This window comes from Triticum aestivum, chromosome 3B, assembly GCF_018294505.1.
Source record: "Triticum aestivum cultivar Chinese Spring chromosome 3B, IWGSC CS RefSeq v2.1, whole genome shotgun sequence".
In the NCBI taxonomy this organism is placed as follows: domain Eukaryota; kingdom Viridiplantae; phylum Streptophyta; class Magnoliopsida; order Poales; family Poaceae; genus Triticum; species Triticum aestivum.
This window is the reverse complement of record NC_057801.1, coordinates 389,213,226-389,285,314: the sequence shown is the minus strand read 5'-3', so window position 1 is coordinate 389,285,314 and position 72,089 is coordinate 389,213,226.

Sequence of the window (72,089 nt, the reverse complement as noted above, 5' to 3'; positions counted from 1 at the left end):
ATATGCCCTAGAGGCAATCATGTATGATTATATTTCCTATGTGTTTATGAATAAAGATAGTCCTTGGACATTATCAATGATGTGTATCAGCAAGTGCGTGACTTGTTTGTGGGACTATGCATTGTATGATGACTGTGCTAAAAGGTCCCTAGTCGAAAGGGCTGTGTGGACGCGCAGCCGACTAGACTAGCATATGACATGGTCGATGGCTTGGTCTCACTAGCCATGGAGCATTGGATGCTAACCAGATAATATGGACTTGGAAAGGTCTAGTCAGATTCGACGTAGTCGGATCCGAGTCGAGATAAGGTCCGAGTCGGACAGACCCAACTATGAGACGTAGCGATATGTCATCTGTGAGTCTCTAGTACAACATACATTCTATGTCCTAAGACCTGAGCTGACGCATGTACTCGGGTTAGTGATAGACTTGCTTTGGGCCGACCAAACGCTACTCCATGACTGGGTAGTTACAAAGGTAGGTTTCGGGCTTGTCCAGACCCATGCTGCGAGACGTGGTCGAGCAAGATGGGATTTGCCCCTCCGATTAGGAGAGATATACTCTGGGCCCCTCGTGTGATCCGACCAAGAGAAGCATGGCCATGCGACAAGGATTATGAGATAATCCGGATTGTGGTCGGTATCACTGGAACGAGAAAGAGGTCGGGCTAGCACAAGGATGACAGTCTCGCCTTGAGCCCGACAACATATATCGTGAGGCAAAGGGAATAGAAGTGTGACATGTTGTACAGGTTCGCCTAGCTAGCTTCATAGTCTGCTTGGTGGTCGGCACGCCTTGCTAGAGGCCACTACCAACCGTGCAGGTCGGAGGTGATCCGAACTGCGACCAAGCCGACTTGAACCTAAGGGGTCGCGCGCTTAAGGGAAGGAACCTACGAGGTCGGATAGGAGGACACTGGTCGGATGTGATCCGATCTGTATTCGGATTGTGGCTGAGTAGACTTGTGGGCTTTAGGGTCCCTGCGAGGCCCAAGTGTTGAGCCCATGACGAACGCCTATATAAAGTGGAGGTGCGGCACACTCATGCGGTTGATCGCTTCGGTGCTGTGACTAGGGTTTGCATGTGTTGCGAATAGCCACCTCCACTCGCCGCCAACTGTGTGATCGGACCTAGCAGTCCGCCACATGGTGTTCCTCCTGCACGCGCGGATACCGTTAGAGGCGGTGCACTTGCGCCGCTCCGGCGAACTTGTACGTGGGATTGGACGACCGACTATTCGAGGGAATCGGACGAGGAGGAGACGATCCACGCGGACGCGCTGCCCCAACTCTTCTTCCGCTTCACGGTACTGCGCGTCTAGTGGTAAAGATCTGTGATCCATCTCCCATAGCATGTTCTTGGTTGTTCCGTGCGTAGGAATTTTTAATTTGCAGTCGATGCACCCTACCGTAGAGCCTAACAATGGTATCAGAGCCTCTGCTATAGGATTTGGATTCAGATCGTATGCATATTAGATATGTGGAGGCAGTAGATGAGATCTGTTGTCCTTGATGAGATCGGCTATGTGCACGGTTGATGAGATCAATTGCACATGGGGATTGAAGTGGCTATGTTTTCTAATGATCGGAGTCGATGAGATCGCGACACGATCTACCCCTACCGGTCGTGCATCCGCCATCGGGGTTAACAGTGAAATGTAAACCCGAATCAGACTCGCGATGATCGATAAGATCGATCAGATCAGAAAATTTGGTGTGCGCAGCGCCGTGTATTTCGTACCCGACACACAAACCGCTAGAATGCGATTCTATGCATAACTATGTTTTGCAAGTTTGATGTGAATAGTATGGCTCATGTGTATGTGATGCATGTGTGTAATTTATATGTGGCCTGCGTGTCATGTTTGTCAGCCGGCAGGAGCCAAAGTGCTGTCATTATATTGTATAACGACCTGCGTGTCGACTTGTGACTCTATGTAAAATTCATTACTAGATGTAGTAGTTGGATAATAGAGATCAGGTTGGTGGCTTGGCGTCCCGGCGTGACAAACAAGATGGAGTTCGTAGATGGTCATCAGAGTCGGAGCCGACCTAGAAGAATGTCCATGAAGGAGCCATACTATTTCACAATATGTGTTTATTTGTGATTGTTATGCTTCTTTGTTTCTATGCATGTTAGAATGGTAGAAAGATCCCTCATGAATATCAAGCGAATTGCCATCCCCGATGTTGCACCTTCGCACGTCAAGTACGTCTAGTAGTGGGCTCATAAAATTGGGGTGCTGCTAGGTGTCCTTGAACTGAAGGGTTCGTGTCGGACACGGACATGCACTACATCAGGTTAACTTGACAAGGCTATCAAAACGGTTTTGGGCCTTGTGGCAAAGAAGGTTGGGAGCCGGGGTATAAGATACCTACCCGACCGACAGGAGTCGTATAGAGATACGATTAGCAAGGAGTTGCTTACCGGATAGGTATGTTGGCTAGCAGTGATGCTAAAGCTCACTAGTCGCATACGCTAGTCGAATCCTGAATCACTGAGAGTTTGCGGAGGGATGCCAACTTCAGTGGGAGTATTTCTGTTTAGGCTAGAATTACTCTACATAAACACATTGCTTAGTGATTGCATATTTTATGTTGTAGATCAATGGCACCACCTGCTCAACCCAACTTTGCATTGAAATCAATTCTGGAAAAGGATAAACTAAATGGAACAAACTTTACCACCTGGTATAGAAATCTGAGAATTGTTCTCAAGCACGATAAAAAGGAACATGTTCTAGAGGATCCACTTCCAGAGGAACCTGCCGATAATGCTAATGCCACAACTAAGAATGCCTACCAGAAACTCGTCGATGAATCAACGGAGATCAGCTGTCTGATGTTGGCTTGTATGGAGCCTGATTTGCAACATCATTTCGAAAATGTTGAGGCTTACGATATGATTGAGAGTCTCAAGAGCATGTTTCAGACACAGGCTAGGACCGAAAGGTTCAACGTCTGGCGATCCTTGATGGATTGCAAGCTGAAGGAAGGTGATCCACTGAGCCCACATGTGATCAAGATGATCAGATATGTGCAAGCTTTGGATCGTTTGGGCTTCCCGCTCTTGGATGAGCTGGCTACTGATGCTGTTCTGGGTTCTCTTCTGCCCAGCTATGGGACGTTCATCTCGAACTATCATATGCATGGCATGGATAAGAAGCTCACTGAATTGCATGGGATGCTCAAAAGTGGCAGAGCAAGATATTAAGAAAGGCACACATCAAGTGTTGATGGTGCAGAAATCGGCTAAGTTCAAGAAGAGTTGGTCCAAGAAAAAGGCTGAGGCAAAGGGCACAGAGACGGTAACCTCCGCCGCTGCGCCGAAGTCTGGACCGGACTCGAAGACTGTTTGCTATCACTGCAAGGAGACCGGTCACTGGAAGAGGAACTGTAGCAAGTGGCTTGCAGAGCATGGCAAGAAGGCCGAGAATGCTGCTTCAGGCAAAGGTACACTTGTTGCATATGTTATAGACATTTACCTTGCTGACATACCTAGTAGCTCTTGGGTATTTGATACCGGATCAGTTGTTCATATTTGCAACTCGATGCAGGGGCTGGTAAGAACTAGGCGTGTGGCACAAGGGGAGATTGACATCAGGGTCGGCAACAAAGCAAGAGTTGCTGCGTTGGAGGTCGGCACGATGCAGCTCCAGCTTCCTTCCGGATTCATTATGGAATTGAATAATTGTTATTACATTCCTGCACTTAGTCGGAACATTATTTCTGCCTCATGTTTGATGAGTCAAGGTTATGAATTCAATTTAAAGGACAATGGTTGTTCGATATTTTTGAATGGTATGTTCCACGGCTATGCACCCATAGTTGATGGGCTGTTTATATTGAATCTAGAATAGGAACCAATCTATAATGTAAATGTCAATAGGCATAAGCCTAATGAGATAAATCCGACATACTTCTAGCATTGCCGGCTTGGACACATTAGTCTGAAATGCATGAAGAAGCTCCATGATGATGGGCTCCTAACTTCGTCCGACTTTGGGTCATCCGAGACATGTTAATCATGCTTGCTCGACAAGATGACTAAGTCTCCCTTCGCAAAGAGTTGCGAGAGGGCGTCCGAGCTGTTGGAACTTATACATAGTGATGTGTGTGGTCCAGTGAGCACAACTGCCAGAGGTGGCTATCAGTACTTCGTGACTTTTACCGACGACTTGAGTAGATATGGATATATCTATTTGATGAGGCACAAGTCGGAGACTTTTGAAAAGTTCAAAGAGTTTCAGAATGAGGTTGAGAATCAGCTCGGCAAGACTATAAAGCTTTTGCGATCTGACCCTGGAGGTGAGTACATGAGCCAGGAGTTTGATGATCATCTGAAAAGTCGAGGTATAGTACCTCAGCTCACACCTCCGGGTACGCCACAGAGAAACGACGTGTCGGAACGGAGGAATAGGACCTTGTTGGACATGGTCCGGTCTATGATGAGCAAATCGGATTTACCCTTGTCATTTTGGGGATACGCTCTAGAAACTGCAGCTTTCACACTTAATAGGGTACCATCAAAATCCATAGACAAGACACCACATGAGATGTGGACCGGGAAGAGTCCCAGTTTGTTTTTTCTAAAGATTTGGGGTTGTGAAGCATTTGTCAAGCGACTTATGTCAGACAAGCTTACACCCAAGTCGGATAAATGCATATTCGTGGGATATTCGAGGGAAACCTTGGGATATAGCTTCTACAACCGGGAAGAGAACAAAGTGTTTGTTGCTCGGAATGGGGTTTTCCTTGAGAAAGAGTTTCTCAGTCGGGAGGCAAGTGGGAGGACGGTCCGACTCGAAGAAATTCGAGGACCACTCGGGGATGGCTCGGCTAGTGATGTGATCATACCGGAGTCAGTCAGGGAACCCGTAGTGGAAGCAGCACCGGGACCATGGAGGTCGGAAAGATTGCGCAGAGTGTGTGATGTATTGTTGCTAGAGAGCAACAAACCGACCACGTATGTGGAAGCGATGGTGAGCCCAGATTCCGAGGCATGGCTGGAGGTCATGAGATCCGAGTTAAAGTCCATGGATGAGAATCAAGTCTGCGACTTGGTTGATCCGCCGCCTGGCGTAATGGCCATTGGTTGCAAATGGGTCTTTAAGAAGAAAACCGATGTGGATGGAAATGTTCAGATCCACAAAGCTCGTCTTGTCGCTAAAGGTTATGGACAAGTTCAAGGAATTGACTACGACAAGACTTACTCGCCGGTAGCGATGCTGAAATCGGTGAGGATCATACTAGCTATAGCTGCATATTTTGATTATGAGATATGGCAGATGGATGTCAAAACTGCTTTCCTTCATGGAAATTTAACCGAGGACGTGTATATGATACAACCCGAGGGTTTTGTCAATCCGACTAGCACTAGTAAGGTATGCAAGCTCAAGAGATCCATTTATGGGTTGAAGCAAGCATCTCGGAGTTGGAACATTCGTTTTGATGAGGTCATCACTGGTCTCGGTTTCATCAAAAGCGAAGAGGACTCTTGTTTACACAAGAAGTTAAGTGGGAGCTCGATAGTGTTTTTGATCTTGTATGTGGATGACATATTGTTGATCGGGAACAATGTTTCGATGCTAAACTCGGTCAAGGAATCATTGAATGGCAAGTTTTCGATGAAGGACCTTGGTGAGGCAGTCTATATTTTAGGCATTAAGATCTATAGAGATAGATCGAGGAGGCTGCTCGGCTTAAGCCAGAGCACGTACATAGATAAAGTGTTGAAGCGGTTCAACATGAGTGAGGCGAAGAAAGGGTTCTTGCCACTCTCACATGGTATAAGGCTAAGCGAGACTCAGAGTCCTTCGACATCTGATGAGCAAAGCAGGATGAGTAGGATTCCGTATGCCTCGGCAATTGGGTCCATCATGTATGCCATGATATGTACAAGGCCTGATGTTGCTTTTGCAATAAGCCTAACAAGTAGATACCAGGCCAACCCAGGTGAGGGTCACTGGGCAGCGATAAAGACTATTTTGAAGTACCTGAAAAGGACTAAAGAGATGTTCCTAGTTTATGGAGGTGAGGAAGAGCTCGTCGTAAGAGGTTACGCCGATGCTAGTTTCCAAACCGACAGAGATGATTGTCGATCACAGTCCGGATTCGTGTACGTCCTAAACGGAGGAGCAGTGCACTGGATGAGTTCCAAGCAGGATACGGTGGCCGATTCTACCACAGAAGCCGAATACATTGCGGCTTGTGAAGCTGCAAAGGAAGGTGTTTGGATCCGGCATTTTCTAGATGATCTTGGTATTTTCCCAGTCTCGATGAAACCGTTGGACCTTTATTGTGATAATTCTGGTGCCATCGCATAAGCCAAGGAGCCGAGGAATCACCACAAGGTCAGACAAATAGACCGGAAATATCATCTGATACGAAAGATCATAAAGAATGGTGATGTAGAGTTATGCAAGATTCACACGGATGCAAATGTTGCAGATCCATTGACTAAGCCGCTTCCACAACCCAGGCATGAGGGGCACGTTAGAGCTATGGGCATTCGATGTCTATTTGATTGACTCTAGTGCAAGTGGGAGACTGTTGGAGATATGCCCTAGAGGCAATCATGTATGATGATATTTCCTATGTGTTTATGAATAAATATTGTCCTTGGACATTATCAATGATGTGTATCAGCAAGTGCGTGACTTGTTTGTGGGACTATGCATTGTATGATGACTGTCCTAAAAGGTCCCTAGTCGAAAGGGCTGTGTGGACGCGCAGCCGACTAGACTAGTATATGACACGGTCGATGGCTTGGTCTCACTAGCCATGGAGTATTGGATGCTAACCGGATAATATGGACTTGGAAAGGTCTGGTCGGATTCGATGTAGTCGGATGCGAGTCGAGATAAGGTTCGAGTTGGACAGACCCAACTATGAGACATAGCGATATGTCATCTGTGAGTCTCTAGTACAACATACATTCTATGTCCTAAGACCTGAGCTGACGCATGTACTCGGGATGGTGATAGACTTGCTTTGGACCGACCAAACGCTACTCCATGACTGGGTAGTTACAAAGGTAGGTTTCGGGCTTGTCCAGACCCATGCTGCGAGACATGGTCGAGCAAGATGGGATTTGCCCCTCTGATCAGGAGAGATATACTCTGGGCCCCTCGTGTGATCCGACCAAGAGAAGCATGGCCATGCAACAAGGATTATGAGATAATCTAGATTGTGGTCGGTATCACTGGAACGAGAAAGAGGTCCGGCTAGCACAAGGACGACAGTCTTGCCTTGAGCCCGACAACATATATCATGAGGCAAAGGGAATAGAAGTGTGAAATGTTGTACAGGTTCGCCTAACCAGCTTCATAGTCTGCTTGGTGGTTGGCACGCCTTGCTAGAGACCGCTACCAACCATGCAGGTTGGAGGTGATCGGAACTGCGACCAAGCTGACTTGAACCTAAGGGGTCGCACGCTTAAGGGAAGGAACCTACGAGGTCGGATACGAGGACACTGGTCGGATGTGATCCGATCTGTATTCGGATTGTGGCTGAGTAGACTTCTGGGCTTTAGGGTCCGTGTGAGGCCCAAGTGTTGAGCCCGCGACGAACGCCTATATAAAGTGGAGGTGCAGCACACTCATGTGGTTGATTGCTTTGGCGCTGTGACTAGGGTTTGCATGTGTTGCGAATAGTCACCTCCACTTGCCGCCAATTGTGTGATCAGACCTAGCAGTCCGCCGCACGGTGTTCCTCCTGCACGCGCGGATACCGTTAGAGGCGGTGCACTTGCGCTGCTCCGGCGAACTTGTACGTGGGATCGTACGACCGGCTGTTCGAGGGAGATCGGACGAGGAGGAGATGATCCACGCGGATGCGCTGCCCCAACTCTTCTTCCGCTTCACGGCACTGCGCGTCTAGTGGTAAAGATCTGTGATCCATCTCCCGTAGCATGTTCTTGGTTGTTCTGCGCGTAGGAATTTTTAATTTGCAGTCGACACACCCTACCGTAGAGCCCAACATAACTAGATTATTGACTCTAGTGCAAGTGGGAGACTGTTGGAAATATGCCTTAGAGGCAATAATAAAGTGGTTATTATTATATTTCCTTGTTCATGATAATTGTCTATTGTTCATGCTATAATTGTATCAACCGGAAACCGTAATACATGTGTGAATACATAGATCGTAATATGTCCTTAGTAAGCCTCTAGTTGACTAGCTCATTGATCAATAGATGGTCATGGGTCCCTGACCATGGACATTGGATGTCGTTGATAACGGGATCACATCATTAGGAGAATGATGTGATGGACAAGACCCAATCCTAAGCATAGCACAAGATCGTGTAGATCGTTTGCTAGAGCTTTTCTAATGTCAAGTATTGTTTCCTTAGACCATGAGATTGTGCAACTCCCGGATACCGTAGGAGTACTTTGGGTGCATCAAACGTCACAACGTAACTGGGTGACTATAAAGGTGCACTACAGGTATCTCCGAAAGTGTCTGTTGGGTTGGCACGAATCGAGACTGGGATTTGTCACTCCATATGACGGAGAGGTATCTCTGGGCCCACTCGGCAATGCATCATCATAATGAGCTCAATGTGACTAAGGAGTTATCCACGGGATCATGTGTTGCGGAACAAGTATAGAGACTTGCCGGTAACGAGATTGAACGAGGTATGGGGATACCGACGGTCGAATCTCAGGCAAGTAACGTACTGATGGACAAAGGGAATTGTATACGGGATTGATTGAATCCCCGGCATTGTGGTTCATCCGATGAGATCATCATGGAACATGTGGGATCCAACATGGGTATCTAGATCCCGCTGTTGGTTATTGGCCGGAGAGATGTCTCGGTCATGTCTGCATGGTTCTCGAACCCGTAGGGTCTACACACTTACGGTTTGGTGACGCTAGAGTTGTTATGGGAAATAGTATGTGGTTACCGAAGGTTGTTCGGAGTCCCGGATGAGATCCCGAACATCACGAGGAGTTCCGCAATGGTCTGGGGGTGAAGATTTATATATGGGAAGTCCAGTTTCAGTTGCCGGAATGGTTTCTGGGGTTATTTTGTACCGGGACAACTGAAAGGTGTCCGGGGGTCCACCGGGTGGGACCACCTGCCCTAGTGGGCCAAGTGGGCTGAAAAAGGGTGGGAACCAGCCCCCTAGTGGGCTAGTGCGCCCCAAGGGCCCAAGGCGCCTAGGGTTGAAAACCCTAGGGGGTGGGGGCGCCTCCCACCAAACTTGGGGGGCATTGTTCCCCCCTTGGCGGACGCCCCCCTCTTGATGCATCTAGGGGGGTCGGGCCCCTCTCCCTTCACCCTATAAATAGAGGGGGGTGGGAGGGCAGCCGCACCCCTTCCCTGGCGCAGCCCTCCCCCTCGCCAACACCTCTTCCTCCTCCGTAGTGCTTGGCGAAGCCCTGCCGGAGAACCACGAGCTCCACCACCACCACGCCATCGTGCTGCCGGAATTCTCCCTCAACTTATCCTCTCCTCTTGCTGGATCAATAAGGAGGAGACGTCCCCGGGCTGTACGTGTGTTGAACGCGGAGGCGCCGTCCGTTCGGCGCTTGATCGGATCTTCCGCGATTTGAATCACCGCGATTACGACTCCGTCGACAGCGTTCTTGTAGCGCTTCTGCTTAGAGATCTTCAAGGGTATGAAGATGCACTCCCTCTCTCTCTCTCGTTGCTAGCATCTCCTAGATTGATCTTGGTGACACGTAGGAAAATTTTGAATTATTACTACTTTCCCCAACACATGAGTAATAAGGAATGAAAGGTTTGTGATTCTCAAAAAAGATGAAAAGGGACACATTATGTCACACGATGAATTTTCGACTGTCTACTACAAGTTGTGCCAGGCTCCGGCAAGGTAGGGATGACAGCGGTGGCGTGCCTTCGGCTCGCTTCAGCGCTTGTAGTCATCGCCAGGTGGTCTACGGATCTGGATGCATTTTATTATTATTTCTAATGTCCGTTGTACTGTCATGGTTGAATATGAATAAATTGAAAAATTCTCGTAAAAAGAAAAAAAAGGCCAACATATTATTAGATGCAAATTCTATTTTTCTACCGATAAATTGTCTTGTCCGTTACAGTCCCTCTGCAGTATTTTCAATTTCATGTAATAGTGAGTTTGAACATAATTCATTTTGTACACAACTAGTGTCTCTTTTTTTGTGAGAAACTTCCAATCTATTCATCTTCAATCATAGTAGTACAAAGAACAATATAGGTAATAAAAATTACAACCATGTTCGTGGACCGCCTAAAGATGACTACAAACACTGTAGCGACCCGAAGGCGCGTCGTTATCATCGCCCCTCCCTCACTGGAGCCAGTTAAACCTTATTGTAGTAGACAGTCGGGAAGTCATCGTGCTAAGGCTCCATAGGACCAACGTGAAGGAAATATGCCCTAGAGGCAATAATAAATTTGGTATTTATATTTCCTTATATCATGATAAATATTTATTATTCATGCTAGAATTGTATTAACTCGAAACTTAGTACATGTGTGAATACATAGACAAACCAGTGTCCCTAGTATGCCTCTACTAGACTAGCTCATTGATCAAAGATGGTTAAGTTTTCTAACTATAGACATGTGTTGTCATTTGATGAACAGGATCACATCATTAGAGAATGATGTGATGGACAAGACCCATCCGTTAGCTTAGCATTATGATCGTCTAGTTTTATTGCTATTGCTTTCTTCATGACTTATACATATTCCTCTGACTATGAGATTATGCAACTCCCGAATACTCGAGGAACACCTTGTGTGCTATCAAACATCACAATGTAACTGGGTGATTATAAAGATGCTCTACATGTGTCTCCGAAGGTGTTTGTTGAGTTGGCATACATCAAGATTAGGATTTGTCACTTCGTGTATTGGAGAGGTATCTCTGGGCCCTCTCGGTAATGCACATCATTATAAGCCTTGCAAGCAATGTGACTAATGAGTTAGTTACGGGATGATGCATTACAAACGAGTAAAGAGGCTTGCCGGTAAAGAGATTGAACTAGGTATGAGTATACCGACGATTGAATCTCGGGCAAGTAACATACCGATGACAAAGGGAATGACGTATGTTGTTATGCGGTTTGACCGATAAAGATCTTCGTAGAATATGTAGGAACCAATATGAGCATCCAGGTTTCGCTATTGGTTATTGACCGAAGATGTGTCTCGGTCATGTCTACATAGTTCTCAAACTCGTAGGGTCCGCACGCTTAACGTTCGATGATGATTTGTATTATGAGTATGTGTTTTGGTGAACGAAGTTTGTTCGGAGTCCCAGATGGGATCACGGACATGATGAGGAGTCTTGAAATGGTCGACAGGTAAAGATGCATATATTGGAAGGTTGTATTCAAACATCGGAATGGTTCCGAGTGATTCGGGTATTTTACCGGAGTACCGAGGGGTTACCGGACCCCCCCCCCCCCCCCCGGGGAAGTGTTGGGCCAATATGGGCCTAAGGGAGATAGAGGGAAGCCAATGGGGGGTGGCCACCCCCTCCTAGGGAGTCTGAATAGGACAAGGAGGAGGGGGCGGCGCCCCCTTCCCTTTCCCTCTCCCTCTCCTTCCTATTCGCACTCGTGGAGAAAGGAAAGGCGGGGGGGGGGGGGGGGCGAATCCTACTTGGACTAGGAGTCCAAGTAGGACTCCCCCCATGGCGCGCCCCTCCTGGCTGCCGGCCTCTCTCCCCCTCCTTTATATATGTTGGCAGGGGGCACCCCAAAGGCACACCAAGAGTTCTCTTAGCCGTGTGCGGTGCCCCCCTCCATAGTTACTCCTTCGGTCATAGCGTCGTAGTGTTTAGGCGAAGCCCTGCGTGGATCACATCACCATCACCGTCGCCACGCCGTCATGCTGACGGAACTCTCCCTCGACCGTCTACTGGATCAAGAGTTTGAGGGACATCATCGAGATGAATGTGTTCTGAACACGAAGGTGCCGTACGTTCGCTACTTGGATCGGTTGGATCATGAAGACGTTCGACTACATCAACTGCGTTAATCTATTGCTTCCGCTTTCGGTCTACGAGGATACGTGGACACACTCTCCCCGTCCCGTTGCTATGCATCTCCTAGGTTGATCTTGCGTGATCGTAGGATTTTTTTTGAAATTTCATGCTACGTTCCCCAACAGTGGCATCCGAGCCAGGTCTATGCGTAGATGATATGCACGAGTAGAACACAAAGAATTGTGGGCGATAATAGTCATACTGCTTACCACCAACGTCTTACTTTGATTCGGTGGTATTGTTGGATGAAGCGGCCCAGACCAACATAACATGACCGCGTTCATGAGACTAGTTCTACCGACGTGCTTCGCACACAGGTGGCTAGCGGGTGTCTATTTCTCCAACTTTAGTTAAATCGAGTTTGACTACGGCCGGTCCTTGTTGAAGGTTAAAACAATACAGTTGACCAAAAATCGTTGTGGTTTTGATGCGTAGGTAAGAATGGTTCTTGCTAGAAGCCCATAACAGCCACGTAAAACTTGCAACAACAAAGTAGAGGATGTCTAACTTGTTTTTGCAGGGCATGTTGTGATGTGATATGGTCAAGACGTGATGAGATATAAATTGTTGTATGAGATGATCATGTTTTGTAAAAGTTATCGACAACTAGCAGGAACCTTATGGTTGTCACTTTATTGTATGAAATGCAATCGCCATGTAATTGCTTTACTTTATCACTAAGCAGTAGCGATAGTCGTGGAAGCAATAGTTTGCGAGACGACAACGCCGCTACGATGGAGATCAAGGTGTTAAGCCAGTGACGATGGAGATCATGACGGTGCTTTAGTTATGGAGATCAAAGGCACAAGATGATGATGGCCATATCATGTCACATATTTTGATTGCATGTGATGTTCATCCTTTATGCATCTTATTTTGCTTAGTATGGCAGTAGCATTATAAGATGACACCTCACTAAATTTCAAGGTACAAGTGTTCTCCTTGAGTATGCACTATTGCTACAGTTCATCGTGCCGAGACACCACGTGATGGTCGGGTGTGATAAGCTCTACGTTCACATACAACGGGTGCAAGCCAGTTTTGCACATGCATAATACTCGGGTTAAACTTGACGAGCCTAGCATATGAAGATATGGCCTCGGAACACTGAGACCGAAAGGTCGAACATGAATCATATAGTAGATATGATCAACATAGTGATGTTCACCATGGAAAGTAGTTCATCACAGAAATCAAATCCAGTGATTCCTACACCAATTAGTGAGGAAGCTAATGATTATGATCATGAAACTTCAGATCAAGTTACTACCGAACCTCGTAGGTCAACCGGAGTATGATCCGAACCAGATTGGTACGGTAATCTTGTTCTGGAAGTCATGTTACTAGACCATGACAAACCTACAAACTATGAGGAAGCGATGATGAGACCAAATTCCGTGAAATGGTTTGAGGCCATGAAATCTGAGATGGGATCCACGTATGAGAACAAAGTGTGGACTTTGGTTGACTTGCCTGATGATTGGCAAGCCATAAAGAATAAATGGATATTCAAGAAGAAGACTGACGCTAACGGTAATGTTATTGTCTATAAAGCTCGACTTGTTGCGAAAGGTTTTCGACAAGTTCAAGGAGTTGACACGATGAGACCTTCTCACCCGTAGCGATGCTTAAGTCTGTCTGAATCATGTTAGCAATTGCCGCATTTTCTGATTATGAAATTCGGCAAATGGATGTCAAAGCTGCATTCCTTAATGGATATCTTAAAGAAGAGTTGTATATGATGCAGCCAGAAGGTTTTGTCGATCCTAAAGGTGCTAACAAAGTGTGCAAGCTCCAGCGATCCATGTATGGACTGGTGCAAGCCTCTTAGAGTTGGAATATATGCTTTGATAATGTGATCAAAGCATATGGTTTTATACAGACTTTTCGAGAAGCCTCTGTTTACAAGAAAGTGAGTGGGAGCTCTGTAGCATTTCTAATATTATATGTGGATGACATATTGCTGATTGGAAATAATACAAAATTTCTGGATAGCATAAAAGGATACTTGATAAGAATTTTTCAATGAAAGACCTCGGTGAAGCTGCTTATATATTGGGCATCAAGATCTATAGAGATGGATCAAGATGCTTAATTGGACTTTCACAAAGCACATACCTTGATAATGTTTTGAAGAAGTTCAAAATGGATCATTCAAAAAAGGGTTCTTGCCCGTGTTACAAGGTGTGAAGTTGAGTCAGATTCAATGCCCGACCACTACAGAAGATAGAGAGAAAGTGAAAGTCATTCCCTATGCCTCAGCCATAGGTTCTATCATGTATGGAATGTTGTGTATCAGACCTGATGTGTGCCTTGCTATAAGTTTAGCAGGGAGGTACCAAACTAATCCAGGAGTGGATCACTGGACAGCGGTAAAGAACATCCTGAAATACCTGAAAAGGACTAAGGATATGTTTCTCGTCTATGGAGGTGACAAAGAGCTTGTCGTAAATGGTTACATTGATGCAAGCTTTGACACTGATCCAGATGACTCTAAGTCACAAATCGGATACATAATTATATTGAATGGTGGAGCTGTAAGTTGGTGCAGTCCCAAGGAGAGCGTCATGGCAGGATCTACGTGTGAAGCAGAGTACATAGTTGCTTCGGAAGCAGCAAATGAAGGAGTCTGGATGAAGGAGTTCATATCCGATCTAGGTGTAATACCTAGTACATCTGGTCCAATGAAAATCTTTTGTGACAATACTGGAGCAATTGCCTTGGCGAAGGAATCCAGATTTGACAAGAGAAAAAAACACATCAAGAGATGCTTCAATTCCATCCGCGATCAAGTCAAGGAGGGAGACATAGAAATTTGCAAGATACATACATATTTGAATGTTGCAGACCCATTGACTAAGCCTCTTCCATGAGCAAAACATGATCAGCACCAAGACTCCATGGGTGTTAGAATCATTACTATGTAATCTAGATTATTGACTCTAGTGCAAGTGGGAGACCGGAGGAAATATTCCCTAGAGGCAATAATAAAGTTGTTATTTATATTTCCTTATATCATGATAAATGTTTATTATTCATGCTAGAATTGTATTAACTGAAAACTTAGTACATGTGTGAATACATAGACAAAACAGAGTGTCCCTAGTATCTCTACTAGACTAGCTTGTTAACCAAAGATGGTTAAGTTTCCTAACCATAGACATGTGTTATCATTTGATGAACGGGATCACATCACTAGAGAATGATGTGATGGACAAGACCCATCCGTTAGCTTAGCATTATGATCGTTTAGTTTTATTGCTATTGCTTTCTTCATGACTTGTACATATTCCTTTGACTATGAGATTATGCAACTCCTGAATACCGGAGGAACACCTTGTGTGCTATAAAACGTCACAACGTAACTGGGTGATTATAAAGATGCTCTACAGGTGTCTTCGAAGGTGTTTGTTGAGTTGGCATAGATCAAGATTAGGATTTGTCATTTCGTGTATCGGAGAGGTATCTCTGGGCCCTCTCGGTAATGCACATCACTATAAGCCTTGCAAGCAATGTGACTAATGAGTTAGTTACGGGATGATGCATTACGGAACGAGTAAGAGACTTGCCGGTAACAAGATTGAACTAGGTATGAGGATACCGGCGATGGAATCCCGGGCAAGTAACATATCGATGACAAAGGGAATGACGTATGTTGTTATGCGGTTTGACCGATAAAAATCTTCGTAGAATATGTAGGAACCAATATGAGCATCCAGGTTCCGCTATTGGTTATTGACTGGAGATGTGTCTCGGTCATGTCTACATAGTTCTCGAACCCGCAGGGTCCGCACACTTAATGTTTGATGATGATTTGTATTCTGAGTTATGTGTTTTGGTGACCGAAGTTTGTTCGGAGTCCCGGATGAGATCACGGACATGACAAGGAGTCTCGAAATGGTCGAGAGGTAAAGATTCATATATTGGAAGGTTGTATTCAGACATCGGAATGGTTCCGAGTGATTCGGGTATTTTACCGGAGTACCGAGGGGTTACCGGAACCCCCCGAGGAAGTGTTGGGCCAACATGGGCCTAAGGGAGAGAGAGGGAAGCCCATGGGGGGTGGCCGCGCGCCCCCCTCTTAGGGAGTCAGAATAGGATGAGGAGGAGGGGGGGGGCGCCCCCTTCCCTTTCCCTCTCCCTCTCCTTCCTATTCCCTCCGATGGAGAAAGGAAAGGGGGGGGGGGCGAATCCTACTTGGACTAGGAGTCCAAGTAGGACTCCCCCCATGGCGCGCCCCTCCTAGCCGCCGGCCTCTCTCCCCCCTCCTTTATATACGTGGGCAAGGGGCACCCCAAAGGCACACCAAGAGTTGTCTTAGCCATGTGCGGTGCCCCCTCCATAGATTACTTCTCCGGTCATAGCGTCGTAGTGCTTAGGCAAAGCCCTGCGCGGATCACATCACCATCACCATCGCCATGCCGTCGTGCTAACGGAACTCTCCCTCGACCCTCTACTGGATCAAGAGTTCATGGGACGTCATCGAGCTGAACGTGTGCTGAACACGGAGGTGCCATACGTCCGGTACTTGGATCGGTTCGATCGTGAAGACGTTCGAATACATCAACCGCGTTAATCTAACGCTTCCGCTTTTGGTCTATGAGGGTATGTGGACACACTCTCCCTGTCTCATTGCTATGCATCTCCTAGATAGATCTTGCGTGATAGTAGGAATTTTTTGAAATTGCATGCTACGTTCCCCAACACAATGCACCAGAGTAGCAACCATCGTCAATGAAGAAAGTCATAGATCAGAAGGATCAAACATGTAAACACTCAAACGAAGAAGAACAAAGACCGGATCCAAACAGACCCACGGAAGACCAGCACCGACTGAATCCTGCGAGATTCGACGGAGACACACTTCCACACTCCCTACGGCGATGCTAGACGCGCCATCGGGGTGTGGGTAGAGTGTGGGAGACATTATTCCTACTAAGAGACATCGCCACCACCACCGCCACACAGTCCCAACCAAGACGCTGAATCTAATCAGAACGAGAACGGGGTCCCTCCCACCAGCAGGGGGTCGAGATCCTCGCCACCTACATGGCCCAGAGGCCATCAGAGATGGGACGGACCGTCCGACGATGCCGACGGGAGGAGAAGGGGCTTTTCTTGTGGATGAGGAAAGAGATATGCTTTTGAGGTTCCAGGTCCTATTTTTATTTTTACACAACTAGTGTTTCAACCGTTAATACTTATGATGATAAGTAAATTATTGTCTTCTAGAGGATGACATACAAAAAGCGATGTATAATATAATTCTCATTGGGAGAAAAAAAGTAGCTCCACCATGTGGTTCGATCTTTGGCACTAACATCCAAAGGTGGCAAGCAAAATAAAAAAATGAAACAAAGGTTCAGTGAAAATAGTTGCAATTTTTGATCAACTTCCAAAAGGCAATGGGTGCTATATTTTGCTATCGGTGACTGCGTGCTGCATTGCTTTCCCCATCACGAGGGGACACGGATCCTCTACCATGCGGCAGGGTACCGTTCGGCCATTGACAGGTGGGCCCGCCAGGAATCAGGCCCACATATCAGTGCCCCCAATGGCATGTGAACTATGTCAGGGGAGCTGCTTCCATCATGAGGTTGCCTATCCGCGTATCACGTGTGATGCGGCTCGAAGCTACGTCGGTATTTCCCCATAGAGGAAGGGGTGATGCAGCACAGTGACGGTAGGTATTTCCTTCAGCGATGAGACCAAGGTTATCAAACCAGTTGGAGAACCAAGCAACAACACGTAAACAACACATGCACACAAATAACAACTCGCATCCCGACGTATTAAAGGGGTTGTCAATCCCTTTCGGGTAACGGAGCCAGAAATTGGCAAAACGGACGTGAATAAATTGTAGTAGATTGATAGATCGAATGCCAAATAAAATAAATTGTAGCAAGGTATTTTTGTATTTTTGGTCTAGTAGATCTGAAAATAAGCAAAGGAAAATAGATAGCAAAGGCAAATAATATGAGAAAGAGACCCGGGGGCCATAGGTTTCACTAGTGGCATCTCTCGAGTAAAATAGCAAACGGTGGGAAAACAAATTACTGTTGGGCAATTGATAGAACTTCAAATACTCATGATGATATCCAGGCTATGATCATTATATAGGCATCACGTCCAAGATTAGTAGACCAACTCCTGCCTGCATCTACTACTATTACTCCACACATCGACCGCTATCCAGCATGCATCTAGTGTATTAAGTTCATGGAGAAACGGAGTAATGCAATAAGAATGATGACATGATGTAGACAAGATCTATTTATGTAGAAATAGACCCCATTGTTTTATCCTTAGTAGCAACGATACATACGTGTCGGTTCCCCTTCTTTCACTGGGATCAAGCACCGTAAGATCGAACCCACTACAAAGCACCTCTTCCCATTGCAAGATAAATAGATCAAGTTGGCCAAACAAAACCCAAATATCGGATAAGAAATACGAGGCTATAAGCAATCATGCATAAAAGAGATCAAATAAACTCAAATAAATTTCATGGATATAAAAAGATATATTTGATCATAAACTCAAAGTTCACCCGATCCCAACAAACACACGCAAAAAGAGTTACATCACATGGATTTCCAAGAGACCATTGTATTGAGAATTCAGCGAGAGAGGAAGCCATCTAGCTACTAACTACAGACTCGAAGGTCTACAAAGAACTACTCACGCATCATCGGAGAGGCACCAATGGAAGTGGTGAAGCCCTCCGTGATGGTGTCTAGATTGGATCTGGTGGTTCTAGACTCTGCGGCGGCTGGAATTGATTTTCGTCGACTCCCCTAGGGTTTCTGGAATATTGGGGTATTTATAGAGCAAAGAGGCAGTCTGGGGGGCACCCGAGGTGGGCACAACCCACCAGGCCGCGCCTGGGCCTCCTAGCGCGCCCTGGTGGGTTGTGCTCCCCTCAGAGCACCCCCCCAGGCGCAGCCTTGGCCCATTGGGTGCCTTCTGGTCCAAAAAAATCTCCGTAAAGTTTCATTGCATTTGGACTCCGTTTGGTATTGATTTCCTGCGATGTAAAAAACATGCAGAAAACAACAACTGGCACTTGGCACTATGTCAATAGGTTAGTACCAAAAATGATATAAGATGACTATAAAATGATTATAAAACATACAAGATTGATAATATAACAACATGGAACAATAAAAAATTATAGATACATTGGAGACGTATTAGCATCCCCAAGCTTAACTCCTGCTCGTCCTCGAGTAGGTAAGTGATAAAAAACAGAATTTTTTGATCTGGAATGCTGCCTAACATGTCATATCATATTATTTTCTTTATAGCATGGACATCTGGACTTTTATATTGTTCAAAGCAATAGTTTAGTTTTGACATGAAAACTTAAATACTCAAGCATATCAACAAGCAACCATGTCTTTCAAAATATCAACGCTAAAATAAGCTATCCCTAGCCCATCATGCTCAATCGTTGATCCATTCATGAAACACACCTGCATATTAGCTACACCCAATGCTCAAGTATGATCATAGTGCCTCCTAGTTGGTGTTTTTATAAGAGAAGATGGAGACCAAAATTCAAAATAAAAATTGCATAAAGTAAAAGAAAGGCCCTTCGCGGAGGGAAGTAGGGATTTGTAGAGGTGCCAGAGCTCAAAGCGAAAAACTTAGAGATAAAAACATTTTGGGAGGTGTGCCTTTCCCACCAATGAAAACGACTTAGAGTTCCGAACACTTTCCATGCTAGATACATCATAGGCGGTTCCCAACCAAAAAATAAAGTTTATTCCTTTTTCAACCATACTTTCACTTTCCATGGCTAGCTGTATCCACGGTTGCCTTCCATACCAACACTTTCCAAGGAATTTATTATTTGACAACATAAAGTAAATTCATTTTTCATTTCGGGACTGGGCATCCCTAATACCTTTGCCTTACTCTCGTGCAATGACAAGTGAATAAACACTCATCGTGAGAATAACACATCTAGCATGGAAAATATTAGCCACCCCTCACCGCTCTGTGAGCGGTACGAACACACAAAAGAGAAGTTTATTTTGAAAATTAGAGATGGCACATACAAATTTGCTTAGAACGGCAAAGGAATACTGCATATAGGTAGATATAGTGGACTCATGTGGCAAAACTAGTTTAAAGGATTTTGGATGCACAAGTAGTGATCATACTTAGTGCAAAATGAAGGCTAGCAAAAGATTGAGAAGCGACAAACCAAGAAACGTATAATCTCATAAGCGAGCATTAAGCATAATTAACACCGAATAATGCACCACAAGTAGGATATAATTTCATTGCATAATTATTGACTTTCGTCTTGCATAGGGATTCACAAACCTTAACACCAATATTCTTACTACATCATAATTACTCATCAAGATGACTCACATATCATATCATCATATCTCAAAACTATTACTAAGAATCAAGTTTATTTTATCCAATGATCTTCATGAAAGTTTTTATTATATCCTTCCTCGATATCTATCACTTTGGGACTAATTTTCATATGTTTCTTTTGATAAGCTCAAACAAATAAAGTGAAGATCATGAGCATAATATTTCTTTCTCTCAAATTAATTTAAGTGAAGCAAGAGAGAATTTCTTGAAAATTTTACTAACTCTCAAATAAATCTAAGTGAAGCAAGAGAGCATTTCTTCAAAAATACTAAAGCACACCATGCTCAAAAAGATATAAGTGAAGCACTAGAGCAAGTCCATAGCTCGTAAAAAAATTAAGTGAAGCATAGAGAGCAAATTTAACAAGTCATGACATAATTTTGGCTCTCTCAAATAGGTGTGTCCAGCAAGGAATCAAGATTTAAAACACAAAATAAAACAAGCAAAGACTCATATCATACAAGACACTCCAAGCAAAACACATAGTATGTGACGAATAAAAATATAGCTTCGAGTAAAATACCGATGGTCGTTAGAAGAAAGAGGGGATGCCACTCGGGGCATCCCCAAGCTTAGTTGCGTGCTCTCTTTTGGATAATAGCTTGGGATGCCAGGGCATCTCCAAGCTTAGGCTCTTCTTACTCATTATTCCTTCATCCATCATAAGAAAACCCAAAACTTGAAAACTTCAACCACACAAAACTCAACAAAACCTTCGTGAGATCCGTTAGTATAAGAAAGAAAATCACTACTATAAGTGAAGGAAATATGCCCTAGAGGAAATAATAAAGTTGTTATTTATATTTCCTTATATCATGATAAATGTTTATTATTCATGATAGAATTGTATAAACCGGAAACTTGATACATGTGTGAATTAATAGACAAAACAAAGTGTCCCTAGTATGCCTCTACTTGACTAGCTCGTTAATCAAAGATGGTTAAGTTTCCTAACCATAGACATGTGTTGTCAATTGATGAATGATATCACATCATTGGGAGAATGATGTGATGGACAAGATCCATCCGTTAGCTTAGCATAATGATCGTTAAGTTTTATTGCTATTGCTTTCTTCATGACTTATACATATTCCTGTGACTATGAGATTATGCAACTCCTGAATACCGGAGGAACACCTTGTGTGCTATCAAACGTCACAACATAACTGGGTGATTATAAAGATGCTCTACAGGTGTCTCCAAAGGTGTTTGTTGGGTTGGCATAGATCAAGATTAGGATTTGTCGCTCCGAGTATCGGAGAGGTATCTCTAGGCCCACTCGGTAATGCACATCACTATAAGCCATGCAAGCAATGTGACTAATGAGTTAGCTACGAGATGATGCATTACAGAACGAGTAAAGAGACTTGCTGGTAACAAGATTGAACTAGGTATGATGATACCGACGATCGAATCTCGGGCAAGTAACATACCGATGACAAAGGGAATAACGCATGTTGTTATTGCGGTTTTACCGATAAAGATCTTCGTAGAATATGTAGGAACCAATATGAGCATCCAGGTTCCACTATTGGTTATTGACTGGAGATGTGTCTCGGTCATGTCTACAAAGTTCCCGAACTCGTAGGGTCCGCATGCTTAACATTCAATGACGATTTGTATTATGAGTTATATGTTTTTGGTGATCGAAGTTTTTTCGAAGTCCCGAATGAGATCACGGACATGACGAGGAGTCTTGAAATGGTCTAGAGGTATAGATTGATATATTGGAAGGTACTATTCGGACACCGGAAGGGTTCCGGAGTGTATCGGGTACATACCGGAGTACCGGAGGGGTTACCGGAACCCCCCGGGGAAAGATATGGGCCATATGGGCCATAGGAGGGAGGCTAACCAGCCCACAAGGGGCTGGTGCGCCCCCCACAAGGGATGAGGCCGAATTGGACTAGGGAAGGGGGCGCACCCCACTTTCCTTCTCCTACCCCCTCTCCTTTCCCCCTTCATGAGAAGGAAAAGAAGGGGGGGGTCGAATCCTACTAGGACTAGGAGTCCTCGTAGGACTCCCCCTTATGGCGTGCCCCCTAGGGCCGACCTCCTCCCTCACCCTCCTTTATATACGTGGGCAGGGCACCCCTTGGAGACACAACAATTGTTCCAAGCCATGTGCGACGTCTCTCTCCACAGTTTGCTCCCCCGGTCATAGCGTCGTAGTGCTTAGGCGAAGCCCTGCGCGGATCACATCACCATCACCATCACCAAGCCGTCGTGCTGAAGAAACTCTCCCTCGACCCTCTACTGGATCAAGAGTTCGAGGGACGTCATCGAGCTGAACGTGTGCTGAATACAGAGGTGCCGTATGTTCGATACTTGATCGGTTGGATCATGAAGACGTTCGACTACATCAACCACGTTAACCTAACGCTTCCGCTTTCGGTCTACAAGGGTACGTGGACACACTCTTCCCATCTTGTTCCTATGCATCTCCTATATAGATCTTGCGTGATTGTAAGAATTTTTTTGAAATTGCATGCTACGTTCCCCAACAGTGGCATCCGAGCCAGGTTTATGCGTAGATGATATGCACGAGTAGAACACAAAGAGTTGTGGGCTATAATACTCATACTGCTTACCACCAACGTCTTACTTTGATTCAACGGTATTGTTGGATGAAGCGGCCCGGACCGACATTACATGACCGCGTTCATGAGACTGGTTCTACCGACGTGCTTTGCACACAGGTGGCTGGCGGGTGTCTGTTTCTCCAACTTTAGTCGAATCGAGTTTGACTACGGCCGGTCCTTGTTGAAGGTTAAAACAACACAGTTGACCAAAAATCGTTGTGGTTTTGATGCGTAGGTAAGAACGGTTCTTGCTAGAAGCCAGTAGCAGCCACGTAAAACTTGCAACAACAAAGTAGAGGACGTTTAACTTGTTTTGGCAAGGCATGTTGTGATGTTATATGGTCAAGATGTGATGAGATATAAATTGTTGTATGAGATGATCATGTTTTGTAAAAGTTATCGGCAACTGGCAGGAGTCTTATGGTTGTCGCTTTATTGTATGAAATGGAATTGCCATGTAATTGCTTTACTTTATCACTAAGAGGCAACGATAGTCATAGAAGCAATAGTTGGCGAGATGAAAACGACGCTATGATGGAGATCAAGGTGTCAAGCCGGTGACGATGGAGATCATGACGGTGCTTTGGAGATGGAGATCAAAGGCACAAGATGATGATGGTCATATCATGTCACATATTTTGATTGCATGTGATGTTTATCCTCTATGAAATCTTATTTTGATTAGTACGGCGGTAGCATTATAAGATGATCCCTCACTAAATTTCAAAGTACAAGTGTTCTCCCTGAGTATGCACTGTTGCTATAGTTCGTCGTGCCGAGACACCATGTGATGATCGGGTGTGATAAGCTCTACGTTCACATACAACGGGTGCAAGCCAGTTTTGCACGTGCAGAATACTCGGGTTAAACTTGGCGAGCCTAGCATATGTAGATATGGCCTCGGAACACTGAGACTGAAAGGTCAAGCATGAATCATATAGTAGATATGATCAACATAGAGATGTTCACCATTGAAAACAACCCCATCTCACGTGATGATCAGACATGGTTTAGTTGATATGGATCACGTGATCATTTAGATGACTAGAGGGATGTCTATCTAAGTGGGAGTTCTTAAGTAATATGATTAATTGAACTTTAATTTATCATGAACTTAGTCCTGATAGTATTTGCATATCTATGATGTAGATCAATAGCCCGCGTTGTAGCTCCCCTATGTTTTTGATATATTCCTAGAGAAAACTAAGTTGAAAGATGATAGTAGCAATGATGCGGACCGGGTCCATGATCTGAGGATTATCCTCATTGCTGCATAGAAGAATTATGTTTTTGATGCACCACTAGGTGATAGACCTATTGCAGGAGCAGATGCAGATGTTATGAACGTTTGACAAGCTTGGTATGATGACTACTTGATAGTTTAGTGCACCATGCTTTACGACTTAGAACCGGGACTTCAAAAATGTTTTGAATGCCATGGAGCATATGAGATGTTCCAAGAGCTGAAAATGATTTCAGACTCATGCCCGTGTTAAGAGGTATGAGACCTCTGACCAGTACTTTGCCTACAAGATGGAGGAGAATAGCTCAGCTAGTGAGCATGTGCTCAGAATGTCTGGGTACTACAATCGCTTGAATCAACTGGGAGTTAATCTTCCATATAAGATAGTAATTGACAAAGTTCTCTAGTCACTATCGCCAAGTTACTAGAACATCGTGATGAACTATAATATGCAAGGGATGATGAAAACGATTCCCAAGCTATTCATGATGCTGAAATCAGTGAAGGTAGAAATCAAGAAATAACATCAAGTGTTGATGGTTAACAAGAACACTAGTTTCAAGAAAAAAGGGCAAGGAAAAGAAAGGGAACTTCAAGAATGAAAAGCAAGTTGTCACTCCCGTGAAGAAGACCAAAGCTAGGTCCAAGCCTGAAACTGAGTGCTTCTACTACAAAGGAAATGGTCACTGGAAGTGGAACTGCCCCAAATAATTGGCGGATAAGAAGGATGGCAAAGTGAACAAAGGTATATTTGATATACATGTTATTGATGTGTAATTTACTAGTGTTCATAGTATCCCATCGGTATTTGATACCGGTTCAGTTGCAATGATTTGTAACTTGAAAGGGGAGTTGCAAAATGAATAGATACTAGTTGAGGGTGAGGTGACGATGTGTGTTGGAAGTGATTCCAAGGTTGATAAGATCACCATCGCACACTCCCTTTACCTTCGAGATTAGTGTTGAACCTAAAATAAATGTTATTTGGTGTTTGCATTGAGCATGAATATGATTGGATCATGTTTATTGCAATATAGTTATTTATTTAAGTCAAAGAATAATTGTTATTCTGTTTACATGAATAAAACCTTCTATGGTCATACACCCAACGTGAATGTTTTATTGAATCTCGATCGTAGTGATACACATATTCATAATATTGAACAAAAATATGCAAAATTAATAATGATAGTGCAACTTATTTGTGGCACTTCCATTTAGGTCATATTGGTGTAAAGCGCATGAAGAAACTCCATGCCGATAGGCTTTTGGAATCACTTGATTATGAATCACTTGATACTTGCGAACCATGCCTCTTGGGCAAGATGACTAAAACTCCATTCTTCGGAATAATGGAGCAAGCCACTAACTTATTGGAAATAATACATACTAATGTATGCGGTCCGATGAGTGTTGAGGCTCGCGGCGGGTATAGTTATTTTCTGACCTTCACAGATGATTTGAGTAGATATGGGTATATCTACTTAATGAAACATAAGTCTGAAAATTTTGAAAAGTTCAAAGAATTTCAGAGTGAAGTGGAAAATCATCATAAAAGAAAATAAAGTTTCTACGATCTGATCGCATAGGCGGATATTTGAGTTATGAGCTTGGTCTTAATTTGAAACAATGTGGAATAGTTTCGCAACTCACGCCACCTGGAACACCACAGTGTAATGGTGTGTCCAAACGTCATCACCGTACTTTATTAGATATGGTGCGATCTATGATGCATCTTACCGTTTTACCACTATTGTTTTGGGGTTATGCATTAGAGACAGATGCATTCACGTTTAATAGGGCATCATCTAAATCTGTTGAGACGACACCGTATGAACTTTGGTTTGGCAAGAAACCAAAGCTGTCGTTTCTTAAAGTTTGGGGTTGCAATGCTTATGTGAAAAAGTTTCAGCCTGATAAGCTCGAACCCAAATCGTAGAAGTGCGTCTTCATAGAATACCCAAAAGAAACTATTGGGTATACCTTCTATGATAGATCCGAAGGCAAGATCTTTGTTGCTAAAAATTGATCTTTTCTAGAGAAAGAGTTTCTCTTGAAAGAAGTGAGTGGGACGAAAGTAGAACTTGATGAGGTAATTGTACCTTCTCCCAAATTGGAAAGTAGTTCATCACAGAAATCAGTTCCAGTGATGCCTACACCAATTAGTGAGGAAGTTAATGATGATGATCATGAAACTTCAGATCAAGTTACTACCGAACCTCGTAGGTCAACCAGAGTGCGTTCCGCACCAGAGTGGTATGGTAATCCTGTTCTGAAAGTCATGTTACTAGACCATGACGAACCTACGAATTATGAGGAAGCGATGATGAGCCCAGATTCCGCGAAATGGCTTGAGGCCATGAAATCTGAGATGGGATCCATGTATGAGAACAAAGTGTGGACTTTGGTTGACTTGCCCGATGATCAGCGAGCCATAGAGAATAAATGGATCTTCAAGAGGAAGATGGACGCTGATGGTAGTGTTACTATCTACAAAGCTCGACTTGTCGCAAAAGGTTTTCGATAAGTTCAAAGTGTTGACTACGATGATATTTTCTCACTCGTAGCGATGCTTAAGTCTGTCCGAATCATGTTAGCAATTGCCGCATTTTATGATTATGAAATTTGGCAAACGGATGTCAAAATTGTAGTCCTTAATGGATTTCTTAAAGAAGAGTTGTATATGATGCAACCAGAAGGTTTTGTCGGTCCTAAAGGTGCTAACAAAGTGTGCAAGCTCCAGCGATCCATTTATGGACTGGTGCAAGCCTCTCGGAGTTGGAGTATACGCTTTGATAGTGTGATCAAAGCATATGGTTTTATACAGAGTTTTGGAGAAGCCTGTATTTACAAGAAAGTGAGTGGGAGCACTACATCCTTTCTGATAAGTATATGTGAATGACATATTGTTGATTGAAAATGATGTAGAATTTTTTGGAAAGCATAAAGGAGTGTTCGAAAGGAGTTTTTCAAAGAAAGACCTCGGTAAAGCTGCTTACATATTGAGCATCAAGATCTATAGAGATAGATCAAGATGCTTGATAAGATTTTTCAATGAGAACATACCTTGACAAGATTTTAAAGTAGTTCAAAATGGAACAGTCAAAGAAGGAGTTCTTGCCTGTGTTGCAAGGTGTGAAGTTGAGTAAGACTCAAAACCCGACCACGACAGAAAACAGAAAGAGAATGAAAGTCATTCCCTATGCCTCATTCATAGGTTCTATAAAGTATGATATGCTGTGTACCAGACCTATTGTGTACCTCACCATGAGTTTGGCAAGAGGGTACAATAGTGATCCAGGAGTGGATCACTGGACAGTGGTCAAAATTATCCTTAGTTACCTAAGAGGACTAAGGAAATGTTTCTCGGTTATGGAGTTGATAAAGAGTTCGTCGTAAAAGAGTTATCTCGATGCAAGCTTTAGCACAAATCCATATGACTTAGAATCTCAATCTGGATACATATTGGAAGTGGGAGCAATTAGCTAGAGTAGCTCTACGTAGAGCATTGTAGACATAAAAAATTGTGAAATACATACGGATCTGAATGTGGCAGACCCGTTGACTAAGCTTCTCCCACAAGCAAAACATGATCACACCTTAGTACTCTTTGGGTGTTAATCACATGGTGATGTGAACTAGATTATTGACCCTAGTAAACCCTTTGGGTGTTGGTCACATGGCGATGTGAACTATTGGTGTTAAATCACATGACGATGTGAACTAGATTATTGACTCTAGTGCAAGTGGGAGACTGAAGGAAATATGCCCTAGAGGCAATAATAAAGTTGTTATTTATATTTCCTTATATCATGATAAATGTTTATTATTCATGATAGAATTGTATTAACCGGAAACTTGATACATGTGTGAATACATAGGCAAAACAAAGTGTCCCTAGTATGCCTCTACTTGACTAGCCCGTTAATCAAAGATGGTTAAGTTTCCTAACCATAGACATGTGTTGTCATTTGATGAATGGTATCACATCATTGGGAGAATGATGTGATGGACTAGACCCATCCGTTAGCTTAGCATAATGATCGTTAAGTTTTATTGCTATTGCTTTCTTCATGACTTATACATATTCCTCCGACTATGAGATTATGCAACTCCCGAATACTGGAGGAACACCTTGTGTGCTATCAAACGTCACAACATAATTGGGTGATTGTAAATATGCTCTACAGGTGTCTCCGAAGGTGTTTGTTGGGTTGGCATACATCAAGATTAGGATTTGCCACTCCGAGTATCGGAGAGGTATCTCTGGGCCCTCTCGGTGATGCACATCACTATAAGCCTTGCAAGGAATGTGACTAATAAGTTAGTTACGGGATGATGCATTACGAAACGAGTAAAGGGACTTGCCGGTACCAAGATTGAACTAGGTATGATGATACCGATGATCGAATCTCGGTCAAGTAACATACCGATGATAAAGGGAATAACGTATGTTGTTATTGCGGTTTGACCCATAAAGATCTTCGTAGAATATGTAGGAACCAATATGAGCATCCAGGTTCCGCCATTGGTTATTGATCCGAGATGTGTCTCAGTCATGTCTACATAGTTCTCGAACCCGTAGGGTCCGCACGCTTAACGTTTGGTGACGATTTGTATTATGAGTTATCTGTTTTTGGTGACCGAAGTTTGTTCGGAGTCCCGGATTAGATCACGGACATGATGAGGAGTCTCGAAATGGTCGAGATGTAAAGATTGATATATTGGAAGGTACTATTCAGACACCGGAAGGGTTCCGGAGTGTATCGGGCACATACCGGAGTACCGGAGGAGTTACCGGAACCCCCCGGGGAAAGATATGGGCCATATGGGCCATAGGAGGGAGGCTAACCAGCCCACAAGGGCGCACCCACAAGGGATGAGGCCGAATTGGACTAGGGAAGGGGGCGCCACCCCCTTTCCTTCTCCTACTCCCTCTCCTTTCCCCCTTTCCCCCTTCACGGGAAGGAAAAGAAGGGGGGGCGAATCCTACTAGGACTATGAGTCCTAGTAGGACTCCCCCCTTATAGCGTGCCCCTAGGGCCAGCCTCCTCCCTCTCCCTCCTTGATATACGTGGGTAGGGCACCCCTTGGAGACACAACAATTGTTCCAAGCCGTGTGCAACTTCTCTCTCCACAGTTTGCTCCTCTGGTCATAGCGTCATAGTGCTTAGGCAAAGCCCTGCGCGGATCACATCACCATCACCGTTACCACGCCATCGTGCTGATGAAACTCTCCCTCGACCCTCTGCTGGATCAAGAGTTCGAGCGACGTCATCGAGCTGAACGTGTGCTGAAAACGGAGGTGCCGTATGTTCAGTTGGATCGTGAAGACGTTCGACTACATCAACGCGTTAACCTAAGTCTTCCGCTTTCGGTCTATGAGGGTATGTGGACACACTCTTCCCGTCTCGTTGCTATGCATCTCCTAGATAGATCTTGCATGATCGTAGGATTTTTTTTTCGAAATTGAATACTATGTTCCCCAAAAAAAGTATTGTAGCAAACAATTCATATTTTGTTTTTGCATTATATCTACTGTATTCCAAGTTTTCTATGGCAAAAACTCATCAAATAAAACCATAGAGCCATCAAAACAAGCACACAACGCAAAGAAAACGGAATCTGTCAAAAGCGGAACAGTCCATAGCAATCAGGATATTTGGAATACTTCTGAAACTCCAAAAATTCTGAAAAATTAGGACGACATGAGAAATTTGTATATTAATCTTATGAAAATAGAATTGGCATTTTCTCACGCTCTGGTAAAAAATGAGAATTATTTTCACGAGCGCAAAAGTTTCTGTTTTTCAGCAAGATCAAACAACTATCACCCAAGAAGATCCTAAAGGCTTTAATTGGCACAAACACTAATTAAAACACAAAAACCACAATCATAACAGTTGCATAATTGTGCAAACACTCAAGAACAGAAAGCAAAAAGCAAAAATAAATTTTATTTATTGGGTTGCCTCCCAACAAGCGCTATAGTTTTACGCCCTTAGCTAGGCATAAAGCAAGGATCTAAGTTTTGTCAACCATAGTCTTAGCCACTTTGGTGAGGGTTTTCTCAAACCTGGGAGGCTCTTTATGCTTCCTTAGATTCTCAAGAAAAGAAACCATCTTTAGATCCAAAATATCCAATGCTTGTTGAAAAGAGTAATCAAAGTATTCATGCGATTGATACTACCATTGAGATGTTTGAGGGGTTCATTATATTTCTATATTTCAACCATATGTTTATGGAAATCACCAAGTTCGTCCAATATTTGGACTCCCTCAGGGGTGAAAGAAAACCCCTTCATTTAAGGTGGAACTCCCAAAATTCCTTCTAAAATTTCATAGGCAGCATTGGCATCAACCTCAATAAAATTCCCTTTAGCGGATAAATCTAGGAGTTATCTATGATGCAAAGCCAATCCTATGTAAAATTACGAAGCAAGATCTTAGCGTCCCCCTTTAAATTACAAATACGATAAGATTCCATAAGACTATACCAAGCATCTTTGAAATTTTCTCCATGTTTTTGCTTGAAGTAAAGAACTTCAAAATCGGGTGACAAAGGAGTAGTAGGAATGCTATCCATTATGACTAGGAAGCGAGAACACGGATAGACCTGACGAGAAAACGGCGAACGAGAAAAAGGGCGAATAAAACGGCAATTTTTTTGTGAAGTGGGGGAGAGGAAAATGAGAAGCAAATGGTAAATAATGTAAATTGCGAGGAGATGATATTTGTGATTAGGAACCTAGTATATGCTGAAGATCCTCCCCGACAACGGCACCGGAAATTCCTTTTGATGCGGCTTGAAGCTACGTTGGTATTTCCCCAAAGAGGAAGGAATGATGCAGCACAATGACGATAGGTATTTCCCTCAGTGATGAGACCAAGATTATCGAACCAGTAGGAGAACCAAACAACAACACGTAAACAACACCTGCACACAAATAACAACTACTCGCAACCCGACGTATTAAAGGGGTTGTCAATCCCTTTCAGGTAACGGTGCTAGAAATTGGCAAAATGGACGTGAATAAATTGTAGTAGATTGATAGATCAAACACTAAATAAAATAAATAAGAATTGCAGCAAGGTATTTTTGTATTTTTGGTTTAGTAGATCTGAACATAAAAGCAAAGGAAAATAGATCGCAAAGGCAAATAATATGAGAAAGAGACCCGGGGGCCGTAGGTTTCACTAGTGGCTTCTCTCGAGTAAAATAGCAAACGATGGGAAAACAAATTACTGTTGGGCAATTGATAGAACTTCAAATACTCATGACGATATCCAGGCAATGATCATTACATAGGCATCACGTCCAAGATTAGTAGACCGACTCTTGCCTGCATCTACTACTATTACTCCACACATCGACCGCTATCTAGCAAGCTTCTAGAGTATTAAGTTCATGGAGAAACGGAGTAATGCAATAAGAACGATGACATGATGTAGACAAGATCTATTTATGTAGAAATAGACCCCATTGTTTTATCCTTAGTAGCAACGATACATACATGTCGGTTCCCCTTCTGTCACTAGGATCAAGCACCGTAAGATCAAACCCACTACAAAGCACCTCTTCCCATTGCAAGATAAATAGATCAACTTGGCCAAACAAAACCCAAATATCGGAGAAGAAACACGAGGCTATAAGCAATCATGCATAAAATAGATCAAAGAAACTCAGATAACTTTCATGGATGTAAAAAGATAGATCTGATCATAAACTCAAAGTTCATCCGATCCTAACAAACACACTGTAAAAAGATTTACATCATATGGATCTCCAAGAGACCATTGTATTGAGAATTCAACGAGAGAGGAAGCCATCTAGCTACTAACTACGGACCTGAAGGTCTACAAAGAACTACTCACGCATCATCAGAGAGGCACCAATGGAAGTGGTGAAGCCCTCCGTGATGGTGTCTAGATTGGATCTGGTGGTTCTGGACTCTGCGGCGGCTGGAATTGATTTTCGTCGACTCCCCTAGGGTTTCTGGAATATTGGTGTATTTATAGAGAAAAGAGGCGGTCTGGGGGCACCCGAGGTGGGCACAACCCACCAGGGCGCCCCTGGTGGGTTGTGCTCCCCTCGGAGCACCCCCTAGGAGCAGCCTTGGCCCATTGGGTGTCTTCTGGTCCAAAAAAAATCTCCTAAAGTTTCGTTGCATTTGGACTCCGTTTGGTATTGATTTCCTGCGATGTAAAAAACATGGAGAAAACAACAACGGGCACTTGGCACTATGTCAATAGTTAGTACCAAAAAATGATATAAAATGACTATAAAATATTATAAAACATCGAAGATTGATAATATAACAACATGGAACAATAAAAAATTATAGATAGGTTGGAGTCATATCAGCGTGGCACAGGTTGCCCGTGCGTCAGGAAAGAAAAAAGAGGCGCCGGTTTGGGCGATGGAGTCGGAGCTGGTTTTGAGGTTAGAGCATCTACACCTGGGTGGCTTATACCCGCCTCAAACACCCGGACGGACGATCCGATCAGTGACTGTGTAGAATAGTAATATGCAACTCTCATTATTCATTGGGTGCATATGCACATGTATACATAGTACAAGGGGTAGCCATATCCTCAACTATACATAAGGAGGAAGGCTTGTGGTACAAGTAATACACATGTAAAATACATATACTCAAAACCACCACGCAATCGAAGTGGCGCCATTGGTGATGCAAAGACTGGACCCGAACTCCTCGAAAGATGCCTTAGGCAAGCCCTTAGTCATGATATCTGCAAATTGTGGGGAGGTGGGCACATGTAAGACACGTATATGACCAAGAGCCACCTGTTCCCGAACAAAAATGGATATCAAGCTCAATGTTCTTAGTACGACGATGATGGACCAAGTTGGCGGAGAGGTAGATGACGGAGACGTCATAGTAGACCACCATGGCCCTATCGACAGGACACGAGAGCTCAAGAAGGCACTGGAGAAGCCAGAAGCACTCGGTGACGACATTATCCACCGCACGATACTCAGCCTCATCACTAGAGCGAGAGACTGTACGCTACCGCTTGGACGATCACGAAATAAGTGATGGACCAAGGAAGACACAATATCCCAAAGTGGAGCATCGTGTATTAGGGCAGCCGCCCCTCTCGACGTCGGAGTACACAGTGATGTTGGTGGCGGTGGAGGTGGACAGCGTGATGCCAAGATCCATAGTCTTGTGGACATACCGAAGAACCCGCTTCACCGAAGTTCAGTGAGCCATGCTATTTTTTCAACACAGCTCATAGACCGAGTTGTTCGATCCTCACGTCTGTTTACTCAAACCAACTCGAGTCTCAGGGGCTAGTGTGATCAGTAGGTTTTTCATACTATGAACGAGGAGAAAATTGATCCTCAAGTTGGTTTTTTTGTAAATCAACTTAGGGCTTGGGGGCTACTATACACGAGGCTTTTATCGCTCCGACCTGCAGTCTATCATCTTCCTCTAAAAACTACACCTTGGAACTGACTATCAGAAAATTCAAATGCTAGTCCATGGAGTGCCTCAGGCTTGGATGGCGAGGAGCGCCTTGAGGGCTATTGGCTATCCTATCATACAAAAATACATAAAGAGCATGATGACATACCTCCATGCCTCTCGCAAAGCCGATGAGCATGTCCAAAACTCCATCCTCCAGGAACTTGAATCTGTTCTGGAGGGTGTGGAGACACGTTTGCTGGTCCAGCATTAGTGTCGCATGTTCAAATCTGCCTCTGCCTATCGGTGGCACATCATCGACTAGGCTTCATAGGGTGTCACCAGTACATCGGTGGCCAGCTTTGGAATGATGATCACATGGGGATTGGTTGCAGTCACCAAGGAGGGAGGAGGGATGGTGCCCTGGGTGCTTGATGACCCACAAGTAAAGGGGATCTATCGTAGTCCTTTCGATAAGTAAGAATGTCGAACCCAACAAGGAGCAGAAGGAAATGACAAGCGGTTTACATTAAGGTATTCTCTGCAAGCACTGAAATTATCGGTAACAGATAGTTTTGTGATCAGGTAATTTGTAACGGGTAACGAGTAACAAAAGTAAATAAGGTGCAGCAAGATGGCCCAATCCTTTTTGTAGCAAAGGACAAGCCTGGAGAAACTCTTATATGAAGGAAAACGCTCCCGAGGACACATGGGAATTATCGTCAAGCTAGTTTTCATCATGCTCATATGATTCGCGTTCGTTACTTTGATAATTTGGTATGTGGGTGGACCGGTGCTTGGGTGCTGCCCTTTCTTAGACAAGAATCCCACTTATGATTAACCCCTATTGCAAGCATCAACAACTACAAAAGAAGTATTAGGTAAAACTAACCATAGCATGAAACATATGGATCGAAATCAGCCCCTTACGAAGCAACTCATAAACTAGGGTTTAAGCTTCTGTCACTCTAGCCATCCATCATCTACTTATTACTTCCCAATGCCTTCCTCTAGGTCCAAACAATGGTGAAGTGTCATGTAGTTGACGTTCACATAACACCACTAGAGGAAAGACAACATACATCTCATCAAAATATCGAACGAATACCAAATTCACATGACTACTTATAGCAAGACTTCTCCCATGTCCTAAGGAACAAACATAACTACTCACAAATCATATTCATGTTCATAATCAGAAGGGTATTAATATGCATTAAGGATCTGAACATATGATCTTCCACCAAATAAACGAACTAGCATCAACTACAAGGAGTAATCAACACTACTAGCAACCCACAGGTACCAATCTGAGGTTTTGAGACAAAGATTGGATACAAGAGATGAACTAGGGTTTTAGAGGAGATGGTGCCGGTGAAGATGTTGATGGAGATTGACCCCCTCCCGATGAGAGGATCGTTGGTGATGATTATGGTGATGATTTCCCCCTCCCGGAGGGATGTTTCCCCGGTAGAACAGCTCCGCCGGAGCCCTAGATTGGTTCCGCCAAGGTTCCGCCTCATGGCAGCGGTGTTTCATCCCGAAAGCTTGCTTATGATTCTTGCCAGGGTAAAAGACTTCATATAGTAGAAGATGGTCACCGGAGGCCTGCCAGGGGGCCCATGAGGCAGGGGGCGTGCCCGGGGGTAGGGCGCGCCCCCCACCCTCATGGCCAGGGTGTGGGCCCCCCTCTAGTGGATTCTTTCGCCAGTATTTTTTATTAATTCCAAAACGTGCCTCCGTGAAGTTTCAAGACTTTTGGAGTTGTGCAGAATAGGTCTCTAATATTTGCTCCTTTTCTAGTCCAGAATTCCAGCTGCCGGCATTCCCCCTCTTCATGTAAATCTTGTAAAATAAGAGAGAATAGGCATAAGTATTGTGACATAACGTGTAATAATAGCCTATAATGCAATAAATATCGATATAAAAGCATGATGCAAAATGGACGTATCAACTCCCCCAAGCTTAGACCTCGCTTGTCCTCAAGCGGAAACCAATAACGAAAAATATGTCCACATATTTAGAGATAGAGGTGTCGATAAAATAAAATACGGACATGAGGGCATCATGATCATTCTTATAACAACAACACACACACATGCATATATATATTGTCATATGATTTATTATGCTCAAGTAATAATCTATTCACAATGTCAAGTATGAATCAGAAACTTCATTGAGAACTAACAAACAATAACCTCAGTCATTGAAGCAATTGCAATTTATCATAACATCGGAAAGAGTCAATATAAGAGCTTTTCAGCAAGTCCACATACTCGACTATCATTTTGTCTTTCATAATTGCTAACACTCACGCAATACTTATGGTTATGGAGTTTTAATCGGACACAGAGAAACATAGGGGCTTATAGTGTTGCCTCCCAACCTTTTACCTCAAGGGTAATGTCAACAATAATAGTTCATGCTAACTCACATCCAATTGGATATATATATATATATATATATATATATATATATATATATATATATATATATATATATATATATATCAGGATCTTTCCAACACAATGTGCTTGCCAAAGGATAAAATATAAAAAGGAAAGGTGAAGATCACCATGACTCTTGCATAAGGTATAGGACAAGAATAAAAGATAGGCCCTTCGCAGAGGGAAGCAGAGGTTTTCATGTGTTTTTGTGGTTGGATGCACGAAATTTTAATGCAAAAGAACGTCACTTTATATTGCAACTTGTGATATGGACCTTTATTATGCAGTCCATCGCTTTTATCGCTTCCATATCACAAGATCATACAAAGTTTATTTTCTCCACACAAATAAGTCATACATATTTGAGAACAATTTTTATTGCATACAACAATGACAACTTACTTGAAGGATCTTACTCAATCCATAGGTAGGTATGGTGGACACTCATGGTAAAACTGGGTTTAAGGATTTTCGGAAGCACAAGTAGTATCTCTACTTGGTGCAAAGAACTTGGCTAGCATGAGAGGGAAAGGCAAGCTCAACATGTTGGATGATGCATGACAATATACTTTATTTCGGATATAAGAAAACATAACCCATTACGTTGTCTTCCTTGTCCAACATCAACTCTTTAGCATGTCATACTTTAATGAGTGCTCACAATCATAAAAGATGTCCAAGATAGTATATTTATATGTGAAAACCTCTCTTTCTTTATTACTTCCTATTAATTGCAACGATGACCAAAACTATGTTTGTCAACTCTCAACAACTTTCATTCATCATACTCTTTTATATGTGAAGTCATCACTCTCCATAAGATCAATATGGTCTCTTTACTTCTTTTTACTCTTTTCTTCTCTTTTATTTTTATTCCCCCAAGATCATAGCAAGATAATCAAGCCCTTGACTCAACACTAATCTTTATTATATATAGCTCACGGACTCGATTACATAGAAAGATCATAAAGAAAAACTCAAAACTAGATCATACTAAAACTTTATTCTACTAGATCAAGATATTACCAAAAGGATCGAACTAAGAAAAAGGTAAAGATAGGAGTGTGATGGTGATACAATACCGGGGCACCTCCCCCAAGCTTGGCAGTTGCCAAGGGGAGTGCCCATACCCATGTGTTTAGTTCTCCTTCCTCGGAGGTGGTGATGATGGAGTTGTTGATGATGTAGGCTTGTCGTCCATCTTCCAAGGCATAGGCTCACCATCATAGAAGGATGATCGAGTCTCCGGAATCCTTGCAGCCAAACTCATCCTCTTGAATCTATATTCATACTCACAGTTTTGGTTTTGCAGGTCATAGATTTGGGCTTGGAGATGCTCGATTTTCTTGTGAAGCTTGAAGATGGTCTCCCCAATGTTCTTAGCGTCCATCTTGTGGTTGTTGGTGAACTCCGCGATCATCATGTGGTTGGCGTTGAGTCCACGCTCCACCATCCCCTGGCACTTGAAAACTTGCTGCTCCATTGCTTCGAGTCTTGTCTCCACGCTTCCGGTCCTCCTTGGTCCCTCAACATCTCGGATGTGCAACACCCCCTCATGCATCTCAATGGTTTGAGGGTGTTGCAACACCTTCGCGAGGTAAGGGTTGATGACCTTCTCGAAAAACTTGTCCTGGGGTGCGCTTGAAGACATCATGGCGATCTAGATCTGTCAGAAAAACAGATCGAAACAAAAACAGAGGATATTTGCGTGGTACGGTGGTCAAAACCTTCGGGAGGTTATATAATGGATTTTTACCGACCGAAAGAAGTATCGTGCAAGAAAACGGAGTCTGGAGGGCACACGAGGTGCCCACGAGGCAGGGGGCGCGCCCGGGGGGTAGAGCGCGCCCTCCACCCTCATGGACCCCTCGTGTCCTTCCCGACTACTTATCTTCCTATTTTTCTTAAATATTCCAAAACGGAGAAAAAATGCCATTAGAACTATTTTGGAGTCGGTTTACTTACCGTACCACATACCTGTTCCTTTTCGGAGTCTGAAACGTTATGGAAAGTGTCCCTTATATATTCCTCCGGGGTTACGGTTTCAATAACATTGGTTTCAACATTTATGGGATTACCTGAGATATAATGTATGATTCTTTGACCGTTTACCACCTTCGGATTTGTGCCTTCGAAGTTGTTGATTTTTATGGCACCGGAACGATAGACCTCCTCGATAATGTAAGGACCTTCCCATTTAGAGAGAAGTTTTCCTGCAAAAATCTTAAATGGGAGTTGAATAGTAACACATATTCACCTACATTAAACTCACTCTTTTGTATCCTTTTGTCATGCCATCTTTTAAATTTTTCTTTAAACAGTTTGGCATTCTCATAGGCCTGGGTTCTCCATTCATCAAGTGAGCTAATGTCAAATAACCTCTTCTCACCGACAAGTTTGAAATCATAATTGAGCTGTTTAATGGCCCAATATGCCTTATGTTCTAGTTCGAGAGGTAAGTGACAAGCTTTTCCATAAACCATTTTATATGGAGACATACGCATAGGATTTTTATATGCAGTTCTATAGGCCCATAATGCATCATCAAGTTTCTTGGACCAATTCTTTCTAGATCTATTAACAGTCTTTTGAAAAATTAATTTGAGCTCTCTATTACTCAATTCTACTTGACCACTAGACTGTGGGTGATATGGAGATGCAATTCTATGATTAACATCATACTTAGCAAGCATTTTACGAAAAGCACCATGGATAAAATGTGAACCACCATCAGTCATTAAATATCTAGGGACTCCAAACCTCGGAAAAATAACTTCTTTAAGCATATTAATAGAAGTGTTATGATCATCACTACTAGTTGCAATAGCTTCTACCCACTTAGTAACGTAATCAACAGCAACTAAAATATGTGTATACCCATTAGAGGAAGGAAACGGTCCCATATAATCAAAGCCCCAAACATCGAATGGTTCAATAACAAGTGAATAATTCATAGGTATTTCTTGATGTCTACTAATATTACCAATTCTTTGACATTCATCACAAGACAAGACAAACTTACGGCATCTTTGAAGAGAGTAGGCCAATAAAAACCGGATTGTAATACCTTGTGTGCAGTTCTATCTCCAGCATGGTGTCCTCCATATGCCTCGGAGTGACACTTGCGTATGATCTGTTCCTTTTCATGCTCAGGTACACAATGTCTAATGACACCATCTACTCCTTCTTTATAAAGGTGTGGGTCATCCCAAAAGTAATGTCTTAAATCATAGAAGGACCTTTTCTTTTGCTGGTATGTGAAACTAGGTGGTATAAATTTAGCAATAATGTAATTAGCATAATTAGATACCATGGAGCAGTACGAGAAGCATTTATGACATTTAATTGTTCATCAGGAAAGCTATCATCTATTGGTAGTGGGTCATCAAGAACATTCTCTAACCTAGACAAGTTGTCTGCAATGGGGTTCTCTGCTCCCTTTCTATCAATAATATGCAAATCAAATTCTTGTAGTAGGAGAACCCATCCAATAAGTCTAGGTTTAGCATCTTTATTTTCCATAAGATATTTAATAGCAACATGATTTGTGTGAACAGTTACTTTAGAATCAACAATATAAGGTCTGAACTTATCACAAGCAAATACAGCTGCTAAAAATTCTTTTTCAGTAGTAGCAAAATTTCTCTGGGCACTGTCTAGAGTCTTACTAGCATATTGGATAACATTTAATTTCTTATCAACTCTTTGCCCTAGAACAACACCTATAGCATAATTGCTAGCATCACAGATAATTTCAAAGGGTAAATTCCAATCAGGTGGCTGAACAATAGGTGCAGAAATCAAAGCTTTCTTAAGTACTTCAAATGCTTCTATACAATCATCATCAAAGACAAAAGAACATCTTTTTGTAAGAGATTAGCTATAGGCCTAGAAATTTTTGAGAAGTCTTTAATGAACCTCCTATAAAAACCGGCATGACCAAGGAAACTTCTTATACCTTTAATGTCCTTAGGACACGACATCTTTTCAATAGCATCAACTTTAGCTTTGTCAACTTCAATACCTCTTTCAGAAATTTTATGCCCCAACACAATACCTTCATTAACCATAAAGTGGCACTTCTCCCAATTCAAGACAAGATTAGTTTCTTCACATCTCTGCAAAACTCGATCAAGGTTGCTTAAGCAATCATCAAAAGAAGTTCCGTATACGAAAAAATCATCCATGGAAACCTCAACAATCTTTTCACAAAAGTCAGAGAATATAGCAGTCATACATCTTTGAAAGGTAGCAGGTGCATTACATAAACCAAAAGGCATACGTCTATAAGCATAGGTACCGAAGGGGCAAGTAAAAGTTGTCTTTTCTTGATCCTCTTTTGACACAGGTATTTGAGAGAACCCAGAATAACCATCTAGAAAGCAAAAATGTGTATGTTTGGATAGTCTTTCTAGCATTTGATCAATAAAAGGTAAAGGGTAATGATCCTTTTTAGTGGCTTTATTTAGATTGAGAAAATCAATTACCATTCTATAACCTGTAACAATTCTTTGTGGGATCAATTCATCTTTATCATTAGGAACAACAACAATACCTCCCTTCTTAGGGACACAATGGGTAGGACTTACCCATTGGCTATCAGCAACAGAATAAATTAAACCTGCCTCCAGAAGCTTTAATATTTCTTTTCTTACCACTTCCTTCATCTTAGGATTTAACCATCGTTGGTGATCAACAACCGGTTTAGCTTCTTTCTCCAATTTTATTTTGTGCTGGCATAAAGTGGGACTAATGCCCTTAAGATCATCAAGAGTATATCCAATAGCAGCACGGTGCTTCTTCAGAGTTTTCAATAATTTCTTTTCTTCATGCTCTGAAAGGTTAGCACTAATAATAACAGGATATATCTTTTTCTCATCAAGATAAGCATATTTAAGAGTATCAGGTAATGGTTTAAGCTCAAACATGGGATCACCCTTGGGTGGAGGAGGACCCCCTAGGATTTCAACAGGTAAGTTGTGTTTCAAAATAGGTCCATGTTTAAAGAATATTTCATCTATTTCCCTTCTTTCATTCATAAACATATCATTTTCATGGTCGAGCAAATATTGTTCTAAAGGATCATTAGGAGACACGACAATAGAGGCAAGACCAATAATTTCATCTTTACTAAGCAATTCTTTATCATGGGGTTGTCTATGAAATTTAGCAAAATTAAACTCATGAGACATATCCCCTAAACCAATAGTAACAACATCCTTTTTGCAGTCTATCCTAGCATTAACAGTATTCAAGAAGGGTCTACCAAATATAATGGGACAAAAGTTATCTTATGGGGAACCAAGAACAAGAAAATCAGCAGGATATTTAACTTTCCCACACAAGACTTCAACATCTCTAACAATCCCAACTGGTGAAATTGTGTCTCTATTGGTAAGCTTAATTGTAACATCAATTTCCTCTATCTCAGCAGGTGCAATATCATGCATAATTTCTTTGTATAAGGAATGAGGTATTGCACTTGCACTAGCACCCATATCACATAAGCCATGATAACAATGATCTCCTATTTTAACAGAAATAACAGGCATACCTACAACAGGTCTATGCTTATTTTTAGTATCAGATCTAGCAATTCTAGCAGCTTCATCACAGAAGTAAATAACATGCCCATCAATATTATCAGCCAAGAGATCTTTAACCATAGCAATACTAGGTTCAACTTTAATTTGCTCAGGGGGTGTAAGTGTTCTAGTATTACTCTTGCGAACCAAAGTTGAAGCTTTAGCATGATCCTTTATTCTAACAGGGAAAGGTGGTTTCTCAGTATAAGCGGTAGGAACATTAGGATCAACATTATAAGTGATAGTCTTTTCTTCAACTTTAATAGGTGCAACTACTTTTACTTCAGTGGGAGGATTATGTTTAAACCACTTCTCCTTAGGGAGATCAACATGAGTAGCAAATGATTCACAGAAAGAAGCTACTATCTCAGAGTCAAGTCCATATTTAGTGCTAAATTCACGGAAAACATCGGTATCCATAAAAGACTTAACACAATTAAATTTAGGTGTTATACCTGACTCCTTACCTTCGTCGAGATCCCAATCTTCAGAGTTGTGTTTAATTCTTTCCAATAAATCCCATTTGAATTCAATAGTCTTCATCATAAAAGAGCTAGTACAAGAAGTATCGAGCATGGAGCGATTGTTGAGAGAAAGTCGAGCATAAAAAATTTGAATAATAATTTCTCTTGAGAGCTCATGATTGGGGCATGAATGTAACATTGACTTAAGCCTCCCCCAAGCTTGAGCGATGCTTTCTCCTTCGCGAGGCCAAAAATTATATATAAAATTGTGATCACGATGAACAAGATGCATAGGATAAAACTTCTGATGAAATTCCAATTTCAATCGTTTGTAGTTCCATGATCCCATATCATCACATAGCTTAAACCATGTCAATGCCTTTCCCTTCAAAGATAAAGGGAAGACCTTCTTCTTGATAACATCATCGGGCATAGCTGCAAGCTTAAATAATCCACAAACTTCATCCACATAGATTAGGTGCAAATCGGGATGTAATGTTCCATCATCTGTAAAAGGATTAGCTAGCAGTTTCTCTATCATACCCGAAGGAGTTTCAAAGTAAACATTTTCAGTAGGTTCAGTAGGTTGAGGAGCAACTCTTTGCTCTACTGGTCGGGGTGAAGATACCCCGAACAAGCCCCTCAAAGGATTATGTTCCATAGTAACAAGTGACAGTAAATTTCAGCACACTATATAAATTTTTCCTTACCAAATTCCACCTACCAAAGGCGCTTCACTCCCCGGCAACGGCGCCAGAAAAGAGTCTTGATGACCCACAAGTATAGGGGATCTATCATAGTCCATTTGATAAGTAAGAGTGTCGAACCCAACGAGGAGTAGAAGGAAATGACAAGCGGTTGTCATTAAGGTATCCTCTGCAAGCACTGAAATTATCGGTAACAGATAGTTTTGTGATAAGGTAATTTGTAACGGGTAACAAGTAACGAAAGTAAATAAGGTGCAGCAAGATGGCCCAATCCTTTTTGTAGCAAAGGACAAGCCTGTACAAACTCTTATATGAAGGAAAACGCTCCCGAGGACACATGGGATTTATCGTCAAGCTAGTTTTCATCACGCTCATATCATTCACGTTCGTTACTTTGATAATTTGGTATGTGGGTGGACCGGTGCTTGGGTGCTGCCCTTTCTTGGAAAAGCATCCCACTTATGATTAACCCCTATTACAAGCATCTGCAACTACAAAAGAAGTATTAACGTAAACCTAACCATAGCATGAAACATATGGATCCAAATCAACCCCTTACGAAGCAACTCATAAACTAGGGTTTAAGCTTCTGTCACTCTAGCAACCCAGCATCTACTTATTACTTCCCAATGCCTTCCTCTAGGCCCAAACAATGGTGAAGTGTCATGTAGTCGACGTTCACATAACACCACTAGAGGAAAGACAACATACATCTCATCAAAATATCGAACGAATAACAAATTCACATGACTACTTATAGCAAGACTTCTCCCATGTCCTCAGGAACAAATGTAACTACTCACAAATCATATTCATGTTCATAATCAGAGGGGTATTAATATGCATTAAGGATCTGAACATATGATCTTCCACCAAATAAACCAACTAGCATCAACTACAAGGAGTAATCAACACTACTAGCAACCCACAGGTACCAATCTGAGGTTTGAGACAAAGATTGGATACAAGAGATGAACTAGGATTTTAGAGGAGATGGTGCTGGTGAAGATGTTGATGGAGATTGACCCCCTTCCGATGAGAGGATCGTTGGTGATGACGATGGTGATGATTTCCCCCTCCCGGAGGGATGTTTCCCCGGCAGAACAGCTCCGCTAGAGCCCTAGATTGGTTCCGCCAAGGTTCCGCCTCGTGGCGGCAGTGTTTCATCCCGAAATCTTGCTTATGATTTTTTTCAGGGTAAAAGACTTCACATAGCAGAAGATGGTCACCGGAGGCCTGCCAGGGGGCCCACGAGGCAGGGGGGCGCGCCTAGGGGGGTAGGGCGCGCCCCCACCCTCGTGTCAGGGTGTGGACCTGCTCTGGTGGATTCTTTCGCCAGCATTTTTTATTAATTCGAAAACGTGCCTCCGTGAAGTTTTAGAACTTTTGGAGTTGTGCAGAATATGTCTCTAATATATGCTCCTTTTCTAGTCCAGAATTCCAGCTGCCGGCATTCCCCCTCTTCATGTAAACCTTGTAAAATAAGAGAGAATAGGCATAAGTATTGTGACATAACGTGTAATAACAGCCCATAATGCAACAAATATCGATATAAAAGCCTGATTCAAAATGGACGTATCAGTGCTCAGCCCAGTGGCTGTAATCTTAGGATGCGTTTGGTTAGAGTGAGATGCTCGGGTGGTTATGGGTATCCCTATCCAGCTGGCTAGGGATAGTCATATTTTCTGTTTGGTTACAAGGTGATGTTATCCCATATTTTATTTGGTTTGAAGGATGAATCATTATTGGGATAGCTATTTTTTCATACTTTATTATCATAATACTCTTTTCTCATCTTATCTCTTCCATCGATTGGGGCATATGCAACTACAAGCACCACGCAGCTCATGCATGCACACCACTCACAACGTGTACACCATGCACACCTCGGCGTACACAAAGTACAACATCGGCCCGACTGCGTATATCGTATACAGACATAGACGGTACAGTACATCATCACCCGCCCGTGTACACAGACGCCCACGTACATCAGGTACATGCATACAACATCGGCCGGCCTCGTACACAGAATACAACAAAGGCCGCCCGCATACAACGTACACCACGCCATACACCGCCCATGCACGCAACTCACTCGCACCATGTACACGAACGCACGTGCGGCTCTCTCACACCACGTACACGCATACACGATGCACACGCACTGATTTCGTCGAGTTCTGCGCCTCAGCGGGAGAAAACATTCTGTCAGCACGTGGGTGGATAAGCATGTCCGTGACATTTTCGCGTGCGAGCAGAGCCAAATTTCAGAGGTATATTCCAAGCATATGGCTATCCTTATCCTATCGTATTTCAATTTGTCCACAAACCAAACGGCTGATATCCAGTAAAAATATGGCTATCCCTGTCCCTTGGGTTGCTATCCCATAAACCAAAAGCACCCTTAGGAGCGCTAGATTGGAGGAGGTAGGTGGGATGTCCTACTCCTTCTCGCGATGAACCGGAGATGTGATTCTCTCCAGATATTCTCTTTGTCACCCATCACCGAGGTATCTACCTTAGTAATGAGAGTGTGGCTGTCGGTGTCAAAACCGGCGGATCTCGGGTAGGGGGTCCCGAACTGTGTGTCTAAGGCTAATGGTAACAGGAGGCGGGGGACACAATGTTTACCCAGGTTCGGGCCCTCTCTATGGAGGTAATACCCTACTTCCTGCTTGATTGATCTTGATGAATATGAGTATTACAAGAGTTGATCTATCACGAGATCGTAATGGCTAAACCCTAGAAGTCTAGCCTGTGAGGATATGATTGTTGTCCTACGGACTAAACCCTCCAGTTTATGTAGACACCGGAGGAGGATAGGGTTACACAAAGTCGGTTACAGAGAAAGGAATCTACATATCCGAATCGCCAAGCTTGCCCTCCATGCGAAGGAGAATCCCATCCGGACCCAGGATGAAGTGTTCTATCTTGTGTCTTCACAGTCCAACAGTCCGGCAATAGTACATAGTCCGGCTGTCCGAGGACCCCCTAATCCAGGACTCCCTTAGTAGCCCCCGAATCAGGCTTCAATGACGACAAGTCCGGCGCACAGATTGTCTTCGACATTGCAAGGCGGGTTCCTTCTCTGAATACTTCAAAGTACCTAACTTAAATAGCAGTGTCCGGGCCTTCATTTAATTGATGTGCTCCTCGGCTTCTGCACCTTCATGATTTCAGCTTCCACATGTCGAGCGAATACGAGAGGCTGGGGCATTTTTTCATTTACCACCCTGACCGTATGAGAAATTTGTCTATTAAAGAGACGGGGATCTTTAGGTCTAATCCGCAACATCTCCCCCAAACAAGGAATCATCGGAGCTTGCTCGCAAAAACCACCCCAACATGGCTAGCGCTCCTAGCTCTTCCTCCCACCTTCACGGCCCCAAGTAGGGTGATTGGGAAAAGTGTTCCGTATCCCACGGCCAACTGGCAAAGCTGCAGACCCAGGGATTTCTTCCCCCCGCGGATCTAGTCCCCGTCCGAGCCGGACTGGCTTCTTTCGACGGTGGGTAATAGGCGGAGAAGTTCCCCAACCCATCCAGGGGGGAACGAGTATGCTTTGTTCCCTATTTGCTGAGAGGCGTCGGATTTCCAATCCATCCGTTCCTCCGAGGGCTTCTGGAGCACTGAGGGAGTCCTGGACTAGGTGGTGTCCGGATAGCCGAACTATCATCATCGGCCGGACTCCAAGACTATGAAGATACAAGATTGAAGACCTCGTCCCGTGTCCGGATGGGACTTTCCTTGGCGGGGAAGGCAAGCTTGGCAATACGGATATGTAGATCTCCTACCATTGTAACCGACTCTGTGTAACCTTAGCCCTCTCCGTTGTCTATATAAACCGGAGGGTTTTAGTCCGTAGGACGAAGAATAACAATCATACCATAGGCTAGCTTCTAGGGTTTAGCCTCCTTGATCTCGTGGTAGATCTACTCTTGTACTACCCATATCATCAATATTAATCAAGCAGGAGTAGGGTTTTACCTCCATCGAGAGGGCCCGAACCTGGGTAAAAACATCGTGTCCCTTGTCTCCTGTTACCATCCGCCTAGACGCACAGTTCGGGACCCCCTACCTGAGATCCGCCGGTTTTGACACCGACATTGGTGCTTTCATTGAGAGTTCCTCTATGTCGTCACCTATAGGCCCGATGGCTCCTTCGATCATCAGCAACGACGTGGTCCGGGGCAAGAATTTTCTCCCCGAACAGATCTTCGTATTCGGCGGCTTCGCACTGCGGGCCAATTCACTTGGCCTGGAGCAGATCGAAAGCTACGCCCCTGGCCATCAGGTCACATTTGGAAGTTTGAACTATACGGCCGACATCTGCGGAGGCTTGATCTTCGACGGATTCGAGCCACAGCCAAGCGCGCCGCGCTGTCACGATGGGCATGATTTAGCTCCGCTACCGAACAGTGCCCTGGAGGCCGCACAAGAGTCCGCTCTGACCCTTAACTCGGAGCCGACTATGCCGATCGAGGATGGGTGGCTAGACACCGCCTCGGGGGCTGCTACCTCTACGGCGATGGAGCCGAATACCGACCCTGTCCCTTGTGAAGCTTGTGACTCCAAGGTGCCGGACTCTTCTCCGGACCCCGAACCTTCCGCGCTCCTGCCAATCGAACCCGATTGGGCGCCGATCATGGAGTTCACCGCTGCGGACATCTTTCAGCACTTGCCTTTCGGCGACATCCTGAATTCGCTAAAGTGTCTCTCTTTATCAGGAGAGCCTTGGCCGGATTATGGCCAGGACGGTTGGGATGCGGACGACGAAGAAATTCAAAGCCCACCCACCACCCACTTCGTAGCCACTGTCGATGACTTAACCGACATGCTAGATTTCGACTCTGAAGACATCGATGGTATGGACGACGATGCCGAAGACGACCAAGAACCAGTGCCCACAGGGCACTGGAAAGCCACCTCGTCATACGACATATACATGGTGGACATCCCAAAGGATGGGAATGGCGATGGAACAGCGGAGGATGACCCCTCCAAGAAACAGCCTAAGCGCCGGCGTCAGCGGTGCCGCTCCAAATCCCGCCACAGTAGGAATGGAGATTCCGGCACCGGAGATAATAACACCCCGGACAATGCCAAAGACAACCCCCTCCAGCAAGATTCAGCACAGGAGGATGGAGAGGCCAGCCCTCGTGAGAGAGCGGCAGACAAAGAGGTAGAGGACGATAATTACATGCCTCCCTCCGGAGACGAGGCAAGCCTCGACAACGACGAATTTGTCGTGCCTGAGGATCCTGTCGAACAAGAGCGTTTTAAACGCAGGATTATGGCCACGGCAAGCAGCCTCAAGAAAAAGCAGCAACAGCTTAGAGCTGACCAAGATTTGCTAGCCGACAGATGGACTGAAGTCCTTGCGGCCGAAGAGTATGAACTCGAACGCCCCTCCAGAAGCTACCCCAAACGCAAGCTGCTGCCCCGATTAGAGGAGGAAGCACATAAACCTACATCACCAGCGCACAATACGGCCGACCGGCCACCTCGTGGCCGTGACAGAGAGGCCTCTAGGCCCTCCACTAAAGCCATACCCCGGCGTCGCTCGAAAAGTACAAAGTCACGGGGGAACGCGCCAGACTTGCGAGACATATTGGAGGATAAGGCAAGACAATCAAGATCGATCTATGGACCGCGTGGGCATCCCACGATACGCCACGACAACCGTCACGCTGGATACAACAATTCCGGCCGGGCCGAAGACAGTAGACAAAGCTCGCTTGAGCTACGTCGTGATATAGCCCAATACAGAGGCGCCGCACACCCACTATGCTTCACAAATGAAGTAATGGATCATCAAATCCCCGAAGGTTTCAAACCCGTAAACATTGAATCCTACGACAGCACAACAGATCCTGCGGTTTGGATCGAAGACTATCTTCTTAACATCCACATGGCCCGCGGTGATGATCTTCATGCCATCAAATACCTCCCACTAAAGCTTAAAGGACCATCTCGGCATTGGCTCAACAACTTGCCAGCAGAATCAATTGGGTGTTGGGAGGACCTGGAAGCCGCATTCCTTGATAACTTCCAGGGCACATATGTGCGACCACCAGACGCTGATGACTTAAGCCACATAATTCAGTAGCCAGACGAGTCGGCCAGACAATTCTGGACACGGTTCTTAACCAATAAAATCAAATCATCGACTGTCCGGATGCAGAGGCCCTTGCAACCTTCAAACATAACATCCCTAACGAATGGCTTGCCCGGCACCTAGGACAGGAAAAGCCAAAATCAATGGCAGCCCTCACATCACTCATGACCTGCTTCTGTGCGGGAGAAGACAACTGGCTAGCCCGCAGTAACAACCTAACCAAAAACTCTGGTAGTTCGAATACCAAAGATAACAACGGCAGGTTGCGTCGCAATAAGCACAAGTGCCGCATTAACAGCGAAAATACTGAAGATACGGCAGTCAACGCCGGATTCAGAGGCTCTAAACCCGGTCAGCAGAAAAAGCCATTCAAAAGAACTACTCCTGGCCCGTCCAATTTGGACCGGATACTCGACCGCTCGTGCCAGATACACGGCACCCCGAAAAGCCAGCTAATCACACCAACAGAGATTGTTGGGTGTTCAAGCAGGCAGGCAAGTTAATCGTCGAAAGCAACGACAAGGGGTTACATAGCGATGACGAGGAGGAGACATGGCCGCCGAACAATAGAGGACAGAAGGGTTTCCCCCCACAAGTCCGGACGGTGAATATGATATACGCAACCCACATACCCAAAAGGGAGCGGAAGCGTGCGCTTAGGGACGTATACGCGATGGAGCCAGTCGCCACAAAGTTCAATCTGTGGTCCTCCTGCCCGATCACTTTTGATCGAAGGGACCACCCCACCAGCATCCGCCATGGCGGATTCGCCGCATTAGTGTTAGACCCAATCGTCGACCGATTTCACCTCACTAGAGTCCTGATGGACGGCGGCAGCAGCCTGAACCTGCTTTACCAGGATACAGTGCGCAAGATGGGCATAGACCCCTCAAGGATTAAACCCACGAAGACGACCTTCAAAGGCGTCATACCAGGTGTAGAGGCCAATTGTACAGGCTCATTTACACTTGAAGTGGTCTTCGGATCCCCGGATAACTTCTGAAGCGAGGAGTTAATCTTCAACATAGTCCCGTTCCGCAGCGGCTATCATGCACTGCTCGGACGAACCGCATTTGCAAAGTTCAATGCGGTGCCGCACTACGCATACCTCAAGCTCAAGATGCCAAGCCCTCGAGGAGTCATCACGGTCAATGGAAACACCGAATGCTCTCTCCTAATGGAGGAGCATACAGCGGCTCTCGCGGTGGAAGTACAGAGTAGCCTCTTAAGGCAATTCTCGAGTCCGACTGTTAAGCGACCGGACACCGTCAAGCGCGCCCGGAGTAACCTACAACAAGACCACCTGGCACGTTCCGAGCACGTGTAGCAATGCGGCCCCAACCCCAGCCCTTGCAAAATCGCGAGACCAATACCACGCGTACATCACTATGCTCTGGAGATACCATGGGCATAGGGGGAGGGGTACGACCACGGCATGCCCAAAGTGCGGCTCAACCACACCAGGGGCTCCCAAATGTGTCATCTCTTTTTTCTTCTTTTTTCTTCTTATCCTCAGGACTCCATTTTCCAGAAGCCCTGTCCGGCAGTAGACCTGCCGAACTCACGATGCAACAGCCAGGGAAGCAGAAAAGCTACAACAAGTATCCAGGTGGTCTCCATTACGAGCATTATACCTGTTTTATACACCATTCTGCAGCCTACCCCTGGAGGGGGACATGTTAAATAGTCCCACCCCTTGCTTATCGCACTATTTGTATCATTCTGCCCTCATTGTAGTATTTTTCGAATAAACAATGGATCGCTTTTTGCCTATCGTTGCATTCCTTTTTATATATGTTCACTTATGACATGTTGCACCCGTATGCTTTCGTATGGCCAAATGCACCAGGGGCTTAAGTTCCCCAGATTATGGTGTGATAAGTCCGAACACTTTCACAAGTGCGGCACCCCGAACTTATAGCATTATATGCATCGGCTCCGAATCATGTCTTGGGTCAATAGTTGGGTTTGCCCGGCTCCCATGTTTTGGTACCTTACGTTCCGTTATATCGGCTAAGGTAGCGCTGGGAGAACCACTGCGATTGTGCCCCAGTTGAGCTGGGTCGAGCACCTCAGTGGAGAAAGCTAAACTGACCGCCATGATAAGGCGAGAGCTGCTCGCTGTTCAAGAGGTCTTTTCGAGTCCCTAAAGACTTATGCCGCTTAGAGCGAAGAGCCAGCTTTGTCCGGCCCCAGGCATGGATAGCGCCCCGAATTCGGCCTTCCGAACATTAGGGGCTTCGCTGAAATTTAAAATTATAGAATTCTATGGCTAAGTAAGAGTGTTAAAGCATTATAAGTCCAGTTGCCTCATTCGTAGTGTTGAGCGCGTCCCTAGAAGGACCCAAAAATGGGAACAAGAGCGCTCATGTTTATCCCGAACACCCCAGCACTCGTGGCATGGGGGAAGAAGCCAACGACTTGCCATCTCTCAGATTTGATAAACGGCCGCACAGAAGGTAATATTTTAAATTAACAAGCGTTGATTAGCGCGTATGAACAAAGTTTTCAGCGCACAGGATAACAAAATGCGAGTCTACTCAAAAATTACATCTTTGGAGCATTCACCCACAATAATGCGGGCACCCTTCAGGACACCCTTATAATACATCTCGGGCGTACGATACTCCTTGCCCAGCGGCAGCGCGTCCGTCACAAGCTTCTCGGTGTCCATCTTGCCCCAGTGCACCTTAGCGCGGGCAAGGGCCCGACGGGCACCCTCGATGCAGGCGGAGTGCTTGACAACGTCAACCCATGGACAGGCATCTACCAGCCGCCACACCAGACCGAAGTAGCTCCCAGGCATGGCTTCTTTGGGCCACAGCCGAACTATGAGGCCCTTCATGGCCTGTTCGGCCACCTTGTGGAGCTCAGGGGCACCGGATGTTCGGCCTCAGCATACTGAGACCAGAACACCTTTTCCGTCGAGCTCCCCTCCTCGGCTCTGTAGAATGCGGCAGCATCGGACACGCTACGGGGCAGATCTGCGAACGCTCCTGGAGAGCTCCGAATTCGGGTAAGTAACAAGTAATTCACTTTTACATGCTTGCTTTGCATGAAGAATGCCTTACCTGCCGCTATCTTCTTTACTGCCTCGATTTCCTGGAGGGCCTTTTGGGCTTCGGCCTTAGCAGCTTTGGCACTCTCAAGAGCCGACGCGAGCTCGGACTCTCGAGTCTTCGAGTCACGCTCCAAACTCTCGTGTTTTTTCACGAGAGCCTGGAGCTCTTGCCGCACCTCCGCCACCCGCGCCTCCTACTTCTCTCGCTTGGTGCGTTCCACGGCCGCATTGCGTTCGGCCGCGGACACCGCCTCCTTCAGGGTCGCCACCTCGTTCGTAGCCCCTGGAGTACCCACGTTATTCCTGTCATTTTTTTCTTTTTGCAACCAAATCCTTTTCTATAAGGTACAACTTTAATAAGGTGTTACTTACCTTCCTTGTCCTCGAGCTGCTTCTTGGCACGGTCGAGCTCGATCTCGGACCGCTCGAGGCTCTGCTTCAAGGAATCGACCTCCGCAGTCAGTGCGGCAGAGGTCAGCAGCGCAACCTGCATTCCCATATTGACATATTTGTGCTAGACTCTTGCGTATATCTTTTTAGATCCTCAGTTCGGCTTTTCTTTCTGAACACCGAACTAAGCATCAGGGGCTACTGTCTATGCGGTACTATTTTTTACACATCTTAATCACATACCTTAAAGCCTGTTAGAAGGCTGGTGCAGGCTTCGGTCAGCCCGCTCTTGGCGAGCTGAACCTTCTGAATCATCGCACTCATGATAGTGCGGTGCTCCTCGTCAATGGAAGCGCCATAGAGCGCCTCCAGCAAGTTATCTGGCGCCTCCGGTTGGACGGAGGCCGCCGGCGTTGCTGTCTTGCCCTTCTCACGAAGGGCCGCCCGCCGGACTCCAGAACCACCAAAGGTTCCGGTGCGGAGTCCGGTCCAAAGTCCGGGAGGTCGCCCTACGGCACCTCCGGGGCCTCCTCCTCCTGGCTGGTCCCCTTCTGGGACCCCACCTCGGCGTCGTCTGCATCACGGGGGGAGGAGGCGGTCGGAAGTGAAGCGCTATTCACATCCGACGAACCCAGGGACCCGCTCGACGAAGCGGGGAGATCGTCCTTGGGCGGACTACATGGTTGTATTCGGCGTTAGAAGACACTATGCGACGAAAGAAAAAACACGAGTTATTCTGGAATCCGGACACGTACGATCTCGCCAGGGGCTTGGCCCTCAAGGGCCACTCCTCTTCGCCGTCGTCGGCGTTGGTGGAACAGTCCGGGGGAAGGGTCCTTCCTTTCTTGGACCCTTCGGCCTCCCCCGTTAGGGAAGCCTTCCTTTTCTTCTCTCCCCCGCTGGGGGAGAGGCCTCTTTCTTCTCCTCCTCGTCTTCATGGGAGGAGTCCGCCTCGGAGTCGTCGGACGATGAGTCCGATAACACCTGGCGCCGGGAACTCCTCCGGGTTCCCGTGGCCTTCTTCTCCGGCACCATGTAAGGCGCCAGGACCAGCAGCCCTGTCAAACGGGCATCCGTTGGGTCTTCTGGAAGGGGAGCCGGACAGTTAACCTGTCCGGACGTCTTCTACTAGGCCTGTTAAAGGTGTTGGGAGTTTAGATCCCACATAGATTCAAATTATGGAAAGCAAGTGTCCCGTAAAGGATAATACAACTTACCTCGCCAGCCTGACACTGCGAGCTAAATCCGATATCTTCGGTAGTGGATGCGGGAGCCTCAGCGCCCTTGAACAGCACCCTCCAGGCCTCTTCGTACGTAGTGTTGAAGAGCCCGCTCAAAGTCTGGTGCTGTGCCGGATCGAACTCCCACAAGTTGAAGTCCCGCTGTGGGCACGGGAGAATCCGGCGGATGAGCATGACCTGGACTACGTTGACAAGCTTGAGCTTCTTGTTCACCAGGGTTTGGAGACAGGATTGGAGTCCGGTCAGCTCCTCCGAATTACCCCATGACAGGCCCTTCTCTTTCCAGGAGGTGAGCCGTGTGGGGATGCCAGATCTGAATTTGGAGGCCACTGCCCATTTAGGGTCACACGGCTCGGTGACGTAGAACCACCCCGACTGCCCCCCTTTGATGGTTTCCATGAAGGCGCCCTCGAGCCAGGTGACGTTGGGCATCTTGCCCACCATGGCGCCTCCGCACCCCACTTGGCGGCCACCCACTACCTTCGGCTTGACATTAAAAGTCTTTAGCCATAAGCCGAAGTGGGGCTGGATGCAGAGGAAGGCCTCGCACACGACGATAAACGCCGAGATGTTGAGGATAAAATTCGGGGCCAGATCATGGAAATCCAGGCCATAGTAGAACATGAGCCCCCGGACAAATGGGTGGAGTGGGAAGCCCAGTCCGCGGAGGAAATGGGGAAGGAACACCACCCTCTCATGGGGCCTGGGGGTGGGGATGAGCTGCCCCTCGTCGGGGAGCCGGTGCGCGATATCGCTGGACAAATATCCGGCCTTGCGCAGCTTTTTGATGTGCCCCTCCGTGACGGAGGAGGCCATCCACTTGCCTCCCGCTCCGGACATGGTTGGAGAAGGTTGAGGTGAGATGTGCGGACTTGGGCGCTGGAGCTCGAGTGCGCGGAGATGGATAAGCAAAGGAGGAAGAAGGCGTAGGTAAAAAGGTGGATCCTTATCCCCTTATATATGGGCGGACGAAACTATGCGTCCCCACCAGCCCGGTAAAACTCGCTTATCTCCCAAGCGCCGCAATCAATGGCGCGGTTGGGTTACCCACGTCCGTATTGATGAGAATCCCGGAATAAGGGGACACGATCTCTGCGTTGACAAGACGTGCCAAGGAAACCGCTTCGCTAAACGCGCTGAGGTGGAACAATAAAAACAATTCGAGTAAAGGCTTGGCCATGGTGTGACATCATGCCGCAAAATACGTCAGCAGATTGAACTTGTGTAAATATTATTCTCTCTACGGTGGTATGTGGAATTTATTTTGCAGAGCCGGACACTATCCTGGTGTTCAAAATCTTCCATGAATTATTCGGAGGAGGAACCCACCTTGCAATGCCGAAGACAATATGCACGCCGGACTCGTCGTCATTGAAGCCTGGTTCAGGGGCTACTGAGGGAGTCCTGGACTAGGGGGTGTCCGGATAGCCGAACTATCATCATCGGCCGGACTCCAAGACTATGAAGATACAAGATTGAAGACCTCGTCCCGTGTCCGGATGGGACTTTCCTTGGCGTGGAAGGCAAGCTTGGCAATACGGATATGTAGATCTCCTACCATTGTAACCGACTCTGTGTAACCCTAGCCCTCTCCGGTGTCAATATAAACCGGAGGGTTTTAGTCCGTAGGACGAAGAACAACAATCATACCATAGGCTAGCTTCTAGGGTTTAGCCTCCTTGATCTCGTGGTAGATCTACTCTTGTACTACCCATATCATCAATATTAATCAAGCAGGAGTAGGGTTTTACCTCCATCGAGAGGGCCCGAACCTGGGTAAAAACATCGTGTCCCTTGTCTCCTGTTACCATCCGCCTAGACGCATAGTTCGGGACCCCCTGCCCGAGATCCACCGGTTTTGACACCGACAAGCACTATGGCCTCCAACTGCACAACTTCACGCCTGCCTCCATCCTGCATATTGTGGGTTATGTTGTTCTTTGCGATCTATTTCTGGATTGCGAGGCCCATTTTGAGTTATGGAAGAAGCTGTTTTGGCTTCCCCTCGTGATCAAGAGGGAGCCATATTCCAAGTGGGCAGAGCCGAGATATGGCACATCGCTGGGACCGGATACCTGTCCGACACACAAAGAAGGCATCCAAAGAATGGCCCTCCAAATGGTTTTATATTGAAGACGTCTCCCTTCCTAACCCAATCCAAAGGGGTCTTCCCGAGCATTCAAATATTCCATTGAATAAGCGCCTCAACTGGCGTCCTCGGAGCCCTAGGGAGGAAGATAGCACGGAAGTCCATCAACTGATGAGCAAGATAAAGACATTTGCTGAATCCGGATTGTCAATAGTTGAGGTTATGGCGATATCCATAACGCGAGGGGTTCAACCACTCTAGTACCAAGGGCGCCCGATGTGGCACTTCAATGGAGAAGACGATGCCACCCGCTATGGTCGGAAGGGTCCGGACACTTACGCTGCCTTAGCAAAAATACTGTCTGGATTATACAAAGGGGAGGAGGGGGAGTTCATCCGCATTAAGCCCAGGAATGGATTTTCTATGTACAACCCTCCCAGTTGGGTGAGTTTTCGCCCCACTACTCTACTCCATCAACTCCCTGAATCCTTCTTTCATAAATAGTAATCCGCCATTTATAATAGGAATGGCAGAAGGTCACCAGGGAGATCCATAGCCTCGCATCACAGGCAAAGGACCACAACCAGGACCTCGACCCCGGATTCAAAGAGGATCCGGATATATTCGTGGAGCTCGGGGAAGGGGTGTTTTACTAGGCGAGCTGTGACGATACCGAAGTGGCCATCATCGCCGACTATCCCGGCCTTATCTCTGTGATGCATGTAAGTAATCAGGAGACTTGTCTGTTGATAGAATTCCCTCTATCCGCCTTACCCACCACACTATATTATGCTCTAAAGGGGAGGCGGTTGGCACGCAAGAATGCGACGCCTATGATGGGCAGGCCTCCGAAAAGGAAGGCAAATAGAAATATGGCCGAGCCTTCCTTGAAGAGGTATGGTTTCAAATACACCCCATGGCCGTCATCTTAAAGTATGACACCACCCATTGTGTCTTTATCAGGAAGAATATTCGCCAAACTGTGTCCGGGGATCCTGCTGGTCTTGCCTCTACTAGCCAGATTCCGGACCCTGCCACGAGGACAGAGTTTAACGCGGAAGTGACACCGGATTGTCCTTCTGCGGAGGATTCGGATAAAGTATCCGCCACAAACTCCAAAGTGGAAAGCGCCATGAATCATCGGCGCCGGCGGGCCGTTCTATGCGACCTTTATTTTTCACAAGAAGCTTTCAATGCCTTCAACTCGGGTGATGCGTACATCCAAGCTGCTCGAGATGGACTCTCCAGAGCCACAGATTAGTATTTGAAAGATATGCGGGTAAGTACACATTTGTGCAGAACTGATAATCATATACCAGTAGCCCCCGAGACTTGAAACAGTTGGTAAAATTGATTTAAGGATCGTTATATGACCAGGTGCTCACAGAGAAGAACAATCTGTTGTCTCAATAGTTGGAAAAGTGTCAGGCCCAGCTGACTAAAGCTACCGCCGAACTGGAAAAATCCAAGAAGGCGGCACCTGGTAATGTTCCCCTCTATCGAGAAAACATAATCATGTACTAGGGTTATTAATACAGGCGCAATTCTTATAGCTGAAGCACCGTAAGTCGCACAAGCGGGAGATCCAGGAGCTCAAAGGCAACTGGCCGCGGGCGAATGTATCCTGACATGGGTTAGGGTGGAGAAGAACAACTCCAAGATGCCAACACCAAGCTTGGCGAAGAGCTAAAAGATGTGCGGTCCCAGCTAGCTGACTCCATGAAGGAAAATAAGAAGCTGCGAGGCGGCATATTTGGTATGTGTTCGGACTTACCTCTGTATAGTTCGGCAAGTGAAGGAATTGACAGAATTATGTCTAGGTATATTGACAGGCCGTCCCGAAGGGGAGGTGTCCGGATCGTCGAGCGATCTGCTACAAGAGCTGTCGCAAATGCACGAGCGAGCTCGGCAGGCGATGCAAAATATTGCTAAGGCCTTATGGCCATCCAAATCCCCTCCAAGAAGTATGGAGGGGCTTGTACAGCTGCTCCAAGGAGCGCGGCGGCGCTTCCGATTATGGAAGATATTGGCCTGCAGGGAAGGTGCGCGAGATGCCTGGGCAATGGTGAAAATGCGGTATACCAAGCTCGACCCGAATCACATGGCTCGGGTCGGACCTGTAGGGTCAAATGGAGAAGAAATTCCCGTTAGTTTGGCATATGACCAGGTTCAAGTAGCTGCCAAGTATTCCCAGCAGGATTGTAGGCTAGATAGCTTGTTAGATGGCATAGAAGAAGACGTGTGTGAGTCTAAGTGACTATGTACTTCATTTGACAATTTAATGTCTCTAGCTAAATTGTAAAAACGCTTGTCATGGCAGACCTTTTCGCTTCAACCTCTGGACCCGAAGGTGCGGAGTGCTTCCGAATACCCGCTCGGTAATGTAAATCGGGGTATGCATGGAAGCCAGGCGTAGGGGTCATAGTGGCTTGAATAGTCAAGTATCCAGCTATTTATGTTATATTACATTTTGATCGTAAGAAACATCTTCCACAGAGAATAGTTCCGTTAAGGGTTCCTTTCCCTGGGTATGCATGCATTAATGTGCATGTCCGAACTGTGTTTGAAAAACCACAACATACATAACATCTGGGGGTTCATAAAGTGACAAGGAAAAAACATCTTTAGTCCGCCGACCGAATATTCCCTTAAGAACGGTAGCTTTCGGCTTCACCCAGTCTGAGGTACACATCCGGATGACCCAGCAGTAACAATCACAGAGGTGCTCCCTTTATGCCCCAGCCGAACTAACGGGAACGTAGGGCATAAGCACAGGAGCCAGGCAACCCAGCTTGGCCAAAACTTAAGTCATATCGATGCATATAATGGCGAAGAAAAGTTACATACGTGGAAAAGACACATATGTGGTGAGCTTGATGCTCGTGAAACAATAGTAATAAGCTTCTGTACAAGAAGCCCCCAGGTATAATTGACATACATATTAAGAATTTTATGCGTTATAGGTGTACGGTTTTAACCGTACAAGAGCTTTACAGCCTAAGAAATAAAAATGGAAAGAGAGGAAAATAAATAAATGGAGGAAAAAGGGAGAAAGGAGACGAACGAAGAGTCCGGCGCTAGGCATAGAATCTTTGGAGTCAGGCCGCGTTCCACGGGTTCGGCTCCAAGTGGTTGTCTGATGCATCACGCAGGCAGTACGCTCCTCCGGTGAGAACTTCATCGATGATGAAGGGACCCTCCCACATGGGCTTGTGTTTGTCCTTTTTCTTCTCCAGCAAGCGTAGAATGAGTTCACCAACGTTATAAGTCTTGGCCCGTACTTCTCTGCTTTGAAATCTGCGAGCCTGTTGTTGATAGAATGCGGAACGGGCTTTAGCGACATCGCGCTCCTCCTCCAGGGCATCTAAGCTGTCCTGCCAATCCAGCTCGGCCTCTCTCTCTTCATACATGCGCACTCGAGGTGAGTCATGAATAATGTCGTAGGGTAACACAACCTCTGGGCCGTACACCATGAAAAAAGGTTTATATCCGGTAGAACGATTGGGCGTGGTCCACAGCCCCCAGAGTACGGAGTCGAGCTCCTCCACCCAGTGCTTGTCTGATTCTTTCAAAGACCGCACTAATCTGGGTTTGATGCCGCTCATGATAAGACCGTTAGCTCGTTCGACTTGATCGTTGGTTTGTGGGTGGTATATGGAGGCGTAATCAAGCTTGATGCCCAAGTTAGCACACCAGCCTTTCACCTCATCGGCTGTGAAATTGGAGTCGTTGTCAGTGATAATGCTGTGCGGAACACCATGATGGTGCACAACGCCGGATATAAAATCTATCACTAGCCCGGCTTCGGCCGTTTTGACTGGTTTGGCGTCTATCCACTTAGTGAATTTATCCACCATGACCGACAGGTATTTTTTTCTTGTGGCTTCCTCCTTTAAGGGGTCCGACCATATCAAGCCCCCAGACCGCAAAAGGACTTGTGATGGGGATTGTTTGTAGAGCGGTGGGTGGCATATGGCTTTGGTTGGCGAAAAGCTGGCATCCGACACAGTGTTGGATGAGGTCCTGCGCGTCTGCTCGGGCCATTGGCCAATAGAAACCTATACGAAAGGCCTTGCTTATGAGGGCCCGAGCCGCGGCGTGGTGACCGCCGAGATTGGCATGAATTTCAGCCAAGATCTGCCGCCCTTTCTCCTCGGAGATACATCTTTGAAGTACTCCGGTAGCGCTTTTCTTATAGAGCTCTCCCTCATGAACCTTGTAGGCTTTAGATCACTGCACAATGCAGCGTGCCTCATTCTGATCCTCAGGAAGTTCTCGCCTATTGAGGTAGGCCAAGAAGGGTTCGGTCCATGGGGCGATAACCGCCATGATGAGATGGGCCGATTGTGTAATTTCGGTGGCTGAGCCCCCGATTATGTCGGTGTGTTCGGAATCTGGGGTTGTCTTCGGATCCGGATTGGTAGTGCCGCTCTCCCCCTGCCACACCACGGATGGCTTGAAGAGCCGTTACAGAAATATGTTAGGTGGGACGGGGTCGCGCTTAGCGCCTAGGTGAGCAAGGACATCCGCCGCTTGATTGCTTTCTCGAGTCACATGGTGGAACTCGAGCCCCTCGAACCGAGCCGACATTGTGAGAATGGCATTACGGTAAGCCGCCATCTTTGGATCTTTGGCATTGAAATCTCCATTTATTTGAGATATTGCGAGGTTTGAATCCCCGCGCACTTCCAGGCGTTATATGCCCATGGAGACGGCCATCCGAAGACCATGCAATAAGGCTTCGTATTCGGCTGCGTTGTTGGAGTCCGTGAATAATATTTGTAGGACGTACTAAACAGTATCTCCGGTAGGGGATGTTAGGACAACGCTTGCCCCTAGGCCTACCAGTATTTTGGAGCCAACAAAGTGCATGATCCAGTTGGAGTATGTGTCGTACGCTTTAGGGAGTTCTGCTTCTGTCCATTCGGTGATGAAGTCGGCCAATACTTGAGATTTAATGGCCCTGTGTGGTTTGTATGATATGTTGAATGGAAGGAGCTCAATGGCCCACTTGGCAATCCGATCCGTAGCGTCGCAGTTGTTTATTATGTCATTCAGAGGTACTTCGGAGGCCACCGTGATTGAACACTCTTGAAAGTAGTGTCGTAGCTTCTGGGATGCCACAAAACTGCATATGCTATTTTTTTGGTAATGAGGGTACCGGGATTTGCATGGTGTGATGACGGTGGATACGTAGTATACCGGCTTCTTGTGGCACCCAGGCTCAGAGAAACCGGAAAGCCCCGTAATCTAGCCCAGAGATCGAGGAGAAGTTTTTTGGAATACGGCACTGCTTGACATAGAACAAACCAGCTTTCTATTATTACATGAATATGAATACAAAAGGTCTGACGTTACAAAGAAGTACATCAGCACAGCGACACTATGCCTGCGATACTACACTTGCTCTATGTTAGCAGCGGAACAACTCGTAGCAGCGGAAATCTTCTAGCAGCGGAACAACGACGAAGGTGGTGAACTCCACTCTACAGGGACTCCGGCTAGGACACGATCTAGCTTGCACGAACGGAAACCACGACAAGAAATCAAGCAATCACGGCATCACCTGCAATCTGGCATGACACGCCAGGTCAGTACATTGAATGTACTTGCAAGCTCACAACAACCACAAACATCAAGGCAAGACAACAACATAGCATTAAGCAGGTTAATTAAATTAACAGCTACCAAGATATAACAGCAACTCCTAATCATAATATGAAACTACTATAATACTGATAAATCACCATCTCCGATCTCCATAACCATATCTCTCTTGGCAACCAGACAAGAAATATACCATCTCGATCACCTCGTGATCATAACCAAACTGTAACCGTGATCCTTACGGCGATCGCAACCCGACCAATAAATGGCCCGTGATCCTTACGGCGATCACAACCCGACCAATAAATGGCCCGTGATCCTTACGGCGATCACAACCCGACCAATACTTGGCCAATCTGTACTGCTCCAAATATCCACATATCCATCGACTATACGTCATTCCGTCAAGTGAGTGTTGATCGAACGGTGTACCCTAGTATGAACCCATGCCCATTACCAAGGACGCGACTATCGATAGTTTTATTATACACTCTGCAGAGGTAGTGCACTGTACCCAATCCACAGAACCCATGGCCTCACACTCCCATTCAGGTGGACCAACGGCGTTCCGACAAAACCGATCTACTGCCATGACACTCTCCCGGCCACTCCGACTCACTCCCCATCGGGCTAGTCATGGGTGGCCCCGTGTCTACCTCTAGACACAACGACCACTGTCGTGGCCCGATCCACTCTGGGATCCTCGCGCAAAAATCAAATCAAACCCGGGCACACAAGGCTTATGTCCGCCTACCTGATCAGGGTAGTGCGCACCCATAACCTTCCCTCGTTAGAAGCACCGGCGAGAGGCACGACAATAGACCGCATTAGGGCCATCCCATACCGGCAAATGTGGTTGCACTAGAAAACTTCGATTCGGCGGCACCTGACCAACTTACTGACGGAATTTATCCATAAAACTATAACCATGATAACTGATACTCCGATGTCAACCATCAAACTATAATCCAAGTCATAGCAATATCCAACAAATAATCCAAGCATAATATCATCATACCAAAATACTCCGAGGATAGTATAACACTACTATCACGATGAATCTGACCACAGTAATACTACTACTCCAATATGCAAGAATAGGTTATCCAACTATGATCCACATGTAACCATCATCTCCGAAAATAATACTCCAAGCAACAAAACACCAACTAGCATCATGAAAACAATCATACTAACCACTACTAATCCAAAGGTAGCATGATATCGAAAGTAATATTCCAAACATAAACACAGATATCATCATGGAAATAATCATAATACCAGCCACTAATACTCCAAGGGCAACATGATACTCATCAACTACAAACATAACTCCTAGTAATCCAAACAATAACATGGCAACAACAAGATCAAAACAATACTCCGAGAAAATGCCATGCACAGAGTCATGTGGCTAAAGCAATATTTTAAACATGTTCAAAATGAAATAAACCATGTCACTGCATTGAAATCATGCAAATGGAGGGTGTGGCTTGCCTGGGGTGGAAGAAATCACTGGAAGAAAGTGCGAGAAGCTCGCGGAAAGGGTTGCCGGAAATCGTTCTCTCCCGGAGGGGGCTGATTAAGGGCAGGGGGAAAATGGTCATTTTCACAGTGTCAAACCATAGTGTAAATGGAACCCACTGAACAAGCTCGACGAAACAAAGAAGTGAGCATTGGTTTCACCTGATTTGGAGCTACGGTTAAAAAGATATGGATGCTTTTCTGCCAGGGACCTATCTGCAGTGAAAATATTTTCAACCAGGGGCCTGGACAGAAAAAGTGAAAACATAAACAGAGGAATACGCTTTCACCTTATCCATTGGAATAGTGGCGGGGCTGACACGTGCGGGTCCCACGTGTGGGGCCCGTCACTTATCTACATGGCGCTGACCGGTCAATATGGGCAAAGGTGGGGCCGGGGCTGGGCTCACTGATGCACGGGGCCCGCGGGCATTGACTCTCTCCTCCTCGTCCCTGCTTCCTCCTCCCGACAGACAAAGGCAGGGGCGAGGCCGCGCGGCTCCGACGACGAGCTCCGGCAGCACGGACCACCTCTGGTGAGGGCCCGGCCACCGGCGGTTGCGGGAAGGGGCGCCGCGTCGGGGAGGCCTAACAGGAGCGGCGGGGAACGACCATGGCGACGGGGAACGGAGGTGAGTAGAGGCGGGCGCCAGCGACGAGGATTGCGGCTCCGGCCGGCTCCGAAGGAGGGAAGGGCACCGGCGGGATCAGAGAGGTGTGACGCGTCCATTCTGAGGTAGAACGGGCGTCGGGGAGGAGTGGAGGGATGGGGCTTGCGCGGTTGCTGAGAACAGAGGAAGCGGCGACTGTGAGGTTGAAGACGACGGCAGCAGGGGCTCCGGCGATGAATGGAGGAGATGGGGAGGATCGCCGGACTACGAGTGAGCTTCTGGTGGCATAAATAAGTGGAGAGGGGCTCGGCGTCGGGCGAATTTAGCCGAGGCCGTGCGGCAGCCATGGCGGCAGAGAGAGGTGGGGAGGGGCTCTGGAGCTCAAGGGAGAGGCCGGGGAGGTTGCTGGAGGTGGTGTGAGGCTGGTGGTGAGGTCGAACGGCCTTGGGGTGGCTCTTTATAGGCGGGGCGAGGAGCCGCCGCACTATCACCACCGATGACGCGTGTCCGGCACCGCGGACACATGCTTGCGTGCATGAACTCGGGGCAAATGATGAGGGAGGAGCAGGAGAGAGCTCACGAGGAGGAGGAGGCCAAAGGAGGGGCAGAGGAAGGGGCCGAGCGCCATTAAAACATGTCGGAGCACTGTGCTCCCGTGGGCGCTCGTCGGCGAGCATCAGTGAGGAAGAGGACGGAGGTGGAGAGGGGTCCAGGGGAACGGCGACGAGGAGAGGAAGCCACTGGACATGCTCACAAGCACGATGATGACGAGAGGAGGAGGGGGTCCTGCATAAACAGTGCTCTGGACACGCCACATCGCATAGAGCGCGCGCACAGGCATGCCAGCTGCACGGTTACCACACGACATGGAACATTAAGTGCTCTACAGCACCCAAAACGGTGTGTAGTGGTAAGTCCTTCGAAGGGTAGTTTGATCTAAGGTGGTAAATTGGTTAAAAGCACTCTGGTTAAATGGTTATCAACTGCTAAAGTTTACTGCTGTAAACTTAGCCATGCACTGGTGATCAACAGGGAACTGCTTGAGGCCAAATAAGATGTCTGGGATGTATAGCTATGGAGGGACTATGATCCTGGAGGTTTGGAGGGTAAAAGGATCAAGATTTACTGTAGTTGCTTCACAATTGTATACTTGGTCCAGAAATGAAGATCAGGAAGGTGCACTCACATGGAGTGTCCACTTGAGCTCAAATTGGGCAAGGCTTGATCATTAGGTCATATTAAGATGCTGTAAAAAGATCATGCTAAATGGACAAGCCAAAATAGCACTTGCTTCACAAACATCTCTGCTGACCAGAAACTTGGAATAATATTGGTGGTCAATTGGCTCAATGAAATGATGCCAAAATTGGCTAGAGAGAAATTTTATGGGTAGAAGAATGATCTGGTAATTTATCAGGATTTTTGAAGCAATATAAAATGCACTTGCTTCACAACCTCAAAAACAATGCCAGAATCAAATATTTGCTCCTGTGCTCACATAGATGATTGGATAGGGATGCAAATGGGCGGAGGGGGTTAAAATGAGCACATTAATGAGTGTGCAAAAGATCAAATTATTTGGATACTCCTAGCTAGTACTTCCTTCACAAAGCCTTCTGTTTGACAGAAACTTTGAAAATTCACTGAGGAAGATTGGCTAGGCAAATCAATTTGAACTTGTGCATGGGGCAATTATTTGGACATATAATCATGCCCAAAAAGGTTAGGAGCCACTAGGAAAAACATAAATGACACTTCCTTCACAAAGTGCCGTTCAGGGCAGAATAGAAAAATGAATATTGGGGAATTATTTTTGAACTGGCCAAGGCAATGTTTTGGCATATTTGAGCTGTATATGACCCAAAGGAATTATGAGAATTATTTGGGGATTTTGGATGGACAGAAATATAGGTTGCTTCACAACCTAGGGCAGATAGGGTTATTACTTTAATGGAAAAGGAATTTTCCCTGGAAAAAGATTTTAGGGTTTGGTCAAGGAGTGAAGTGCCATGATCTTGGAAAGGTTGTGAGAATGATGAGCCAATTAGGAGAGGAAAATAGGATGATTTCCCAGGTGGCAAGGCCACTGAACCACTCCAAAAAGAAAAACAGAGCAAAAACCAAATAAATCAGAAGAAAAATAAAAGGGCCAAAATCCAGGCTGTTACACTTCTGGAGCGGAAATTTGTGTCCGTCCACCTCTCGTTCATCGACGAGCACCATGCTCACGACTTGGTGTGTGGCCGATATGTATAATAACATGGGTTCGCCGACATTTGGCGCGGCCAAGATTGGGTTGCTTGCCAGAAGTGCATTTATTTCTTCCAATCCGGCTGTTGCCGTGTCTGTCCACTCGAAGTGTTCGGTGCGTTGGAGAAGGCGATACAGCAACAATGCCTTTTCTCCTAGTCTGGAGATAAAGCGGCTTAAAGTTGCCGCACATCCGGATAATTTTTGGACCTGTTTAAGATTTGTTGGGGTAGCCAACTGTGACAAAGCTCGGATTTTAGCTGTGTTTGCCTCAATTCCTCTATTGGAAACGATGAATCCCAGAAGTTTTCCAGCGGGAACGCAGAAAACACACTTTTCCTAACAGAATGACCATGTACTTGATTCCGTCGGTGAGTATACCCGGTCTGAGCTGATTGTTCGGCTTTTGATTTTCTCTTTTTGTTGGTATACCCATCTGTGGTAATAGACTGTGGCATGCTTTAATACTGCCACTGAGGTCAGACTGCTGAGGTTGCCAAGGAATCTCGGATCTGACAGAATAGACTTGGATATCCCACGCTAACCGTGTCAAGCGAGTCAGCGGGATATGAAAATCCTTGTATATAGAGTAGGCCGCTGAGTGTATGCCTTTGTGGATCCATATGGGATTATGGCTTTTAACTGACTTGGGTATCCGGACCCTGATGGTCGTGTAAAAATCATCATGCTTTGCTGTCAGTCTCATCCTTTTTATGGTCCTGATTTTCTTGGTTAGGATACCTTACTGAAACAACTTGGCCACACATGTCCTTGATTCTTCGTATGACCATGGATGTGATTAGTATCTTTGACATTATTCCTCCTTGTTTTCTGACGTGAGACTGCACACATATGACATATACCCGGGGTTTGTAGCTGTACAAAGTTCATTGCTGAGGCCAATCATACAAGAAGGTGACAAGGTTTTATAATATCTCCTTGTCAATTGCGGGAATAATGACCTTGATGACAATTGTCAAGACTGTGGATTTTGTGATGTCATCTCCAAATATTATCGCTCCTTGAATCATATGAGATGTATTTTTGCTTATTTTCCTTTGCCTGACTGGGGAGGTTGTTGAATCCTTACTTTTCTTAGGTATATCTGCTGGATCACTGTCGCATCTCGTATGCGTGACTAATATGACTGGGGACGCATGCTCACCATATATACGAAGGATATCTCGCTGATCACTCGATCCTTGCGGTAGACATATGTTTTGACTGAATTATACCTCTGACAAAATTATTGCAAATCTGGTCCTTGAACTGTACTGACATACCTTTGCAACTCAGCATATAATCTCTGAGGACAGTGCAATATTGTGGTACTGACGCGGACTGAATGGCTTACGAGAGAAGCCATGCAAGTAGCTTGCCGAGGAAGACTTGTTAACTTCTGCTCAAATCTTTTGTTTGGGTATCTTGCAGAAGAAGGATCTATAGCTTACACATGAAGCTTGCTCTGATTATTGTGCTGGAGAAGCCTGAGTTCCGTACGTGAGAAGCTTCTCCTCGGTTTGCTTGTTGAGAAAATTTTATTTCCGTCTGTCAAAAGCTTACCAAGGTATCTTGCTGAGAAAGACCAGGTATCGTGGGCCGGAAATTGTTCACATATATAACATGCGGAGGAAAATGGAGGAGCCTTGCATCATGAATTTCTTCCGATAGCGTGTGGAAGAATACTGGGTTTCTTATATCCAAAACTTCATACTGATATGCAGACTGAAATCCATACACATGCCCTTAATATTCTGAGGCTGATTATTTGCATGCGAAAAATGGTTTGACCGTCTTCCTTGAGCATATCAAATTTTGACTTTATTTTGAATAGTAACATATTTCAAGCATCATGCGTTGCTGAGCCAAAATTTTGTATATGATCCATACATCTGTCTGAAAATAGACCGTGGATCTTGTAACTGACTTGTCTTTCTGCTGGCTGGATCATAACTGATGTGAGGATTTTGCACTGATGGGGACTCGATGCGGATAATCAATTCAATACACCATTGATATTCTGAGCAAATATTAATGCGATAATGCTGGTTACTGGGTAGACCAGAATGTTTAGCTGAGCTTCCTCCAAATATTTCAAATCCTTATGGCTTCTTCGAGTCTGGTGTCGGTGGATGAGCAACTCTTTATAGGGGAAATAATGTAGCACCGGGGCCCAAAAAGAAAGAAGCAAAAGAAAACTCAACTAAACAAAAGCACACAACAACAATCAATTCACACACAATCAATGTCACATATTACTGCTAGTCACACAATATGCATGCCTACTTAAGCACACAAATTTCACGGGATCTCCGGTTCTACGATCTAGCATGCTGTGACGATGTGCACGAGGACGAATAAATGTGTGGAATAGTTGGTGTAAATAGCGCTACACCAAGTGCTAGCTTAGCCAAGTGGCAACCTAGACTACCTCGGAGGCGAGGACGTACTCGGTAATCATGCAGTGGGACACGAAGGTCGCAACCACATTATTATCAAGCGAACGGAAAAAGATCCGTACCCGTCCAAGAAATAGGATAGCAGGGAAAAACTGAGGCTGCTAACATTGCCCTTTCTTGATAACTAAGATCATTAAGGGTTGCCAACACGACAAAAATAAAAGAACTATCCGGGATAGAAGCATGTCCATCACCGAAACGATAGACGGGACTGAAAGAAAGACATCGGTGCGATACCTGACCAGCATTTTTGCAAACAGTGTCGGGATCACTTGGCATCACTCTGCTGGGACATGAATGACACCAAACACCAAAAGAAAAGAGGGAACTGGAGAAATGCAAAGGTTGAGTTGAAGTGGATCCGAACCGATGCCAGCTACACTCACCAGATAAACCGTTAGCGACTAATAATAATGCTATATGCATGCCATGAAACAAACAAATGCAGCAACCAAGTGCAACAAACCAACTGGGGTCTATACTACCGCTTTCTAACATTCGCGTGGTCTAGGGCGTCCTATAGCCAGACCTGCTCTGATACCAAGCCCTATGGCACCCCGGCTCAGAGAAACCAGAACGCCCCATATTCCAGCCCAAAGATCGAGGAGAAGTCTTCTGGAATACGACACTGCTTGACATAGAACAAACCTGCTTTCTATTATTACATGAATATGAATACAAAAGGTCTGATGTTACAAAGAAGTACATCAGCACGGCGACACTATGCTTGCGATACTACACTTTCTCTATGCTAGCAGCAGAACAACTCATAGCAGCGAAAATCTTCTAGCAGCGGAACAACGACGAAGGTGGTGAACTCCACTCCGCAGGGACTCTGGCTGGGACACGATCTAGCTCGCACGAATAGAAACCACGACAAGAAATCAAGCAATCACGGCATCACCTGCAATCTGGCATGACACGCCAGGTCAGTACATTGAATGTACTTGCAAGCTCACAACAACCACAAACATCAAGGCAAGACAACAACATAGCATTAAGCGGGTTAATTAAATTAACAGCTACCAAGATATAACAACAACTCCTAATCATAATATGAAACTACTATAATACTGATAAATCACCATCTCTGATCTCCATAACCATATCTCTCTTGGCAACCGGACAAGAAATATACCATCTCGATCACCTCGTGATCATAACCAAACTGTAACCGTGATCCTTACGGCGATCACAACCTGACCAATAAATGGCCCGTGATCCTTACCGCGATCACAACCCGACCAATAAATGGCCCGTGATCCTTACGGCGATCACAACCCGACCAATACTTGGCCAATCTGTACTGCTCAAAATATCCACATATCCATCGACTATACGTCATTCCGTCAAGTGAGTGCTGATCGAACGGTGTACCCTAGTACGAACCCATGCCCATGATCGAGGACGCGACTATCGATGGTTTTATTATACACTCTGCAGAGATAGCGCACTGTACCCACACCACAGAACCCATGGCCTCACACTCCCATTCGGGTGGACCAACGATGTTCCGACAAAACTGATCTACTACCATGACACTCTCACGGCCACTCCGACTCACTCCCCACTGGGCTAGTCATGGGTGGCCCCGTGTCTACCTCCAGACACAATGACCACTGTCGTGGCCCAATCCACTCTGGGATCCTCGCGCAAAAATCAAATCAAACCCGAGCACACAAGGCTTATATCCGCCTACCTGATCAGGGTAGCGCGCGCCCATAACCTTCCCTCGTTAGAGGCACCGGCCAGAGGCACGACAATAGACCGCATTAGGGCCGTCCCATACCGGCAAATGTGGTTGCACTAGAAAAGTTCGATTCGGCGGCACCTGACCAACTTACTGACGGAATTTATCCATAAAACTATAACCATGATAACTGATACTCCGATGTCAACCATCAAACTATAATCCAAGTCATAGCAATATCCAACAAATAATCCAAGCATAATATCATCATACCAAAATACTCCGAGGATAGTATAACACTACTATCACGATGAATCTGACCACAGTAATACTACTACTCCAATATGCAAGAATAGGTTATCCAACTATGATCCACATGTAACCATCATCTCCAAAAATAATACTCCAAGCAACAAAACACCAACTAGCATCATGAAAACAATCATACTAACCACTACTAATCCAAAGGTAGCATGATATCGAAAGTAATATTCCAAACATAAACACAGATATCATCATGGAAATAATCATAATACCAGCCACTAATACTCCAAGGGCAACATGATACTCATCAACTACAAACATAACTCCTAGTAATCCAAACAATAGCATGACAACAACAAGATCAAAACAGTACTCCGAGAAAATGCCATGCACAGAGTCATGTGGCTAAAGCAATATTTTAAACATGCTCAAAATGAAATAAACCATGTCACTGCATTGCAATCATGCAAATGGAGGGTGTGGCTTTCCTGGGGTGGAAGAAATCACTAGAAGAAAGTGCGAGAAGCTCGCGGAAAGAGTTGCCGGAAATCATTCTCTCTTGGAGGGGGCTGATTAAGGGCAGGGGCAAAATGGTCATTTTCGCAGTGTCAAACAATAGTGAAAATGGAACCGACAGAACGGGCTCGACGAAACGAAGAAGTGAGCATTGGTTTCACCTGATTTGGAGCTACGGTTAAAAAGATATGGATGATTTTCTGCCAGGGACCTATCTGCAGTGAAAATATTTTCAACCAGGGGCTTGGACAGAAAAAGTGAAAACGTAAACAGAGGAATACGCTTTCACCTTATCCGTTGGAATAGTGGTAGGGCTGACGCATGCGGGTCCCATGGGTGGGGCCCGTCACTTATCCACCTGGCGGTGACCGGTCAATATGGGCAGAGGTGGGGCCGGGGCTGGGCTCATTGATGCACGGGGCCCGCGGGCATTGACTCTCTCCTCCTCGTCCCTGCTTCCTCCTCCTGACAGACAGAGGCAGGGGCGAGGCCGCGCGGCTCCGGCGACAAGCTCCGGCAGCACGGACCACCTCTGGCGAGGGCCCGGCCACCGGCGGTTGCGGGAAGGGGCGCCGTATCGGGGAGGCCTAACAGGAGCGGCGGGGAACGACCATGGCGACGGGGAACAGAGGCAATTAGAGGCGGGCGCCGGCGACAAGGATTGCGGCTCCGGCCGGCTCCGGAGGAGGGAAAGGCACCGGCGGGATCAGAGAGGTGCGCCGCGTCCATTCTGAGGTAGAACGGGCGTCGGGGAGGAGTGGAGCGACGGGGCTTGCGCGGTTGCCGAGAACAGAGGAAGCGGTGACTGTGAGGTTGAAGACGACGGCAGTAGGGGCTCCGGCGATGAATGGAGGAGATGGGGAGGATCGTCGGACTACCGGTGAGCTTCTGGTGGCATAAATAAGTGGAGAGGGGCTCGGCATCGAGCGAATTTAGCCGAGGCCGTGCGGCGGCCATGGCGGCAGAGAGAGGTGGGGAGGGGCTCTAGAGCTCAAGGGAGAGGCCGGGGAGGTTGCTGGAGGTGGTGTGAGGCTGGTGGTGAGGTCGAACGGCCTCGGGATGGCTCTTTATAGGAGGGGCGAGGAGCTGCCGCACTGTCACCGCCGGCGACGCGTGTCCGGCGCCGCGGACACGTGCTTGCGTGCATGAACTCGGGGCAAACGGCGAGGGAGGAGAAGGAGAGAGCTCACGAGGAGGAGGAGGCCAAAGGAGGGGCAAAGGAAGGGTCCGGGCGCCATTAAAACATGTCGGAGCACTGTGCTCCCGTGGGCGCTCGTCGGCGAGCGTCGGTGAGGAAGAGGACGGAGGGGAAGAGGGGTCCAGGGGAACGGCGACGAGGAGAGGAAGCCACTGGACATGCTCACAAGCGCGATGACGACGAGAGGAGGAGGGGG